This window comes from Sardina pilchardus, chromosome 12, assembly GCF_963854185.1.
Source record: "Sardina pilchardus chromosome 12, fSarPil1.1, whole genome shotgun sequence".
Taxonomy (NCBI): Eukaryota; Metazoa; Chordata; class Actinopteri; order Clupeiformes; family Clupeidae; genus Sardina; species Sardina pilchardus.
The window spans coordinates 16,717,919-16,789,717 of record NC_085005.1 but is presented as its reverse complement, the minus strand read 5'-3'; the positions used below and the strand labels follow the sequence as shown (position 1 = coordinate 16,789,717).

At 40.4% G+C, this 71,799-nt stretch overlaps 4 protein-coding genes across 7 annotated transcripts; 2 read left to right on the top strand and 2 right to left on the bottom strand.

The window, feature by feature from the left end:
- The first annotated feature begins 26,519 nt into the window (after positions 1-26,519).
- On the top strand, positions 26,520-27,511 carry ost4 (oligosaccharyltransferase complex subunit 4 (non-catalytic)). Of its 2 annotated transcripts, XR_009940983.1 has the most exons (3): positions 26,520-26,664; positions 27,164-27,302; positions 27,389-27,511. XR_009940983.1 is itself a non-coding variant. In XM_062550951.1 (2 exons), the coding sequence occupies exon 1, from the start codon at positions 27,165-27,167 to the stop codon at positions 27,276-27,278; it is 114 nt and encodes a 37-aa protein (XP_062406935.1). In that variant the 3' UTR covers positions 27,279-27,302; positions 27,389-27,511. The 2 variants fall into 2 exon arrangements, 1 of the variants encoding a protein (XP_062406935.1); XM_062550951.1 differs by lacking the exon at positions 26,520-26,664 and having other exon boundaries at positions 27,165-27,302.
- Positions 27,512-28,886: 1,375 nt separating this feature from the next.
- knl1 (kinetochore scaffold 1) lies at positions 28,887-41,978 on the bottom strand. Its single transcript, XM_062551418.1, has 25 exons — positions 41,897-41,978; positions 41,520-41,559; positions 41,299-41,358; positions 40,896-40,984; positions 40,748-40,803; positions 38,600-38,621; positions 38,370-38,383; positions 38,201-38,253; positions 34,221-37,907; positions 33,942-34,077; positions 33,761-33,828; positions 33,452-33,550; positions 33,226-33,341; positions 32,886-32,976; positions 32,655-32,771; positions 32,470-32,557; positions 32,275-32,361; positions 31,365-31,404; positions 30,995-31,099; positions 30,797-30,897; positions 30,411-30,479; positions 30,195-30,304; positions 29,718-29,839; positions 29,478-29,603; positions 28,887-29,376 (listed from the first exon to the last, which is right to left on the bottom strand). The coding sequence occupies exons 1-25, from the start codon at positions 41,923-41,925 to the stop codon at positions 29,280-29,282; spliced, it is 5,622 nt and encodes a 1,873-aa protein (XP_062407402.1). The 5' UTR covers positions 41,926-41,978; the 3' UTR covers positions 28,887-29,279.
- Positions 41,979-43,027: 1,049 nt separating this feature from the next.
- On the top strand, positions 43,028-45,931 carry knstrn (kinetochore localized astrin (SPAG5) binding protein). Its single transcript, XM_062551125.1, has 8 exons — positions 43,028-43,125; positions 43,379-43,493; positions 43,634-43,663; positions 43,993-44,092; positions 44,199-44,313; positions 44,504-44,565; positions 45,532-45,606; positions 45,726-45,931. Exons 2-8 carry the CDS (start codon positions 43,393-43,395, stop codon positions 45,855-45,857), a joined length of 615 nt encoding a protein of 204 aa, XP_062407109.1. The 5' UTR covers positions 43,028-43,125; positions 43,379-43,392; the 3' UTR covers positions 45,858-45,931.
- adgrg11 (adhesion G protein-coupled receptor G11) lies at positions 45,844-69,230 on the bottom strand. Of its 3 annotated transcripts, XM_062551122.1 has the most exons (17): positions 69,174-69,230; positions 68,834-68,952; positions 68,357-68,542; positions 67,663-67,749; positions 54,002-54,127; positions 53,729-53,791; positions 53,459-53,633; positions 52,319-52,475; positions 51,939-52,070; positions 51,218-51,325; positions 51,062-51,101; positions 50,202-50,302; positions 49,980-50,101; positions 49,217-49,485; positions 48,878-48,968; positions 48,469-48,749; positions 45,844-48,194 (listed from the first exon to the last, which is right to left on the bottom strand). In XM_062551122.1, the coding sequence occupies exons 2-17, from the start codon at positions 68,892-68,894 to the stop codon at positions 48,061-48,063; spliced, it is 2,133 nt and encodes a 710-aa protein (XP_062407106.1). In that variant the 5' UTR covers positions 68,895-68,952; positions 69,174-69,230; the 3' UTR covers positions 45,844-48,060. The 3 variants fall into 3 exon arrangements, with proteins under 3 accessions (XP_062407106.1, XP_062407107.1, XP_062407108.1); XM_062551123.1 differs by lacking the exons at positions 67,663-67,749; positions 68,357-68,542; positions 68,834-68,952; positions 69,174-69,230 and adding an exon at positions 66,778-67,009; XM_062551124.1 differs by lacking the exons at positions 67,663-67,749; positions 68,357-68,542; positions 68,834-68,952; positions 69,174-69,230 and having other exon boundaries at positions 45,845-48,194; positions 53,735-53,791; positions 54,002-54,075.
- Between the last annotated feature and the right edge of the window lie 2,569 nt (positions 69,231-71,799).

Below are 71,799 nucleotides of genomic sequence, written 5' to 3'. Positions count from 1 at the left end.
CCCTTGCCTTAAACAGTGTGTTAACCACTAGATCCCATTTCCATCAATCTTTATGGTAGGTCAGGATAAATGCACACACATGTTCACTCTAACAGCTACAGTGGGCTATGACACAAAAGGAAGTGCATGAAGCGAAAACTAAAAACAGAGGGACAAACATTCTCCCTCAGAATCTGGGTCCATTAACAAAATATGTGCTCAAGAGGAGAGCTGTTTGTGTGTGTGTGTGTGTGTGTGTGTGTTTGGGGGGGGGGGGCAGTGAATAAACCCAGCCACCCACCTTTAGAGCAGTGATTGCTACTTCCTCAGCTTTTCCACTTCATTGATGGTTATGTGAGCTAAAACAACGCGCTTAATGGAGACTCGGGCGGCCCTGGGGACTAATTAGGGTCACGTGACTTCCTCCTGGGCTTCCATGAAAATAGCTCCATCACAATGGCCTGTGATATTAATATCGGCTTTGGGAAAGTCAGGCCTACTCTCCACAGGGAGGGTTCTGCATGAGCAAACAGAGAGGTATGCACGGCATTTAACAGAGAGAGAGAGAGAGAGAGAGAGAGAGAGAGAGAGAGAGAGAGAGAGAGAAATGGTGATCCACTTGCTGCTGCGTCTGTTGGAGTGTTGGACGCAGGAACACATCAGGGAAAAAGGTCTGAAATCATATCTGCTACAAATCCAGATCTCCAAAATATATAACATGTCCAGACCATTGAGAAATATTTGTGTGTAACTCCTGTGTTCTATTGTTTCTGGTCTGGCCTTTAGACTTTTTGATGTACACCTCAATGCTATTGTACGAATGTAATCATCCCATAGGGTTGAATCATGACACCAAAATATTATTTTACAATTAATAAATACTCGGAGATCGTTTTATGATGTTCAAATAAATAAGGCTTTAAAAATTACTTTCAATTACTGTGTTTGGCCTGGCTGTGTTCTAATCTGTTTGCAAGACCGCAGATTGTTATTAGGTGGGTAGAGTTACAAATAGGGTCTGGAGGAGGGGGAGGTGAATGTTTTGGCTTATACTCTCAGCACAGAATGCCTCTGCAGATGTTATCAGGACTATTTGTGTTGAACGCCTGTCCGCTGCTATTATCAACACAGTAAATTACCAAACAATAAATAAACGCCACACCCTGAGTGTGCCTTTGACCTCAGGTCAGATGGGCAAGAAAATCCGCGAGGGTGTGTGTGTGTGTGTGTGTGGGGGGGGGGGGGGGGGTGGTCTTAACGGAGTCTGGCTTTACTGACACTGATGACACACACTTGGAGAAATATAAAGAGATAGACTAGAGTGCACAGAGCGGCTTTGTCAAGCCCGTTAAACAGCAGCAATAATAAAGGATGTTTAAAAAATCCTCTGGTCTGCAAATCTCATTTGAACATCCGCCCCTTCCTTGTGAAACTGTCATGTTGTCACTCCCAGGCTTGAGAAGGGCCATAATCTTCCAGCTGTATGCACACCAGTGAAACCCCAGCGCTTGGGCAGAGGGAGGCCCACCTCAGCGTTCAATACCTGCGCGGTGCGCGGGTCCCAGCGCGTCCACTCCGTCCGCCGGCCTCTAACGGACACGTGCTCCGGCCGGGAAAGACATCTCGATTGGCCGAACCCTTGTATAAGTAGTCACTTGTAAAAATACTTCAGTTCACTGCATTGTAAGCCAGGCGAAGATCGCTCTCTCTTCCGTTTGAAGGGAATTTATTAGACCAAACATCTCAGGTTCAGAATCCTTTACCTTTTCGCGTTGCCGGATTATGTATGCTTTTAACAGAGCTGTAAAATTCATTCTACATTCCCATCGCAGGTCACGACCGCCAGGCCTCCAGCTTTTGATGTCATAATACTGTAATGTTTTAAAACTCATTATAGGCGACTACCTTCGGGACGGACCTGACTTTTTTAGCAGGAGTGTCCATACTGTAAGACCTGGTGAACTTGTCCAGCTGCAGGATTCCAACAGGGGAAAAAATCGCTGAGGGACCGTTTTCTTGGCTCGCACCGTACTGTATGTGCATTACGCTCACTTGGGGTCCCTTGGACTCGACACACTGTATGGATTAAGCCACACAGCGAGGGCGCACAAGCTCGCTATATCAACTCTGGCGAGTTGAAATCTTATTTAAATGTTGTGGATCTCCCATTCATACATGTACATGACTTCCACCTCCTGAAATTTGTAATGTTAGATGGTGCGACTCCTGCCAACAAAAAGGGCTTCCCGAGTTCAAATTATTATAGCAGCTCCCAACCAAAGCACGGCGTTATTTATCTGACCCGGCAGGAGCCTGTGGAGAAGCCATTACCACTGGGTCAAAGCGTAATAACACACAAAAACATAATGATAATCCCCAAGACCTGCGACACCCTGATTCACACAGACAGGCCACAGCCATAACCGACATGTTTGCCGTCGTACCTCAGAGCATGTCCCAAGGCCCTCTAGAACAATTTTGGTTGCGTAGAGTGGGAAGGCTACACAGACAGTATGTCCAAATACTTGTCAAGCACACTCCATTTACAGACTAGCTACACATTAAGTGGTCATTACAGACCAGACCGGAGCTCATCAAGATGAAATTATTATATCTCGAGGCTAAAACTCTTTTTTGAGAGCTGAATTCAAGAAAAGTACAGTAAGAATTATGGTTCATAATATTTATTCTTTGTGGAGTTTCATATAATCCTGTTTATACTTCCATAACTATTAGATCTGTGAGAGGAACACTTTAAACCAAGTCATCACTATTCTCTTTTACATCTACTTAAATGAATGGCGCTAAGGTAGGCTATTTGAGGTGACCCTTCTTATTGTCTAACAGTTCATTTACAATACCCATACTCTACATAACACAAGGCGGTTTTTAAAATAAATAACACCAAGAATGATGCCAAGTTTACACCGGTAGGTACGTACTGTAATTTTTAAGCGGAAATAAAAACTGCTTTTAGACTAACGTAAATTTAAGAGCTGCCGAAGGTTACTATAAATATTTGTGTGTTTTGTTTGCAGAGAGGGACTCGGTGACTGCGTCAGAGCCCACATCTGCCAAATGCACCACTTCATTGTCTCTTTGTTTCATCCAATGAATTTCAGGAAGTGACAAAGATGAAGGTCCTTCAATAAATTACCAAACGTAACATAATATACGCAGTGCATAATTCCATTATGAGATCATCAAATCCACTGAATCCAATAATAATCCAATTATTTCCAAAAATCTAATTATTTTCTGAATCAATTTTTTGACTTGCCTGACACACAGTTATTTTCCACTAGTTTGTGACTAAATCTAAGAGCACAACACTGGAAACTTAAACAAAATAAATTATCCAAGCAATAAAAGTTAAGATATTCGAGTGTATTGCTCTCCCCCTGCCGATCACGTCGACTGTCTGACGAGCCGCCATTCCAGATGAAAAGAGGCGCAGCAGGCAGCGGGGTCGGAGGAGCCGAGCGGAGCCTCGTGTGGAACGTGATGAATGGATGGATGTGTGTCCTCCGCGCGGGCAGCGATGACTTCAGTCTGGAGCTGTGTGGCTGTGTCAACATCCCTCCGGCTTCCTGGCAGGTGTCCCTCTCATTAGGCCCCGTCGCCGCCGCGTAACGACTTCGTCGGAGAAACGCGATCCGTGAGGAATGTCAAACTCCTAATTGTTGGTCATTCCTGGAAGTCTTTTGTGTTTGGGTCATGTGTAGAACATGTTGCAATGGGGACACATTTGACTGCATCATCAGTGGACATCAAAGCTTCCTGTTGGATTATTCCATGGCCTCATTACTTTTGTATACAGATGTTTACATTAGCTTTTTTTTTCCCAAAAGCTTTTTACTCAGTCACAAAGTTATTTCTATTTTTGAAGATAAATTGTCTGCATTTCTCATACATCAGCCTCGCACATATCAGACATAGCATGCCACCAGTGAAATCAACAATTCCAGATATCTAGGAGACACGGGATTGACGAAGTCCAATAAAATGAAAGGCGACACCCATAACAGTCTCTAAACACATAATTATGGATGTTATCCCTTTTATGAATGTGGTAAGTATAGAGGCAACTACATAACTGACGTGTCAGCGACACACTTGGAAGTGCTGCACAGTAGCAGCTATTCACAGCTTCCCCACATAAAACTACATGCAAACATCTCAAGAGTGAGCCTTTGAGAGTGTGTGTGAGCATGTGTGTGTGTGTATATGTATGGGGGATGGGAGGTGTCAGGTGAGTGATTTAGGATGAAGGTAAGGGTTCTCCCTTCTCTCTCCTCTGCTGGGACTGCACGTCCCATGTGCCACTCTCATGTGCTGCAGTCCCCTCGCAGGAAGACAATTGATTTACTAGCATAAATGACATAAATCACATGTGTTTCTGTAACGCAGGCAGGGGCGTAATGCACTTTGCATATGTGTGGATGGGCGAGTGTGAATGTAATGGCACTCTAAGATCGCTTTGCCAGGCTGGGTTAACCATCACTATGTGATGACTAGAGTAACACTCTATTTAACTTTCCATTTAGTTTTTCATTGAGTTATCATAACTGTACATATACAGTAACTGTAACTGTCATAACTGTAACATAACTGTTATGTATGACATATATAGTACACAGATGAGCTAATTCAATCATATCAGCTGCAATGGTTCAGTGTACCGGAGTACAGTGTATTTAACATAATACCTGCTGCATATCAAAGAATTTACGGACAAGTGAAGCACAAGTGATTTTGAGCAGCCCGAAATAGAAAAACAGAAATATTCAACGTAAAATACACAAGCGATTTTTTTTCTCTTTCGGACTGATTTTTTTTTTTTTTCGCAAACTGTCCCTATGTTGTTCTTGGTTGAGAATATTATACAGCAAGGCCATCATCGCGTGCATTAGTTGAACCGCTGTCAGAAAGTGCTCTTCACATTGTTGCATAATTAAAAACGCTTAAGTCAATAATCTGCCAAATCATGAAGCGTTTTCTCCCACGGAGCAGGAAACTCTTCATACACACAAGACCAGAGTCTCCTGAAATCTTGATAAAATTTATGACATTTCTCCAGTAATTATGGTAAAGGGAGCAAGAATAATGATGGATGTCCCATATGAAAACAGATTGCGGAAGTTTGCCAAGTTTTTAAGGCCTTTTTTCCCCCTGCTACAAATTGGTTTTCCTCTCTGACCTTGCGGAGTGGCCAATAGGTATCATGAGAAAGTTCCTTTGGGGAGTCATAAGAGCCGCCAAAAGGCCTCTAAATTTTATGTCTGATGGCTTGAGGGTACGGCAGGAGGATTTGAAATGAATGGAGAGGAGAAAATTGCACATCCGAAAGAAAACACGGTGCATTTCCTTCGCTATGTCAGGATGAGAGAAGGAAAAACACCAGAATACAAACTAATTCATCATCCGCCATTTTTACGGCTCCTCCAAGGCCTGTAACTCACCAAGGCAGCCATCTCCTCTCCCCGCCTTCATATTGTCAGATTAACAACACGCTGCATCGGATTTAATAACCTTATTATGTGCAATTCTACACTGCCCAGTAAAACATTTACACTTTGAACTGGGGGCCATGCTATGAGTAACATTTTTTATAATATTTCATGAGAGGTATAGCAATGGAATAATGGAAAAAGTAACCCTGCGCGAGTTTGACAGCGTTCTGTAATAACATAGTGGGAGGGAGAAGCAGTGAGCACAACTGATGAAATCATCGACTTGTCCAGTTTGCCCAAAATCCACATTTATTACCCATCAAATCAATTATTCTTGCCGGATACGACACAGGATATGACCTAACGGTATTGTAGTAGCCTAATAACCCGACCAACAGGTTCCAAAAAAGTAAGCGAAAAATATTCTCCTTCAAAAGGGATTCTAACATTTGTGGGCTGCAGTAGATCATTTGACTTCATGTGAGTAAAAGAGAGCTTGAGCTGTACCAGTAAAAGGAGAACAAGACTTGCTGGATGATGCATTGGTCCTTATGGTAGTAAATTACACTGCTCTATGATGTCTATAAATTGGAATCACAGAGGTTTCACAGTAATCAGACCATCCAAAACTGTATCCCCAATAAATAGCAGATTAGTGTGAAGCTAGTTCCACAAATTGCACCACTATCTTGTCCAAGAATCGTCATCGATGCAAAACCCTTGTGAGATATTTTTTTGGCTTCAATATTTTTACCTTCTGTAGTAGCACTCTGGGGCCCGAGCCTGGCTAGCCCATAACAAGTTTAGATTAATTCCCATTAATTATGGTTTTATGGACGTACGTCCAACTATGTCAATCTTCATTTTCAGCCTCAGTTTTTTTTGACCACCTGTCTCTCAAATAAATTGCAACGTATTCCCACAGCTATTTCTCGAATATGTCCACAATGGGGATACATACTTGTCTGGTCATAGATTATTCCCTCTTGCTCAGTTATCAAGCAGGTGTTGATGTTTCGACAGAGTTTTCAGAAATGCATTACGCACATAGCACAATTGCACATAATTTGACGGGTTACAAGTTATATTGTTCAGGGCTTTTCTGAATGCCCGTGTTCCCTTATGCAACTGACTTATTAGTTTACCAGTGAATCATTACATCTCAGAAGCGTAAAACCTGAAATATAAACAAAAGAGGCAATGGACTGTCAAAGTATCACAGCTATGACTGATATATCACACCATACCGAAATAACATTATTGCTCGGCCTCGTGCTGCTTTCTTTCTCTTCCTAAGTAAAGCTGATGGAGTCCATGCCAAAAGCAGTCGTTGATGGTGATGGTTGAAGTATCACCATCACTCCACGGATGAAACTTTAACATCTTTGGGAGCGCACAAATAAAAATGTTTTGATAGTCATGGATTGGATATGACACAGATAACATCTGACATGGATGCTTTACCTGTCTCAAGGCATTAATTATCCCGGTCAACCATATGGGAACTCAATATTGGAAGTGCTGTTTCAGTGGATTCCTGAAGAGGCTTCTGGTACTGTCATTGGACTTCCTGCAGAAAGGGGAGCTGATTTAGTGTTCAGGTCCAACTATTCCCCTCATTCCTTTTGGGGAATTATTTATCGCGTAATTGGTTTGAGGGATTTCAGAGGGAGGCGGGATCTTATCGCACACGCTCTTTCCAGATATGACTCTAGGGACTTTCTTTCTTTCTTTCTTTCCTCCTTTTCTTTCTTTCTTTCTTACTCTTTCTTTCTTTCTTCCTTTTCTCAGTTTTCAGTTTTCTTTTTTCTTTTTCTTTTATCACCGCAGGATGGCAACCCTAATTTCATGGCATGAAAGTCACATCATTTGTTATAGGTAGTCACTCACTAAAATGGGCAGTAAAGTAAATTACTGAAACTAGCTTTTTTGTTTGATAGTAACTTATAACGGGGCAAAAACAATGGTAGCATTTACAACCAGTGTAGTAATGATGCACTTCACTGGCAGTATCCTTCGGAAACTGAGGCCATAAATTTTATTACTATTAAATGCTTCTAATGGGAGTTGACAAATAGTTGAACTGAGCAGCTTTTCCCTCCATGCTTTTGGCAAGAGCTAGCAAAGGGAAAATTCCCTGCTTCAAAAAATGAGAAACACATTAAGGCTGCCAATCCATTCGTCTCAATTTTGTTTGAGTGCAATTTAAGCCTTTTTAAAAACGTCTGCTGAAAATACAATGTTCTTCGGGGCAGTTGCACAGATTTTATGAGGGCAATAAAATTGTCATTGCAATATGGATTAAAAGATAGATTGTTTGAGGATGCATGAAGGTGTGTGTGTGTGTGTGTGTGTGTATGTGTGTATGTGTGTGTGTGTGTGTGTGTGTGTGTGTGTGTGTGTGTGTGTGTGTGTGCGCGCACACGTGCGGAGGGGAAGTGTATAGGAACTCATGTGTGTTACCTGGGCATGGTGCCTAGTGGCCCACTGACAAGAAAGTACAAGCCAACATGCAAGACTCTCCTAAATCATTACACTGTGTGAAGTAAGGACAGGGTCAGATTAAGAATTGCCTTCCAGCTTTTCGACAAAAGCCCAATTCATATTGTAGTCCACTGTGGTCATGTAGTAGTCTGTGAATTCCCATATTACATGCTGAAAAAGTAAGATGGATTCAAACGTTTCCACTGGCTCGTACAGCATATACCCAGACACCTCTCGTCTCTTCTCCCCTTAACTCCGAAGGCGCCAAACCCTCCGCGAGCCAAGAGGTCAGACTGTTATATTTCATGTCGCATTCAGCACCATTTTAAAAAAAGTCTCGCAGAGGCAACCTGGGAAGAGCACCAACAACATCCAGCGGTTGGCCCCTGACGCTGTTCCACAGCAGCATAACCCCAAAGAGAAGCCTCTTCTCCCTGCATCCGGAGAGCTGCCTGATTTATGCTTCTGTTTACTGATGTCTTTCAGATGGGCCAGCCTCGCTGGTTATTGTCCTGCTATATTAGTTCCCAGATGAACCTCTGATGGACAAATTAGCGTCCGTCCCCGGGGGACGCGCAATATTTACAGGGGTTGTGCATCGCACTGGACCCTGCGGTTGGCCCTTTTCGGACTCGCAGAGGGAAAAGCAGATGGTTCACGGTCATGCCGTGTTTAGACATTGAAACAGTTTGGTTTCATGGTGCCTTTTATGCCTCTCTGCATGTCGGGGTTATGTCTTATTTCACAGAGACAAGCGCACTAGAGCATGACCCAGCCTGCAGTCAGGCCTCAGAAGATGGGATTCCTGTGCTGCTGACAATACACAGATACAGTTCATGGGGAATAAGTTAGCTAAAAACGCTAAACGCTTCAAAAAAAAAAAAAAAAAAAAAAAAAAAGGCCTATTGAAAGCCCTCATGCTGAAATGCATGACTGAATGAGAGCAATGAACAGTTTTATAACAGTTCGTAATAGTGCTAATGCCGTTCAACTGTGCCTGCACGTCATCTCCTTGATGAAGGCAGTACAAAGTTATCAAAAATAACAATCTCGGGTAATTTGATACCTGAGAAATACATGCCATGTGCATCTGTGTTGAACTGTAGCAACCTTCGTGGGAATCATAGCAATTCCACTGGCCAGCTGTTAACACTCTATGGGACTTTATTGCAATGGGCCTAACACAAATGAACCGCAATGATTAAAGCAGATATCTAAATACTGGCCTCTGTGTGGTACGGTCCGTGAAGACCTGTTGATTATTGCTAAGTAAGGAATAATGGCTTCTCAGATTAACAAGTAATAAAAAGGTAAGAATTTAATGATTCAATTAATGAGCGTGTCATGTGTCAAATGTGGCGCACAAATGAGGTGAAATCTGAAACCTACAGTACATGAGAAAAGTGAAAGGTGAAGACAAATTGTACAGTGAAAAGAAAAATATACATTTTGTCATGCTTTTGTTGTTCAGTATTTTTGTTCTGTTAAACAATATCATGTGTGATCCTGGGATCACCCAGGAAATTTTGAAAATTATGTCATGGCATAAAAAACATGTGAAAAACATGCGTCTGTCCTAAACTCTATCCTGTAATATTTCACTTTGAGTGGTGTGCCACATTTACCATATTATACTATAAGCATGTCAAAACATGGCACTAAATCAATACAAAAATAACACTGTTGTCTAGCATTGAGGACTTCCTTGAGCATTATATGCATCCTCTATGATTGCTATCTTGGCATACAGCTTTTACATTGTGTAATTATGGGTGTAATATGGGCCCTTTGGCAAAGGTCCATAGTAAATGCATGGAATGGTATAGAATTATGCCGCAGTGTGTTGTGTAAGGCATAGAAATTACTAACATAGTTTTCGGTTTTAAAAGAAGGTCCTCCTTGTTTTTTGAGGTTGGATTATTTATTATAGTTGCCCAGTAACGGTAGCCTTGTGCTTTATTTCCCTTTGGAAAACCCTGCCAAATTAAAAAATTGAATGCTGCCATGTGATTATTCTCAAAAATAACTTCTTGTTAATTTATCCGACGACGGATTGCCAATACTTGGCATCAAACAACTTCTTTTTTTTAAATCACACACAACAAAGTGAAGTGTGGCATGAATCACCATTAAAGCAAAGGACCCTATTTTCAGCCATGGGCAGCACCATTAACAAAACATACCACATCAGCAGCCAGTCATTGGATAGTATCAATGCCTTTGTCTCTCTCCGATTTCGAAAACATATGGGGTGTCCTTTGAACCGTACAGGGAGCAGTTGGGCCTGCCATGGCCCCTCGCTATGTTTATGTTTCAGCGCCGACCTCTTTCCTCCAGTTAAAGCAAGAGGAAAAAGAGGAAAAGGCTCGAGTGTGCGTACAGCTTTGGTGAACATCGGCTCAGTTCATTACGGGCCGGCTAAGTGAAGACTTCCTAATTCGGGCCCTTTCGGGCATCTCCTGTGTGGTTTCGTCAGCGCTCTTGTTTCCAGCAGATCGTCCCCCGTGGCCCTCTGCACACACTCCATGTTACAACCAAAGTGTTTGGCGTGAAACCCAGATAGGGCCGCTGCTGGCCCGAGCTGTTTGCTCAGAAAACATCAGCTGTCTGCAATACATAAAGTGCACGTTTTCTAAATTGTGGTCGTATGAATCACTTTTTTTTTGTTTTTTCTTCTTCAGGCCGAATGACGATATTTTATTATGATCACTTCCTGCAAGGCTAAATTTAATGCGAGTCTGTGGTGATTACATCAACAAATCAGTTAGGAAGGGTGGCTCACCAGAGGGGCACAGTGTATTTTTCTTGCTGTTTTTCACCTGTCTTCAGATATGGTTTCCTTTCAAAGAGGAGCTGTGGGGCGTTTGGGGAGGTAAGGGGGTCGAGGGGGGGTTTACTTGGCTGCTTCCTTCCGGGACCCCGTGGAATACAACATTAAACCACAGGGAGGAGAGAAAACCTGTAGCGCACTAAAATAAAGTTATGTCAAAACCATTCGCTTCTTCCTGCAGTCTTTCCTCAGCCTTGCAAGTATCCTCCAAGGGGCAGAGAACATTACAAGCCACTCGCTTTATATGAATGGGCACTAACAGACTTTTTCGCCATTTTGATATGTCTAAATTTGCAGGCATATCCTGTGGTCCGCCAGGAACAGCCTTAGTTTCAATTTACTGTCTCCCAAAAGGGTCTCTCTTCCTATTTCAAATGGAAATTGTATAAGGTCCCCCCATTCCCCCTGTGTGGGTATTGCAACTTCAAAAGGCAGTGATGGCTCTTTTAGTCTCGAGGTGAACGAGTTGACATTTTGATGTTTTGAACAGGTTGGCAAATATTTTATCTTGTTATTATCTAAAAAAAAATAGTAACCTTTACGTGATAAAGCTGGCACACTAAGAGACTTACGTCTGGCTTTTTCAGTGGCAGTGTACAGGGTTTAACTAAATAACCAAATTTGACCTGGTAACAGATCAATTAATAAATCAAAATGTGCTATAGAGACAAAAGTAGATGTTGTCCGATTTTTACGGCAATGATTGAACAGAAGTCCATAAAACCTTAGGAAGAAAAAAAAACTTTTATGTTTTTATGTGCACAACCCTGCGTTATACTACCCTCCAAAGATCTTGTATGAAAGTCTGCCAGGGGAATAGTCCTGATGATCTTTTGAGCAGCAGAGTGTGCTTTCATAAAGGTGGTGCCTTCCCTTCCATGCTGCCAGATGTTTAGCAAATGACTTAAGGCCTGCGAGGGTCATGCTGTTAAAGTTATCTGAATTTTATTTTCTTACAATAAGGACTGTGAAGTGAAATAATCATTCCATTGAGGTCTGTGGATTATGTGTTTGATGAGGATTATAATATATATGGCAACTTTATTTATACTATATATATTTTTTTTTATCGTTAGCCTGTGTCTCATGATTTTGATCTGGATATTGGGTAAAAGCAATGTATATTTACAATAATCTGCATAATTACAATTACAATGAATTTTGAGTTGCAAAGAACAACATGTCAACTCCGATGTTGTTTGATTTTCAAAAGCAGAAAATCAAGCCTTGAGAGCCATTTAGCATCCTTGAAGATGCAACAGTCTAATAGCAAGCCAACATATTCAGTCGACTTGCCAGAAGAGCAATTTTATCAAAATATGCATTTATAATATGTCAGTCATATTTACTTAAGCTGCTGTACATAATATAATATGCTTTGGCTACTATTTCTCCGTCTGTAACAGAATCGGATAATCACTTAGAACGAGGTCATTTTGCCAGCGATCTGAACTGCTCTGCGTGCTCGGAGCACATGCCGCACGCAAGTGGAACTGGCCCAGTCTGTCAGATGTAGTCAGGGGCAACAGCCTCCCGTGCGAGGAGAGGGCCTCACCCGTAATTAACATCGCAGGCATAACAGCTTGACGTGTTGAGTAATTACTCGGTCCACTGTGACACGCCGGTTCCTGGTTTTCGAGCGCAGGTGAAGACGAAACCCTATCCCTCCCAGCTGCCGTCCTAAGGAGTGCACAGCGGAGCGCTGACCTTTCTAAAAACCTACTGACCAGGGACGGCAGTGTGGAGGAGACCTCACCACGAACTGTCTTCATATAGGTCACAGATTCAACTGGTCCCCTATTGGAATTCATGTCCCAGAGGTAGCCTATATGCTTTGCTTATTTAGCAGTAATGGTTTTACTTCCTTTCAATAAGGCTTATGTTAAACAGATGTAGAATTACTTGAAATATATAATCAGGGTAAACTATATATTTTTCTAGTCTAGACAACTAGGTTTGATAAAAAAGAACAGACTAAAGATTTAGGAGATTTTTAAGGGATTACAAGTGGTATACTCGTTAGTGGGTGTGACTAAAGTTATTACATTTAGCCTTGGGAGTATATAAAAGCCAATAATTAGACACTGTTGTAACACAGATAGAATTTAAGTGTCGGCTGAACTATTAAAAGTGGCCCCACAACAGCAAGTCATTACACATTCCTCCTCACCTCTCATTGATTCTCCATGTCAGATCCCTTTCAGCGTTGCGCCTTGAACTGGGAAAGACGATCGGTTCGAATTTCCCATCGGAACGGGCCCTCATCTTGGAACACTTTGAATCTTTCCCTTGACGTCCTAATTAAGGCCTGAACGTCGCCCCCGAGGGAGGGTGCCCTTTTCGCACCATCCGGCAGGTCAGCCTTGAGCAACGCGTTTCTGGTTTTGTAAGCAAACTTGATAATTCCCAGGGAAACACAAAGCGAGTCCACTTAACCTGTAAATAGAGTCGGGTTAACTCGGGTTTAAGGAGCAAGTGGTTGATGAACACGATTTAGCGGTGTCATTAAAATATACATCGTGGAATAGCCAAACGTTTGGCATCAGCCTGCATAGTGGTTGTTTCCTTGCGTTTGTCACCATGCGTGTCTCATGACACTATAATTACGTTGGCTGGATCAGATGAGCACAGCTGCATCTGACCAACATCTTATTTATATGTCCCTTCCCAGGGGGGGAGGAGGGGGGCATGGCCAGCCCAATTAACAGTTTATGTAGGCCTATTACCACATCTTGCAATATCTATCTAACAAAATGTACAAATGTCACTCAAACACATGGACACACATACACACGCTACACTATCCAACACTGAAGCAGTACTTAGCTTTGCTGTGTAAAGCCACTTGCACGCTTACAACTAAACAAATTATTTTGGAGGATTTTTTGGTTGTTTTTGCAAGATTAAATAGATTTGAACGCAGCCAGCCAGATAAGGTCTTTGAACCTTCTCCCATTTGTGGCTAGCGCCCCTTTTGTAGGAACTAGCCACAAAAGTCATTGCAGATCCTTGCTGTTATCACTTGTGGCAATAGACTGGGGACACACATGCTGTGTGAGCCAGAAAACCTTTCCTTGACCCCCCCTTGGCTATCAATCTGAGCTAATACCACATAATGTCTGTAAACTCTGCCTGGCAATTATACAGTGGGCACACTGAAAGAGAGCTGTCACTGGGATGTGCTTAAAGACAGGCTGAAGGGCCGGGGGGGGGGGGGGGGGCTTGGGAGCAGCACGCTGGCACAGGGGGGAGAGCTGGTAAGGAGAGCCGAGAGTGAGCACGGATAATTGGACAGTTTTGTCAGAGTTTGTTGATATAAATATGGCCAGAGCTCGCCTCTTCTCCACATGTGCGTGCGTGCATGCACACACACACACACACACACACACACACACACACACACACACACACACACACACACACACACACAGAGTGAGAGAGACACAGACACAGACACAGACACACACAGGAGATGAAGAAAGAGAGAACAGCTTTGCTTAATGATCATGTGCAACAGGTGGTGGGCAAATGGAAGGGGCATGAAATAGATACTGTGTTTCCTGAGGTGCACTTTTTTTTTCTTCCTCTCTCTCTCTCTCTCTCTCTCTGGTTGCGTCTGGTGAGGTGAGGAGGAGGGGGGGGGGGGTTGTATTGTTTTCTTTCGCGTTGATTTCCCACTGCTGCCAGTCTTAGCGTACGGAGCACAGGGGTGTCACACATTTGTCACCATCTCGTTCCGAACGAGCTAATAGAGTCGTTCCCGCCGGGACCACCGGCACCTAGTTTGAAACTCCGTGTTGGAGACAAAAAGACCCGGTTCATTCAGCACGCAGGGCTCATGGAGCTCGGGCTGATAAACTCTTAGAGCGCACAGCTGCAGGGACACAGTGTCAGTAAAACACTGCAGACCTAACCATTACATATCTGCAAATGTGCGTCACTGTATTGTTGGCGTATTAGACACCGAAGATCAATAACATTTAAATAAAAATAATATAAAGTAAAATAAGATCATATTATGGTGCTTTGTCAGCGATGGCATTTGTCTTAGCCAGTCAATTCATCTTTAAACATTTTTTAACGGTCTAGGTCATCGCGGCTAAATTATAAACTGCTTGAAATATGAAAGGCCAAACTTCTGAAAAATAAATCGTTTTGTTAGATAATCCAATCAGCCTGTCGTTTAAAGTTCTCCCTCACTTCACATTGAAATCCTCTTCTCCTCCAGACTGTCATAAATCACGCAGCACATTTTCAGGTGAAACAAAAAGTATCATAAATTACGGGAGAGGAAAAAAAAAACATTCTAATGTCTTCTTTTTATGGATATTCCTTCTTCCCCGCTCGGCGTCGGTGAGTGGTGTGCTGGGCCTGTTATGCGGATTAAGTCATCTCTGACATCAGTGGTTGAGTTGGGCGCCCCGAAATCTCCTGCATCCTGTCTTTGCCGAAATCTGTGCGAGAGGCCTGTCTTGTGAAGAGGCATCCGAGACCACTCAACTCCAGGCTCCACATTCACTGTCATATAATGGCTCATTTGGGGAAAAGAGAAAGAGCGAGAGACAAAGTGAAAAAAAGAGAAGAAGAAAAGAACTCAGCACATGCGGAAATTTACTGCAGTTCCAAGAAACCACTGGAAAAGGACAGCGCTATATGCACAATGATAGTGTCTCCTGTTTTAATTGAACGGCCCATTGGCTAGAATGTATGATTATCTTGTAGCATGTCAAATGGCCAAGTGGTTGATTTGTTGATGATTTGCCCTCTGGGCTGAGGGAACGTACTATAAAAACTCGCCGCGGTTCTCTGTGACCTAAATCTGGTGTCGTTAGCGGTCTGTTGAGAATAGCAAAGGAGGGTGGGCACCGGGCTCTGTGTATGTGGATACGGGTGCATAGTGGCCCAGACAACCGCTTTGACATGTAGTCCTGCAGCCCTCTGGGGTCATTCTGGGAACGGGCGGTTTTCACTGGACCTCTTCTTTTTTTATATCTTGGTGAGGGACAGCGTCCATTCTGACGCTGCAGTGGCCGAGGCCGAGGCCCGAGCTCTGAGTGATTTATGAGGATGAGGAGGAGAGGGGCGGTGCAGTGGACGTTCCCCGCCACAAGCAGAGGAGGAGGAACCGCAGCAGGACATCCAGAAAACCAGACAGGCAATCTTCAGGACAGCCCCGGCGCACCAGAGCCCAGAGCCGAGGCCTCTCCGTTACAAGGAAATGAAATCCAATCAGTCTCCATTGGGACTCGAGCATACTGGGAGGAAGCAAGAACACTTCCTTCAAGTATTACTTGATACAGATGGTCTGTCTCTTTATTATATACACTGTTTCAATTTCTAACAGCTCAGAGAGAATCTAGTGTGCCAGTTGTTATTCATATTTTTCCTGTCCTCGAGGGCCTCTGGAATTCCACCTATTTTCTGTCTGTAAAGGTTCAGATTTGATTATACAACCAGAGACGGATGATCATTTAAACAGTAGCTTTGTATTATGTGAAAAAAAAAATAGTGTCAAAGACAGTAAGTGGTTTAACATAACATCTTTGCTCTGTTGGTATGCACCTCCATGTGTGTGTGTTTGTGTGTGTGTGGTATTTATTTGACAACACATTCTCACACAGTGCTTCCTTTCTCGAAGAACATGTGATAATAATTCTCTCAGTGGCGTTCGCGGTTCAGAGGGAGCAGGTCACCAGGATTGAGGGAGAGTCACGGTGAAGCACCATTGCAAACCACATTGAGCGTCGGCTCTAACATTTGTGTTTTGAAGCATTGAGCTCAAGTGAAGCACACAGGTCTCTGGAACATATTAGAGCCGTTCTAGCTTATTGTGAGCAAGGGAGCTGCATGGCTCAGAGATGATCATAGTATATTCATCGCCGCACTGTAATTTTGTCTTTTAATGTAGTGTTGCAAGTTTTTAGAAACAACATTAAAGCTCTAAAGCAAATGGGTTGTCAAAAGATTTAAGAGTTGATATGTATAGTTAAGCATTTTTATGCACAGTTTGTCAGCGTGTCCATTTATTGCAGTGTCAAATCAACTCGCTTTAAGCAGCGAAGAAAAACAGATAAAATACGGCTTGGCCGCTGTACAATTATTGTACTGTTTTTATCAGCCGATAGTATAAATGGAGTTATTTATAGAAACTACCTCTCCTTCCTACTTCAACCACCCCCCAAACACACACACACATACACACACACACTCACAAAAAAAAAAACCACACACATGCACACACACTTAAAATGACACTTCCTCTCACCCAGAATACTGGAACAGATAAGATGTCGGGCAGCTGTTATAGCATTCACCGGCTCTTTCGCTTCTCTGTGCGTCAGTACCTTCAGTGATCTGGTTTGACTCATCTGTGGCTAGAATACGGGCTCTCGTCCCATTGGTGCCCAGGGGAGAGAATGCGCTCGCTGAGAAAGGCTACTGTAGCTGCTACTATTATTTTAGTTCATTGCGACTTTTTGGAGGCCAAAAAAACCCGGTGACGCGCTCGCTCCCCCTCAACACTAAGGCAGGCGAACGGCCGCCAGAGCTCACCACGGCGAGGTGAACAAAAGCAGGAAGATCAAATAATGCATTCATCACATTCCCGAGGGCCGGGGGCCAAGTTCATGTCAAATCCATAATAAGGAAAGTATCCTCGGCACAGCTTGTTTCCCCAACACGCACGTCACACTCTGCGGGAAATCTACACAGAGGATGTATTGATCTTCCTGCCGCTTCCTTTCTCACAAGCTTAGAACGGGCTCCGTCACATCACAGGCAAACGCGCAAACAACACCACCCCCTCCGCTCGACTCCATTAAACACAATAATAAACTATTAGCCTGCCAAAACACTGACGGCTTTTGTTTTTGTGTAGGACTTTTTTTTTGGAGGATGTTTTTCTGAGAGGGCAATTTCCCAGTTCATGAGAAGGGCTTGTTGTTGGCAGAAAACATCAGAGCGAAGGTGTCAATAAAAGCTGGAGATTTAACTGTAAGAATTTCCAAAGGCACACATCACAGAAATGAAAATGAAAAAAAAACTTTCATTTTCTGATTAGACCCAAGTGGGACCTGATGAGGTTAGAAGGTCACTCACAAAAAAAACCCCAGATACTTTGTGGGAAACAATGAGATCAGGGATGGCCTCAGTGGTTTCAGAACAAGTCTTTATTTTCATGAAGGTTTTGGCACATGGTCCCCTCCACAAGCTCCTTCTTTTCCTCCACTGTGCTGCACTGATATGTACGTTACTGTTTGGCCATCTTGATTAGCAAGCCTGTCTGGCACAGGGTTAGAAAAATGTGCGTGCACTGTTCATGGAGGGCCCCAGAACAAAAGGGTACAAATGTATAGGATGTTTACGGTGCCACATAAGGCATATCGGGTCATCTGCACTCTGACATCAGTGGCAGTGTAAAAATATAAGCTCAAAATAGCCCTGTTTTCTTAAGTCACATTATGCACCAGCCATAAGAAAACACTGTTTGGAACTTTCCAACAATAGAGGACATCCTCTCTGTATCCTTTCTCAGTCCATCTAAGGCAGAGGATTAAGTCCTTGGCGGAGCGAGGCCTTTCAGTGTTGTGCATTCTCAGCTGAGAGCCTTCAGAACAGTGGTGCATGCTCGCAGATGCATTCGAGAAAAATGATGCTTCAGAGAGCAATCTGGCTTCTGTCACCCGAATATAAATTCTTGAACAAGCAGCAATGTTCACATCTGCCCCAGGAAGTTACTGCCAGGTGTCACCGAAGTCTACACAGGCCTGCATTACTTGGGTTATTAATGACATACTTGTCATGCTGTGTCAGGCACTTCTGTAGGCGGTCAGGGAAAACCAGCAACAGTGGAAGATGAGAAAAGCTGACCCTGTGTGGACAGGAATGCTTATTGCAGTTTTATCATGACTCACACGGCTGTGGTCAGTTTGTGCATTGCCCAGTAGTGATGCATGATCCTGCATCATAATCAGTGCTTCAGACATATCGGAATGCAGTGTGACATCGCACCAGTGGTCAGTCTCATTCTGATCAAGTCATGCACTTCCCCTTAAGGGAGCTGCAGAGAACTCTAAATCAGCCCGAAGACAGCACTTATGAGACAAGATGAGCAAATATGTTTATAGGCGATGTGGCAAGCATTGTGGAAAAATACTTTGGATGTGACCGTCACATCTGTTTTGTTGGGGATGGATGGAATCTGATTCAGCTGTAAAGTTATCAGCCCACGATGCAGCAAGTGTTAGGGACACTTCAATACACTGGAGATGCATTAGGGTCCCTCCCCACACATCTTATTTATACAACAGGAGCCGGTGATCCAGGCACTGCAGGACTTTTTTCCTAAATGACCTTGGCAGGTTTGGCCAGATGACCAGACAATTATGTGCATAACATGCAAAACAAGTCTGTATAATATCACGACCATAATCTCAGGCTGTGGTCAATAGCTTTATATCCATTTTGATGGTGCAGAAAAAGGAAATGGTGTTGGAAAAGGGAGGGAAGCACGTCTTGGACAGGACTGTCGCAATAAGCAACGGCATGCATAACAGGTACAAGGAGATCTGTTGCAAAGGAGCATGCCAATGAAAACTTTTTCAAGCAACTGCATTGAAACATAAAGTGGCTTTTCAAATGTTGATACTTTAGATCAAGTACAGACATGCACGCTTCAGTTTATCTCCCTGCTACAGAATATGTTTTTTTTTAAGAGGAGCAGCTTTTGGTTGCAATAAATCAGTCCAGAAAATCTCATATCACATCCACAGCTGTGTGCAATGAAGATATGAAAAGCGTTTGTAAGAGGAGACTGGCTGACGGCCGCTGTCTATTTTCACCCAGTGACTCCCAGGTTTTCACAATGTGATGTCTGACTTCGACGTCTCGATCCGTCCAAGAGGACGTGTCCATCTACATTCTCTGTGACTTCTGGCAGCGATTGCGGTCCCCCCTGTCAGCACGGCAAAGGCAGAGCTTTAGCTAAGAGTGCTTACTACCCCCACCCCATGTCCCCTGTGGGCCACTTTTCCCTGCACCAAGCAGAAAGGATTGCAATGCCGCAATGAACTTGGAAATGTGTGTACACGGTAGACACAACCCTCATGATGTTATCATCATTCTCCAAACAGTAAAGAGGAGGGCAGAGACTTTTCATCTCTGTAATGGCAATCATAGTTTACTCTTGAAAATGAGAGAGAGAGAGAGATTTAGTGAGTGTGGACGCAAATGTGAACAGACGGCATTGCAGTCGCCCCCTCTCTCACTCTGTTTCTTACTCTCTCTTCCATTCATTCTCTCTCTCTCTCTCTCTCTTCATCCGAGACCACCTGACCAATAGCGCTGATGCATTTAGCGTTTGAGCACTTTATAGCGGCTGGTTCAGCTGCTGTGACTCAACCATTCGGCCGCGTTCGCTGACCTCTGTGCGAGAGGCTGGCCCGAGCCGATTGACGTGGGTGAAGGTCAAGCCGGTGGAATGCGCTGGTGTGTGTGGCCCTCTCTTTCCACGCCGGCCGGCAGACCCCCCATTCCCCCCCCCCCCCCCCTCGGTTTCATCAGCGTGCCAGCGCAGACGGGTGCAGACAGAGCAAATTGGAGGGTCATGGGGGAGTTAGAGGAGGAGTGAGACGAAGCTGGTGTGTGTGTGTGTGTGTGTGTGTGTGTGTGTGTGTGTGTGTGTGTGTGTGTGTGTGTGTGTGTGTGTGTGTGTGTGTGTGTTTATACACTTGGACAGAAGAGAGGAGGAGAGGGGGGCTTGCATCACGGCTAATGGATGTCGGGTCGTGAGTTATCCGTGGCCCTAATGAGCCGTAATAAAAGGACACGTCTCAAGCAGGGTGCCACCCGGTGGTCTGCCCGGATCACTGCAGGCACTGGGGAGGACGCTGGGAGCCCGGCCCGGCCCGGCCCAACTGGTGTTGGGTTTCGGCGGTTCTGAGCCAGCAGCTTGTGCTCTGCGCAGCAGCACGGGGCCGCCAGAGGGGAGTATCGCATGCCATTATGTGGAAATTCCACTGTAAGGCGGGAGGCTGAGGTATTATACGATTACTTAATTCATTTAGCTGAGTAAAGCGGACCGCACCATTCTCTAGGGGTGGGAGGGGTGGGGAGGGGGGGGGCAAGGCTGAGGAGGTGGTGCCATTCATGTCGTGCGGAGGGGCAACTGCACATGGACCACGCAGGAAGCCAAGCGAGGGTACGGTTTCATCTGTCCAGGGAATAAACCATTAACGAGGTCTGGGACGGACCTAATGGAGCAACTGTGTATGTTGCTCATAGGGCGGGTAGCCTTCAAGGCCTAATAGTGTGGATGATTTCAGAGTGTGATTAATAGCACTTGACAATTTCATGGACAAACATGTGGGCCTGGACCCCACATTTAAGTCAGCCTATTAACACTGTCAAGCAGAACTGCCTGGCAAGCCATCTAAATTTGCTGAGAGTGAGTCAGAGATCACATTTATGTAACGTGTCACAGCGAAGGAGCGACTAGCACTAGGCAGTCCGTCTAACCACATGTTCTTGCGGTCTCATTATGGTACAGAAATTGTTGATTGTTTCTGTACTCAACGTTGTATTGCATTCAATAACCAACTTCCTGTAACTTATCTCAGCAGATAATATTCGAAAATTTGACAAAAGACAATTTTTTTATGTGAAAAAAAAAGAAAAGAAAATGGCAGGCTCATTTTTCTCTATGACATTTTGTGCCAAATGTTGTAGTGTGAGTGCCATTGAGATCAGATAAAAGAAGTGGGCTACAGTCAGCAAAATGGGTGGAAGTTAATCATTTGGAAACAGCCAAACAAATCTACCCTGTCATTGCTCTACAGGGACCAACACCCAGCATGTCCAATCCTTTAGCTGAGACCAGTGGGGTAATCTTTCAGATAGCCCCTGCCAGTAAGCCCCCTGTTGGTCAGATGGTGGAATTGATTATGCTGACAAAAACACCTTTTCCCAAATATTTATATCAACAAAATATGCATCTATTCTGGCAGAATTTGACTGATTAGTTTAGTCTTTACACTCCACTAGATTTGATTAGATTTCATTCAATTTTGTAAACATCGACAATTGCTGTTTTGAACAGGAAATTATTAGGTTATTGTTGGACTATGAATTTGTTACAGATTACATGTAACGTGTCTAACTAAATCTTTTTAGGAAAAGGGTATTCTTATTATAAATAGAGAATCGATAGGGAAATGAATCTCATTATTCTCCAGTCATATTGCAACAATGTTCATGCCTGGAGAGAAGAGAAAGTGACTGAGCAATAATAAGGAAACTTGCAGTCTATAATTAACTTCTGGACTTTGATAACTTTACTCAAAAACAGAAGTAATGACCACAATTTAACGTCAAAAGAGTGCACACACATCTGTGCTCAGATATAAATATGCAATACGCTACCAACCACAGTTCTCCATCGCTACCGTACATCACGCCACATATTAATCCCTGCATTGAGGGACATGGCATGCATTTAATGGGCCTCTGATTTATTCAGGTTTATCAAGCTAAAGAGGTTTCTGCCAGCCGGAGCGGTAGATCTTTAAATCAAATAACTGTTAGAAAGTAGTCACAGCAAAGCTCACTGGTGCTTCAGTGTTGCTTTACAGTACACTCCCAGGAGTTCCTCTGAACCAATCAAAACACAACTGCGGACTGGGATGGAAAATGGGGAGATTGATTCAACACTTTTGAAGGGGGTGGGGGTGGGGGGCAGAAAGTGGGGGAAAAAGCTGTTAAAACCATTGCATAGATTTGATATGCTCCACTATGTAGGACAAAATTATTAATTTGAGAAGTGGGCCTGCTAAATCTATCAGTCGGTTATTCTAAAAGGAATTGAAAGAACATTCACAGTCTGCAGTTCAGGAGTGAAGGCGGACCTGTTGTTTTAACAGTTGAAAGTCGGTTTATCATCCATTTTAAGAAGGGGGAAGTGTTACTGCACTGAGGAGTATCCCCGTTACTAGACTGTCTACTGCCACTCAATGGACAGCCATGGAGCTGCAACCATCAAGGGATCTGTCTGGTGTGAAATTTTCTTGACTTCCACCAATAGACTTTGAGACCTTAAGACTATTCAAATCCAAGCCCTATTTCCAGGTTTGCTACTAAAAAAACCCCTGAAAGTCTGAATACCTGAGCATGTGTGTAATACCACTGAGTCTTACTGTTGTTACGTTAACGTAACAGCATTAGCCAAGTCAGGCTTTTTTCATTAATTATTTATTTTTTTATTAATTTAAATTAATTTAAAACGAATCCTACAAACATCGGCCTACATTACTGGAAGTTGTTTTCACCAGGCTGCTTTTCACAATACTACCATCTCCATTAACAGCATGCAGCTTACCTGTGTCAGACAGACTTTCGTGTCAGATGGACTGTGTCAGCCATTCTCCACATGACCAGCGTGTTTGCTGTGCAGACAAAACAGAAGTCATGTTAAGACACATGTGTGTTTACATAACTCCATGTACACACACCATCTGCCACAACTTAGTCACAATTTAACTGGACAGTGCTGTGAAAAGGTCAATTTTAATTTAATTTTGAATATCTATTGTCTATTTCAAAACCACTGTATGACTGATGATGAGTGGATGTGGGTTGTTTTTAAGCTACTGGACAGTTGAATTTACCTCCTGGGATGAATAAAGTTCTATCTATCTATTTATCTATTTGTGGGCTACTTTGGTTTGTTGATATTTTTGCTATCCATCAATAATAGAATTAAGCAGGTGAGTAGCTAATGATGATAACAATGATTAGCTGACACAAGCTTACTGAGGAAGAGCCACATGGCTTGAAAAGTCACGAACAAAATAAACACTGTGAATGGGAGCTCTCTGATGATCATCTCTGATTCTTTTGGATTCTCCCTGTCTGATCTGCCACTGATTTGGATTTCGCCCTACAGCTCAGGCTGGAAACCTCCTTCCTGTCCACATCTTCTGGGTCCAATCACAAACTAGCTTATCCAAAAGGCGCATCCGGATCGTTGGTCTGCGTCTGACTGGTTGAAGGACTATCCAAAAGCGTACAGAATCATTTGAACTATGCCCATTGATCACACCTCTTGTGCAGTAGAAATAAAGCACAGACTTCCCAGAATTATGTTCAATCTTAAAAGATTGAGCTTAGTATGGTGATAGCCAGTCTACTGGATCCCGCATATATCCAAACTTGGCCTTGGGATGTGTGGCCTTGCATTGCTTCTCTTGGTTGATTTAAATGACCATCAGTTAACTTAAAGGGACACTTCACCGATTAGCTTTAAGCTTTGTATCTTTAGAAAACCAGTCATGTTTTTGAATGGCCGAGCATCATTCCCTCAGTTTGTCTTGAGATGGGAGAAATACGGATTTCGATGAAACCCATGAATAGGACTTCCTACTTTCAATTATGTAAAATGCGGTATATTCACGGGTTTTCTCAAGACAAAAATGTGCAGGTCCAATCAGCGAACCGAGGGAGTAGCTGAGAACGATGATGTTGAGGTTGTACGCTAGTTAGTGCATGTCAGATCTGAGTGGCTCTGGGAGGATCCAATAGTTTTAAACATCAACAGAGTATCCGCATTCAAGGAAGTTCACGCAGGAAGACAATTTATATGCATTTTTCGGTCAAACCCCGAAACATATGGGAGCTTGAGCTTGCCACTTCCAATTTGGCAATGTATGCTCGCAGGATTGGAAGAGTGTTTGATGCGCGCTGGCTTGTGAGTCTTCCCCCTGCTCATCTGTGACCGCTCTCCGGGAGAGCCAGCCTTGGTCAAACTCCTTGGAGCACTGGCCGATCTTCCACAGAGAGGGCCAAATGATGAGGGATTCATGCTAAACGACAGCGGATTTATTTCTGTAGAGATGGCATAAATAAAAGATGAGCTGGAAAGCCTGCAGGCCTTGTAACGGTTTCTTCAGAGGAGAGATGTCACAGCTATCAGTGCCAATACTGAGGTCTGTGGCCCAGCTGATGGTGTGAACGTAATATGCCTGAATGAGGAATGTGTACTTAAAGGTGTTCATCTGTCTCAGCCAAGTGATAGAGATAAGCGGAAGTCAGAAGTCTTTTAATTTCCCTCCCAGGGTCAAGCGGCCAAAACGGGACTGCCATAGTATCTCTTCACCTTATTTTGCGCGCAAACAAGGGGCCACCGTCTCTGTCCTCTTTGTGCCCAATCTTCCAGTTGAGCAGTACATCCAATGAGATAGCAGATGATACCTAGTTACTGTAGCAACAGGCTGGTGGACCACTGTTGGTCCACTGGGGGGAGATCTGGTGGTCCGCTATAGTGTTTCGCTCATCGACAAATGCCTCAATATTTTGCCACTATTGGTCTAAAATCTTTCCAATTTACTCAGTTATACTTCATCCATTATTTTATAACATGTCATGTATTTTCGTATTATTCATGTCAAGTGAAATGTAAAGATATGGTGGGCCAATGGCGGACCACAAGGGGCATGCCATCAGCGGTCCACTAGCTGAGCACTATCTGAGCAAACATTTATTTAGGATTTTGGTGTATTAAGACATTTCTGTAGGCTAATACTTCTTTCCTATATTTGAAGTTAGAAGAACACTAAATTAGGACCGTCTGTTCTGTAGTGACTTTCTGTTACCAAACAGATGAAATAGAATTTGCAAGTTAGGAAGTTTCTGTAAGCAGCAGTAAGTAATCAGATAATGCAGGGTAGCCTACCAAGTAAGGAAAGCGAAGGCGAATACAATACTGCCCTCTGACATCCTGATTTTCATATCCTCACCTTAGCCTCTCCATCCTCTGCCGTGTTAGCCTATCTAAGGGGGTAGGTGAACGTGCGGTAGAGCAGCCACTAAGGGCAGCTCTCAGGCTTGACGTCAACCACTTTCAGCTAGCATTCCATTGAACCCCATTCATATTGGCGTCACTTACATCAAATAATGTCACATCTGAAGCATTTTAAGCCTGTAGCCTATGAACCTTTTATATTGTCAGAGAAATTCAACATTGTTGCCGTTATAAGCTACACGTTACGGCTGAAAAACTTTTTTTTTTTTTTTTTTTTTTTTAAATAATGCTATCACGACGTAAAGAGCATGCGACTTACAGAGCGAAGTAATCGTGGCCTATTCTCTGGATAACAAACTCGAAGGCAGTCTGGGGGAAAGTCCATGGGTAAGATAATTAAGAAAGCATTGAGGGGAAAATGTTGGATAGGCTACTCTCTTGTAACTTAAACATAATTGCTCTCAGGAACACCCTCTGTTCATCTGTTCCAGGAAGCCGAAGTAAACAAGGCGGATCAAGCTATTCCAGACGAAGAACTGTAGGGAAAAGAAATTGAGCGGAAGTAGGCTAGGCTACTGACAGGTGGAGCCAGGCTAGGGGAAAATCAGTATGTGACGTTTTAATGTGTTGCCACTAAGTCAGAACAAATCCCCATGAAAAGTTGCACCCAAACTAACAGCACTCATGCATTATTAATTGTCAATTTATACATTTTCTTAGCATGGCTAATAGACAAGTCAGGCTGCTTGGTAATTAGTGTTATCCTAATGAAGCTGAACTAACCGACTAGAAAATTAGCACTGTCGGAAGAAAAAATACATTTCTAAATTGCGCGTGGTCGGTGTAATAAGGTGAATACTTTTATATCCACTGGGCCAGGCTACATTATCTCAATAGCGAACCTGGAACAGCACAGTGTTGCCTACCTTTCGACGCCCACAAATTCCCGTATGTTTGTGTCAAAGAATGGTGGCTTTTATTTAGCAATAATGCACGTCCTAGCAGACTTTTAATTTGACTGAATCTAAACTAATGACGTGGCTTTAACCTGAAAGCGGAAGACGATTGGGAAGGAAGCGTCAACAGCCTTCACTCTACCGGCCTCCCGTACACAGATCTACATTAACGTATGTATCTACAAAATATGCATTTTTACAAGTGAATGTTTTCTCCAGCTTGTTGTGTTCACCTTCCCATTTGTGTGTGTATGTGTATGCAGCAGTCACTGTTACGACAACGTCACGTATTACTCTGTTGCTAGCATGACTAGCATACCCAATGTTAGTGCTTTTGCAAATTGCGCTGACGTTAACGTTGAATCTACGATTTAGATGAGTTGCAATGGTGTATTTTTTTGAGTTGGAACACGAGATATCTTATCAACGTTATCATTTGTCGCGGAAAGATCCGTGAAATTGAGCAAGCTCTAACGTTCGCGTTCTAGCTAACGTAACACATCAAATCATCGATTATTATCTAGCTGGACAAGGCTGTTAAGAAATGCTACATTGTCACAATCTTTTTTTTGCAGAATTATGTTAGATATTTAAAACAATGTCCAATACTCACACGGTGGTAGGCAGTGCCAAGATCTAAACTTGTGCTTTCCATCCTCTCAAATTTTAGCATGGTTACTGACGTTCAACTGGCAATATTTGCGAACATGCTCGGCGTGTCGCTGTTCCTGCTTGTGGTGCTGTACCATTATGTGGCTGTCAACAATCCCAAGAAATTAGAATAACCACCTCAGCGTCAAAGTGTTAAGGTATGGCTACCTCAAATTGTTAGGCCTACTGTTAGTAATTTACAGAAGTGTGTGTGTGAGCAATGTACCTTTGTTCTCTTTCTCAGATTGATTAATTGATTATGGGACCACCACCGGAGTAACATCACTACTACACATGACAGCAAGACGAAATCACCATGTTTAAATGTTTTCTACGAAAATGTTGTGAATAAAGCTTTTTCATGATATCTTGTTGTGTTTCTGTATGTGTGGTAAATAATACTGGAGGCCTTTTTTCAGCCACACATCATCAACTAATTTCTCAACCTGCAGGACAAACGGCCGTCTAATTTTATGACTCTAGAGGGCGCTGTTGCACCGTAACTTGAGCAGGCTGGACTTCTCACAGTACCATCTCAGAACAATTAACTCTCCAAGTACCAACATTATGACCAGAGCATTCATTTTTTATTTTCCTCCCCAAGAAATAAAAACTAGTTTGAATTAATAAATACAAATTCATGATACATATTTTTTAGATTATTTGAAGTGATTATTTTATCTTCGTGAAAAAAACTTGGGAGACTTCGGGAGTACCACAACAGAGAGCGTGCCAGAGAGCGTGCCACAGTCTGAGAACCACTGGGCTAGATCACATCCTTTGATTCTCTGCCATTATCAAAATACGTTCCCACTTTTCCTCAGGGATAGTCTGATCCCGCAGTATAAGTCTGATCACGTCTTTGGTGGATCTATCTGCCATTCCCACCAGAGCAGGGGTGTCCCTAAAAAAAAACTCTTGAAGACACCTCCTAGCCTGAAAAATCTCGCAAGAACTCTTTCCAGGGTAGCATGTGCACTTCACACAGCCCTTCTTTGGATAAAAGCGTCTGCTAAGTGAATAATGTTCATGTAAGAATAAATGTAAATCAAAATACCCCACAGTTAACCAGATAGCAAAATCAGATTGGCATATTACAACTTATTTCATGAAATGTTATTCAAATGGATGAAGTATAACTGAATAAATGGGGTGGGTGGGGAGGGGGAGGACATCCCAATGTAAACACACTAATCACCCAGTCAACAGGTGGTCTTCGGCAGGATATGTCTGGTCACATCTTTTGATAGGGCTAGCAGGCTTATCAGTTACTCTCCAGAATATGACAGATAATGCATACCAGTCCATTTCTTGTGGCTCCTTTCACTTACTCGTGTTAAAATAGTGGTCATCTACTGTGAACAGCTGGACTTGTAGGAGAGGTCACTTATCCGGGTTGACTATGGGATGCTACTGATTGACGGATCCAATGAGCTCTTTGGCGTATCGCCGGGCATATTCACGATGTCACTTCCAATATGATGCATTCCCTGTGTCAATGACACGCAAAGATCAAATCCTCACTGGGGGAAATGAAGCTGTGAACCAAAGACCTTTGATTATTTATCGTTTCAGCCCAGCCCTCAGTGAACTACCTAACTGAAATGATGTACATTAGGATTAAAGACTACAAGTAATACAAATGGGATAGCATTACATACAAATGAGGTAGACGAATCCAGTTAAAATGAGAACCACCCTCAATGAACTACGGAGAATAAATGAAAGATTGAATAAATGAATGAAGATAATGATGCTAAGCCTGAGCATTTATTTAGGATGGTTTAATCTGAATACGCCAAACATCAATAGCAAAAGAGTGAAAAAACAAACAAACAATCAAAACGACAGAATTTTGTACAACTATTTACATTTCAGGAATGTGTTCATTTTCTCAGCTGCCAGTCTGTGAGATTTTAATACCTTAATTTCGGAGTTAATAGTGGGACACAAACGTATTGAGTACATTATCTCTACAAACATTTGTTCAATTTTTTTTAACAGGGTAATATACATGACAGACAAAACATGTACAGTAACATAATGAGAAAAACAATCACTATAACAACACATATATATTATGTATCCCAGTATTTGGATAAAAGATATTGGAGTATTGGTAATCATCATCAGCTTTAGACGAGGATATGATCATGAATCATCTTGATAATCTTGGTTAAGTAGCCCTTAGCTGGCTCAATGGACGAGACTAAATCCTCAATCTGGTCAACTCTGGGAGGGAGAAAGTAAAATTGATTGAAAACGTGTTGAAAGTGACCAAGGTAATCACTAAAAGCAGACTACAAACCACCCATGTTTAGTGAGGGACTAACCTTGTATTTCCAATGTAGTTCTGGAAGCTCTGGATCTCTACCCCTCCAAAGGGGTAAGCACTGGTAATCGCCAGGGTTAGCTGAAACTTGACAAACGTTTTGAGGCTGGAGAAAACTATTTGGACCCTGTAATGGGAAAAAAACCATCCAACAGGTTAAACAGGCCTACTGTACTTCGAACGGCATGCAACTATTAAGAATAGTGTCGCTAAGAACTTGATGTAAGACTTCTGGGCGTACCGTCTGTTGGCACACTTGATCTCCAGGACACCCAGTCTCAGCGCCCCCCACTTCTTCAGCCGGTGGATCTCCTCACCGAGAAGTCGGACACGACTCACCACCAGACTCACTTCATGTAGAAGCTGAGAGAGAAAGAGCTGCTCAATTACCTCACATTAGCACTGATTAAAGATATAGTAAGTTGTTGGGGTTTTTTGTTTTTCTTATGTCCAATGATGACAATGTCACTGAAATCAAAATGATGGCAAGATCTGATGGCATTTTAAATAAGGTATTCCTCAACATCACTGCAATTAACACACTTTTTCTTGGTTTTCATGTGTTTACATGTTTGGAACTTCTAAATGGTCAACAAATGCAGACCCAGGAGGAGGGTCACTGAATCAGAATTAGCTTTATTGGCCAGGTTTGTGTTTAACAAACAAGGAATTTGACTCCGGTCATGGTCGTGTTTTGCCTTTCGCCACAAACACTTACCATGGGAATGTCGTAAGTGGTGGAGTACCTCTTCAACCAATCCTTTCCAGACTTGAGAAGTTGGGAGAGCAGGTCATGAACCATTACAGTGTGACACTCAGATTTTTCAGCTGTTCAAGATAGGAGGGGGGGAGTGATGACTGATGAGAATAAAATTATCATATGATATATAATGAGAAGAATATACAGACAACATGGACATGATTAAGAACTTACCGTCTAATCGAAAATCAAACGAAATGTCACAAAGTTTCTGTTCCATTTCACCTTTTGGGGCAAGCATTCCTAAAAGACACACATGAGGACATGACACACATGAGGACATTTGTGATTGATACCAAAGTCCCTCTAGGTAAGTCCCCTCACTCGGCCATCTTGCAAAGCAATTTGGGCAGTTAGCAGGCAGCTTTTTTCTATTCAAGTGAACGGGGCGGCATACAGAAGGTGCGGCATATGTGTAGAGGCTACTGCCATATCGGCATTATGAACTAACTAACCCCATGCATTTCTATATAATATTGACAGGATTGAGTGTTGTGCCTCCTCATTAGACAGTGTCTGTTGATAGTCTTAAATATGAGCATGTATAAAGCGCTACATACCACTGGACCGTTGATGTACCACCTCCAAGAAGAGCGTCTTATGAAGAAAACTGAATTGAGTCCTCTCATCTTCTTTCAGATTCAACTTCCATTCATTCACACTAGAACAGCAAAAAGGTATGGAGGGGAAATAAAGATCAAAATAAGGGCAAACTCATCGGGACAGCCACTTTTTCTCTTAATATATCAGAAAATTACCTGTGTAGGACAGAGGTGTGTTTCTCTATATCCTTCATCTCCTCACGTAATCTCTCCAATTTGTCTGCCTTATTCTTCTTCTCACTTTCCATGTCGACCACTTGCCTGCACAGATCATCAGCATTTTTAACACCAAATCTTTTTTCTTAAATGCCATTTTACGTCACTGTATTGCAATCACCAGTGCAAATCTTTCATAATATTTTGTTTTAAGTTATTCATTATATCATACAAAAGGGCTTATGTAAGTGTTGTCACCTTTAGGTACTTTGCATTTACAATTGTGAGAAAAAGAGCATATTTTAATATATTACTCCTCAAATGTTCCCTGTGGAACTTTATTATGTTACCAGAGGGAAGAAATGCTTACCTTTCTTTTTCAGCAACAACACTATCCAAGCGTTCCAGTTCTAGAACAACAACAAAACACAAGAGTGTAAATTACCTGTAACATGACTAAATGATTCTTAAAGGAATATGCCACCCAAAAATGAAATTAAGCCAGTCTCGGTCACCCCCAGAGTTAGAAGAGTGAAAAAAACCCGGTTAAAATCCGTCCAGGCATTGTCCTGCTTTGAGAGCAGCGTTTTTAGCTTTAGCTTAGCACAGTTGCTGTAAATGAAGGGTGTCAGTTAGCACGTCCTTCAAAAAAAGGGACCGAGACATCTACATTTTTTTCTAAATATATCTTGGGAGTCATGTGTTAAAAACGAGTACACATCATAATGCAAAATCAAACGAGGTTATTATCTGGGCAGATATTTACTTGGAACTATATTTGGCCTCATCACAGGTGAAGCACTGCTAGATAGGCACAAGGTTCTCATGCAGCAGCACTTGAATCCCATTCCGTGAAGTTCCAGTCGAAGTTAGGAGTTCAAGTGCTACGTGAGACTAGCGGTGCTTCACCTGTGATGAGGCTGAATATAGTTCAAAGTAAATATCTGCCCAGGTAATAGCCTCGTTCAATTTTGCATTATGATTTGTACTTGTTCTGAACACACGTCTCCAAAGATATATTTAGAAGAAAAATTAGATGTCTCGGTCACTTTTTTGGAGGACGTGCTACTGACACCCTTCATTTACAGCAACTGTGCTAAGCTAAAGCTAAAAACGCTGCTCCCAAAGCAGGACAATGCCCGGACGGATTTTAACCGGGTTTTTTTCACTGTTCTAACTCTGGGGGTGACCGAGACTGGCGTATTCCATTTTTAATTTCATTTTTGGGTGGCGTATTCCTTTAAGAGTTTTGGGAAAGTGCAACATTTGTGGTATTTTACCTTCTTGTCTGTTTTTAAGGGCTGGATGGGCATCACGCTGTACATGAACTTGGTCAACTCTCAGGGCACTATCAACAGCTGCCAATTCTATAGAAACAAACAAGAGGAAACCGTGTACAGAGTTTCTGTAGTAATGTACCACTATTACTTGATGTCAATTAAACCAAGTGGCTCAAGGGGGAGGGGGAATCATACCAGCTTCCAAGTCATGAATACAGGCATCAAGATCTTTCAGCAATGTATCTGTTTCCAACACCTTTTCCTCAATTTTCTGTTTGGCCTCCTGAAGGTTTTTGTAGGAAAACAAGAATGTTGTTGAATGCATATAATGTGTGTAAAATGGTAAAAAGTTTGTTTACAGTTTTGTATACACCTCATACCTGTGTTGTTTGCACAAGTTCCGAATACATGCTGGTCTTCATTTCATGAGAAATTATTTTGCTTCTCTTTCGGAAATACACCTTCCTTTCTTTCAACTTGGAACCAAAGCTAAGTAACTAGAAGAGGGAAAAGTCAAATAAATGCCAAAGCCAGAAGTCAGAAAACATAAAAATCAAAAGCTCTACAGTCAACACCAATAAACACCACAATTAAAAATACCAGGCCAATACCTGTTCCTTAGAGAGATTTGCCAGCTCCTGCAAAAGTGACTCATTGATGTGTTTCAGGGGATGGTCTTGTTGCTGCATTCGTGACTTGAGGCTAAAACCAGACATAGCATGTAAGAAACATCTACTGTTTTATCAAGTAAAACAACACTTTCATTGATGCAACATTTCTTCATTTGTTGTTCATTTTAATTTCATTCAATGTTGATCATTTTAAGGGCTATTGTGCATTTCTAAATGTACTATTCTTTATTGTTCATCAGAAATTGACAGACATTTTACAGCAGTATATCAAAGTTACTGACTGATTGCTCTTCTTTTAACATTGGCCATAGATACATACCCCTCAACCTTATCAGTAACCTTTCCACAGTCAGCTTCATAAACCCTCTGTTTAGGCCGGTAGATGTAGGTCTCCTTCAGTAAGTGCTCCAATTGTGGTGTTGGGTTAGGTGAAAACTATGGAAAGGAGTCATGTTTCATGTGACTACCATGACAGATCTTAAGCATCTATCAGCATATCACAAGATCGCAAACAAGGATTCATTTAAGAGTCGTATGATTCTCACATTGTCCGGGAGGGCACTTGGGCGAGATCTGTGGATGACAAAGTCGATGCCAAAGTGCCTCAGGAACTCATTCACTGTGATGCTTCCATCTTCAATTTTCTGAAAACCAAAGTATATGATAAAAATCAACAAGCAACACCCCTGTAGCTCAATGGCTAGAGCAAAAGTTTAACATCACAAAGGACATCAGTTTAACTATGAAATACAAATTCTAACTAGGTGTGTTTTCTTTGCACTATAAGCATTGCCGTAAACAAAAGCATTTGTTAATATGAATTCAATTTGAATGTAAAAGATCATGTTGAGTACCTTATGAAAATCAAATTCATAATCCAAAGTCCTGTCAATCTGGGAGTCACACTGGCTGTACTTGTACGCTGGAAATGTAAACATGTTCAATCGATAAGAAATCATAAAACAATGCATAAATACGTTACAAGGCACACAGGCAGCTTTCTTGTTATTCACCACAGATAAGGGAACCACTCACTTGACTCAAAGGTGGCCTCAGATTTAAGGTAAGTGGAGTTGCTGCTGGAGCCGGTGGCATCTATTGTCTTTGTCATCACATTAGACGCTTCCTCTGTGGCATTAGCATCCCACTGGACACTACTGAAAGCTGACCCCTGTAAACAAATACACATTTATAATATTTAAGCATTCCAGGATTTCTGAAAAGACATCTCCTATGAAGTGGAAACATTTTTAGATGTTAGGCATATTGAATTTGAACATTAAATCAAAATGAAAACAAACATTTGAACATTACCGTGACTTCAGGGGGTGAGATATCTTGTTTTCTCTTCTGTTCGAGAGGCCCATCATCGTGGCCATCCTCTGGACATGCCCTTTTCAGGCTTTTGGTGACATTGAGAGTTGGTGAGAAGACATTATCCTCCAGGTCCTCTAGCTTTGAATTCATACTGCAGTGGCCTTCTCCTTGGGTTTGCTTGAGAGATTGGTCATCAATTGTTACAGAAATGTCCTCTTCGCTACTCATCTCAGGAAGCTGTTCGTCATTGATATCATCCGTTTCAAAGTTGTCCAGCAGATTAGTAGAAGCAGCATCCGCTCCGGCTTCGAGACAGTTATTTTTGAAGACATAAGTGGTTTCAGATGCGTGATCAGTAAGAACTGGCTTAGGTCTTGATGGCAGTTTGGGTAGAAAGCCACCAAACGAGAGTCGGGCTGTGAGTGGTTTAGTCTCATTGTTGGCCAGTGAGGCAATTTTGGAGCTTTCGACATTATCCGCTTGTTCAGACACCCCTTCTACAGTCGTCTGGCTCCTGCAACCCACTGTGTCTACCATTTCAGTATTGTCTAAGAACTTTTCTGTTACTTCTAAACGGGGTAATGGTAAAGCTGCACGGTCAACTACACTTTTGTCAGGTTCATTGATAGTTTGTGAGATGCGTCTCAGTTTAGACTTTAGATCTAGCAGGCTCCTCCGCCTTGATTTTCCTTTTTGGATTTCTGGATCGCTTCTCTTGGTGACAGTATGATCCGGTGGAGAAACTGGATCCGGTTTGGCTGAATCAACATTTCTGTCGGTGCATGAGGAGATTGGCTCTACCTCCTGAAGTGGTGCACCATCATGTTCATCAGATGGTGGATTGGCAAACTTCATCTTCATGTCATTGCCTTCACCAGGAAAGTGCTGAGAGTTTGACTTGGTTGTCATGTACGGCATGGACTTTGTTGTCACTTGTAAATCAGCAGACACATGTTTGCTGCTAGTAAGCTCTGCATCATCTAAACCAAGAGATGGAAAGAAGCTCTTCCGGCCAGTAACAAACGACAGATCAGCGGTAATTCCCTCAGATTCACAGGGTTTAGACATCAAGGACTCAAATGGAAAGAATTTTTTCGTGCTACTTTTACAGCCATCTGATACATCACTGGGATGGAGATCCATAACAGCTGATTTGTCACTTGTAAATCCCACGTCTTTACATGCAGTCGATATCTGCAACACGCTGGCCTGACTAGAAGGAAGTGACGCATCAGTCATGGGGAAAATGCTAGTCTTACTTTCAGTTGCCTCTATGTGACCAGTAAAACCTTCAGTGAACTCCATACCCTCATCATTTTGTGCAAACATGACACTCCTGTTTGTGGCCAGACTCTTCCGTCTTTTATTGGGCCTTTCACGCTCACAGCCCTTGGCGTCAATTACCACAGTCTGGCTCTTCGTCATTTCCATGTCATCAGTATTTGCAGGGTCAACAGTCCACTGATCATTCTGGAAATGGTGAACCCTGTGGGGGTGACTTACTAGTGGGGCATCTGGGACAGTAACCACCCTGGATTTTGAAAGAGGGAAACTAGATTCTGTATGGAAGGTCTTTTCAGGGAATTTTTCATGTTCCGCAGTTACATTAATGACTCCCGTCAGCTCCATTCCAACATTATCTCCAGAGAAAATCTGTGTTTTGTTGGGATCCACCTCACCCCTCCTGATGTTGCTCGATAGGGACCTAACCAAATCCATGTTTTTTCGCTCACAGCCCTTGCTGTCGATTACCACAGTCTGGCTCTTCGTCATTTCCATGTCATCAGTATTTGCAGGGTCAACAGTCCACTGATCATTCTGGAAATGGTGAACCCTGTGGGGGTGACTTACTGATGGGGCATCCAGGACAGTAGACCCCCTGGATTTTGAAAGAGGGAAACTAGATACTGTATATAGGGGCTGTTCCGCAGTTACATTAATGACTCCCGTCAGCTCCATTCCAACATTATCTCCAGAGAAAATCTGTGTTTTGTTGGGATCCACCTCACCCCTCCTGATGTTGCTCGATAGGGACCTAACCAAATCCATGTTTTTTCGCTCACAGCCCTTGCTGTCGATTACCACAGTCTGGCTCTTCGTCATTTCCATGTCATCATTATTTGCAGGGTCAACAGTCCACTGATCATTCTGGAAATGGTGAACCCTGTGGGGGTGACTTACTGATGGGGCATCCATGACAGTAGACCCCCTGGATTTTGAAAGAGGGAAACTAGATACTGTATATAGGGGCTGTTCCGCAGTTACATTAATGACTCCCGTGAGCTCCATTCCAACATTATCTCCAGAGAAAATCTGTGTTTTGTTGGGATCCACCTCACCCCTCCTGACGTTGCTCGATAGGGACCTAACCAAATCCATGTTTTTTCGCTCACAGCCCTTGCTGTCGATTACCACAGTCTGGCTCTTCGTCATTTCCATGTCATCAGTATTTGCAGGGTCAACAGTCCACTGATCATTCTGGAAATGGTGAACCCTGTGGGGGTGACTTACTGATGGGGCATCCAGGACAGTAGACCCCCTGGATTTTGAAAGAGGGAAACTAGATACTGTATGGAGCGTCTGTTCCGCAGTTACATTAATGACTCCCGTGAGCTCCATTCCAACATTATCGCCAGAGAAAATCTGTGTTTTGTTGGGATCCACCTCACCCCTCATGACTCTGCTTGATGAGGACCTCACCAAATCCATATTCTTACAGTTGATTGCAACGGTCTGACTCTTTGTCAAGTCCATGTCATCTGGATCAGGTGATTTCAGGGAACCTATCAAGCCATTACAATCCAGTCTAGATGCATTGGCACTACGCCGTCCAATAGCCCATGGCTTCTCTTTCTGTTCTGCTTGTTGCTTTTGAAGAAAACCTCTTCCATCTATTGCAACGGTATGACTTTTTGTTAGATCCATGAAGTCATCAGTTGATGGGATTGATGCCCTAAGGTGAAGGCCTTGAGGTTTTGAGTCTGACAGAGCAGGAGGCTGATTTTCTTTGTCGATTACTGTACATCGGGCATTTAGACGGGAAAGAAATCCGTTGGAATCCACTTTCTGGGTTGGAAGAGTACTAAACTGAAGAGGCGAGCAAGACTCCTCTTTTGAAATATTCCCAGGTCCCTTTTTCTTGGACAAGGTTGCAAGGAACATTCCGAAATCTGCATCAGCATCTGATTTTTTTAGAACTCCTACATTTGCTTGCGGTATGTTGCTGCCTTTGTTGATAGTGTTAAAGATTCCACTTGTTGACATTGGTGCTTTCTTTGAGAAGTTAAAATCAGTGTCACCTGAATCATTATCAATGACAACTGTATGACAATTGGTCATATCCATGCATTCTGTCTCATCTCCAAACACTGTCTGATCTCTAGTCATGTAAGATCTCTCATTTCTTGTATTCTTCCCAGCTCCCTGCTGGTGAGAAACACTTGCAAGGAAAGCACCAAAATCCAAAGTCGGTTCTGCATTCTGTAGCATGGCACTCGCTGGTTTATTGATCTTGCCGACTGACATATCTGAATTGATTGTGAACTTCAAGTCACTTTTATCAGAGTCTTTGTCAATGATAATTGTATGACAATGAGTCATGTCCATGCATGCAGTATCTTCTCCAAATAGTACTGTCTTATCGTCACAACCATCTGGTAGAACTGGATCTGAGAAGAACTGAATCTGTTTGAGATATTAAAAAGGAACAAAACAAGATCAAAACATTGAGAGAACTAACCAAAACATGTAGACCAGGATCAAACAACAATCCATCTGTACTCCACAAAAAGCCATGTTCTTCAAGGCATGCGAATGTTCAAGAGGCTTAACTGAATTTAAAAGCACTCCATCTCAATCATGATGTAGCAAATCAAGACTGCAGTACATTCATCTCAATACTCTCTCAACATTTAAAACAGGCTATGGAAACATGTTCAATATTGTGCACAAAGCACTTATACATAAACTTGGCTAACCTTCTTCCTTTTTTGTGGCTCCTGCAGGGGTGCCTTTAATAGGTTTTCAATGCCTGTGACAAGAGAGAAAAAAACATGGCATATTGTTAGATCATTATCATGGTAAATAATTAAACTGCACCAAAAAATAACTACAGTGGAGAGAAATATTGAAAGAAACAGTACTTACCATCATAGATGCCTCTACAAAAAACAAAGACAGAAAAAAAGTTTCTAATGTTAGTTTAGTGTTACAGTTCATTGTCAGGCATAATTTGTCTTTCCAAGTTTTACATATTCAACTTTTTTTTGACATCTATGAATTTACATAATTCATTTCACAAGTCATACACAGTTTTAATCCATTCTAAGACGGACATCATGACATTTGAAGAAAATTGCTTAGAAGGCTGGACCTACTTTGCATCATGACAGTCTGCTCCTGTAAGTAGAGTTAAACAAAATGAGTGAAATTAAAAGTAAAAAAAAAAAAAACAGAAATGCATGCAATGCCAACATGTGTGTGGGAATAAAAAGTATCTTAGTGAGCGATCATTTTGAATGATAGGCCAAGTTCAAAGTAAGTCTAACTGAAGCTAATTTAATCACTAGACAAAATCAGTTTACTAGTTTAACATCATTGACAAGTCAGCGCAATGCTCCCATATGCCACACAATAGCTCTATTTCATACAGAAGAACTCTGCTTGCTCACAGACATTGTATTTTTCCCAACAAATAAGTTAGTGCCCAGTGGTTTATGGTTAAGTGTTGGGCTCGGTAATGTCCCAGGACAAAGAGAAGCCACAATTCGGATAATACCATGGTTTGGACATCATAGTTAATTACAAAGGACAAGGGGAGAAAACTGCATAATGCTAGGTTTCAGAGCCAGTCCTGACCGCCCTGAGAAAATGCAAGTGGACCTGTTACTTGTCCTAACCATGTAAGTGTTTTTCCATTACAACAGTCACACTAGACACCCCAGTGTTCTCACTACAATCCACTTCCTTTACAACAGTTGGCTCAACCAATCAGTCTAAGAATGAGAGTTCTCATTAATTAAGTGGATCAATTTTTGACCACTGTTACATTTGTTTTTAAAAAGCATCTTAGGCAACGTTTACACTTTCAATTGAACATTGTTGAAAATGCCCACAATCTTTTTTACCTTTTTATATCTACATTACACATTAAGTTAGCCTGGGTGTTCCCATACTGCCTTGCGCGATGATTTCAATCCCACTGCTAAGCCAGTCTGGAAACTAACGCCCAAATGTTCGCCTGATGTTGGCGAACCAATCACAGAACATCCGAGAAGTTTCCGTTGCCTTCTTGCATCTACATTCGACGCCAAAGGATTTACACTGATGTCAATGGCAGCCCTTAGCGTTGCATACGAACGAGTTGGGTGAGCTATGCGCATTTGATAGACATCCATGGCGCCCAATGAACGGTTCTGGGCATTTTTTCAAATACGAGAAAATGAACGTCTGGTTGCCAGACCACGTCTCATTTGAGAAGTGGTAGGCGTTAGCCAGGCTACATTAAGTTGCTTTCACATGCACAACTAACAGAACAGCGAAGTTATAATGAAAACAGTCTATTTTGCAAACTTCTCAAGATACTTTGGTAATGAAAGTAGACAGCTAGCCATTTAAATAACCCAACAATGTAAGCTTGTGTTATTTTCAGCACCATCTCATCTGTATGTTTGCTTTCATTTTGGTGATCAAAATCCGTCTGGTACGCATGCAGGTTGTCTCAAGTGTTGAGCAAATTAGCAAACCATGTAAACAGAACTATCGACTATGATCCACTTTGAAACATAGAAACCCAGTCCAAAAAAATATAGATAAAGGCAAAAAAAAACTGAACTGTGCATCGAGGCCTGCCAGTGTAACAGTGTCAGATGATCTGATCAGAAGTAGTCAGCTCTAAATACAAATGGTCGGATCTCTCAAACCACTTGCTGAGGTGGTCGGAGATGTAACTGACCACATATCTTTGTATCACTAAAGCGTTCTGATGCATCCCCGGACAATCAGAGTTCCAATTAGTGTGAAATTGGCAGTACTCTCAGCTGACCACTTGTAATCGGATCACCCAAGAATGTATTCTAAAACCAAAAGTAAACAGGCCTTTTAATGCATGCATACCAAATAACTGGATCCCTTCTGTGTTTTCCATTTCCCCCACTTCCTCAGGTGAGATCACAATTACGCGGATGAACTTTACCGGTCTTTAGCCCCAGATGACTACTATGTCTGCTTGGATGTCTGTATGCCTCAGTGTCCCGTCCCGTCCCATCAGTCAGGATGAAATATTGACACCTCAGATCAATCTCTCCTAAACAGAGTTTTTGATATTCCCGCCTAATCCAGCTATTCCCCAACAGATCAGAACCCAGCTTGGTTCATCTTTGTTGACCTCTAGCATTTCAATGTCATATCACTGCATTTCGTCTGAATATTAGGAGCTCTTATTTATCATTTGCTACTGAAGAATTTCATTTAGTCAGGACTTATTTCTGAATCAAGACAAAAAAATGAATGAAAGAATTACATACCCGTAGGTGTCAAACTTGGTGAAGGACTCTGTTCATCAGATGAACTAGTCATATCCCTGAAAAAAAGAGAGGCACAAGGCTATAAGAATTGCCGAAGTGGAGAAAAATGTCATGCAGAGATCTTGTTTTTCAATCGTTGACAACTCACTTGGAAAAAACAACCACATTTTTTGTAGCAGCAAAGCTGACTCTTCTGGAACTCCTCCTTTTCTCAGTTGGTTTGCTCTTATCCCCCTGCTAAAAATAATACACGCAAACTCACATGTTAATTTACATTGATAGTCGAATTCTGCATAGCAAAGGTAGAGGGAGACGTTTTTGCTGCCAAAATGCAGTGAAAATGCTTATGGCCTTAAAATAGAACAACACTGAAGGCAAAATTCATTCATTATTCACACTTTGCATACTTTGTTTGTTGTCTGTGTTTCTGCATCTTTCTGCATAGAAAACACAGGAACAAATACCAACTACTGGTATCCAGACGGCATTTCTACGTTTAGTAGCATTTCAAAACAGTGACTACAACTCCAAACTGGAAACATTTCACCAACCTGTGGCTCCTTCAGACCAACCTCTGTCACTTTGACAGACGTCCGGGGCGCCTTTAAAATCTGACAATGAATGACAATAAAAACGTGAACCGTTTGCTCGAAGCATAATAGCATAAGGTCATACATCTCTTGCAATCCACTGCAAAGCATGTGACGTTAAATAATGAATTGGCGAGTCAGTAATTAAATGTGGATTAACAAGCAAGGTAAACGTTACCAACCGAGGAAATCCGCCTTTTACTTGACCCGACTCGATCAAAGCTGTAAACATCAGATTAAATCTGCGTTAGTTTTCATCAAGGATGATACACAGTCTAGCTGTAAGTGCAGAGTTAACACCACTATCTTATTTAACAACAACATCAGAGCAAATAAATGTTAAAGACTAACGCTAACTTAACTATGCTAATGCTAGTCGACAATTGTTTTTATGCTTGTCCTCCATTGACGTTAGCTACATTAGCTTAACGTTAGCTACCCTGAAGTACCTTATTAAACTGTTAGGCGAAATCATCGCTATGTAGACATTTCAAAATCTGCCCACACAACTTGATGTGTTATGACCGTAACACAGGGTATACAGCTGACATTTACTCACTCGAAATTAAATGTTTCGGTGGATTCCATTTTTTAAGGATCCTTTTGTGAACTTTAGTGGACAATAACATGCAGACGTTCCCAACCCTCAGTTCAGTTTGAATTTAACCGCTCCTCCATGAGCATGCGCAATAAAGCCCAACTTCTCCTGTGCAGTTTTAACTTTTTTTTTTTTAGCATATCTCCATCTAGTGGAAGAAATTTGTAGTGTGTTTGAAGGCTTTTGAGCTTTTTGTGTTCCACAAGACATATTTATTTCTATAGGCTAATATCTGAATTAGAGAACAACCAACATTAAATTCCTTTAGTAGACACGTAAAATCATGGCTACTGGAAAATCAAAACTGTCAACATAACTCTGCATAGCCTGTAGTAGTTCTTTTTTTTTTTTTTTTTTAACTCATTTTTGTATTATTTATTCTAAAACGTGTGCAATATCTTACACATGTTTATCTTTTATAATATGTGCAATATTTGTCTTCATTTCTTTTTAAAGGACCATCAAACCTGTCAAGGGACAAAAGATGGAAATTAGCCCTATGGCTATAATCTTATATATTCTGCATTTGTCTCAAATGTTATTAATATAGCCTGTCCCTTTGTTAAATAAATAAACTTTCAAACTTTCCAAAGTAAAACTGACCAATTCATTGGTGATTATTCAGAATCAGAATCACATTGCTAAGTTTTTTTCAGACGAAAAAGAAAGAACAAGACTTTCACTTGGTGAAATAATGCAAAACCCATAATGCATTAGAAGTACTCAATAATATAATATTAACTGCATAATTTAATATAATATAATATAATATAATATAATATAGGCCTGTATATACAAATATGACAAGGCACAGATGCAAGTAAAAATACTACACAGAAAGGGGGCTATGTTTGGTTGAGGCAACCAATTGCAATTGATCAGTAGTTGTTAGTGTCTGTATTGTATTGTGTTGTTGTTGTTGTTGTTGTTGTTGTTGTTGTTGTTGTAAAGATAACGCTAAGAACCAAGTAAGTTTGTTTTCATAGACTGTTAATTTTGCCATAATATGCAAAGTAGTCATACATTAAATGTTGTAGTATTCTCCTAACCAGTTGGAGGCAGTAGTCATCAATCTCTAGAAGGGTTACGGAAGTGACGTACTATTGTTCTATTTTCAAATATATTAAGCGCCTTGGCTTGTTTGGCAGAGTGGTGTTGAAGGTTATTTCAAAGGAATTTATATTTTATAGGTAAGAAAACCTCTTACTTTAATAGATGAAGGCTTGACGGTTTATTGAAATCGGTCAGACAAACACTGCCTGTTCACCTCCGGTAGATGAAAGTTAACGCTAACCTAACGGCCTGTAAACATGCCTGTAAATTAGTATTGGCATGCTAGCTAGCTAGTCGGTACCAATAACTTAACTCACAGTGGTAACGTTAATTAATTGCAAAACATATGAGGACAGTCCTTGACTATTTCAGTCATTTATTTATTTGCAGCTCCCGTTCTGACGATGAAAAAGGCGACTACTGTCAAGGAATCTGCTCCAGCACACCATGTCAACTCCGATGCCAAAGCAGCAGTGCTGAAACCTGTGTGTGACAATGTTGTCAGGTAGCAGCTATTCACATTCGAACATTCGTTTCATATAACCAGAGCCCGTCTACATTATTAGACACTCTCTGATATAACTTTGCCTCTGCCTTCTCCATCTCCATTTTCATTGTCAATGTGTCTACTTATTATACCTTCAGAAAGAACGCCAACACAAGGACATTAAAAGTGTGAGTATCCCTGCCGACATACTGTACAACACAAATCACAACAATTTAACGTCCTCTCATAGCTATTATAATAAACCATTTACTGTGAAATAAGTTCGCTTAGGGAATCATAGGCCTAATACAAAACGATCAGTCTGAGAGAACAACTTGTGATGGTTAGGCTACTTTATAGATGTTTTGACATTCAACTCTCTTGGGTATTTCTATTATTTTTGATTGGAATAAAAGAGCTATTCTATTATTATTTTATTTTAAAGTAATTAACATGAGCAGATTTTCATTAAGTTAACAATACTATTTGAAGATGCTGAAGCAATGTAATTACACAGGCCTTCCACCCGTTATGGAGTCCAAAATGAATTAAAGGAACAAAACCAGCTTTTACATTCCACCAATGAAGAACTACAAAAACATGTTGTCGAAATGGAGGCAAGTGATTGTTCAGACTCAATACAGAGTATTGTATATGGACTGGAGATTTATTTATTGGTAAACATTTGTGTTTATATCAATATTTTCACTGTTTTGGTTATAGAATAAAGTAACTCTACTGGAGCAGCAGTGTGGCAATCTAAAGGGAGAAAACTCAGAAATACAGAAGCGTCTGAGGGACTGCCATACTATGCTTGTTACAGCAAACATTGACCCAGGTGACCTGCTATATATATATATTTTTTTATTATTATTATTTTTAAGCATTTTCTTTGTGTTCTTTATTACCTTATTCATTGAATCACCATGTCAACATATGTCTGAAGGTTGACTAGATGTCTTATACAAAATTAAATGTTTTCTAACCAATAACTATATGATATTTCCCTTTCAATTAAATCCTTTCAGTGCTTGGTGAGCGGATACATGAAGCATCTACTGAGAATGAAGAACAGAGGAAGGAGGTTATGGTAAGAGTATGACTCTATTTGATTTTTTCTGTCATAGCTTTTGCAACCATTGGGCTGGTATCTTGAACATGGATTAAGCCTAGTCCTTAACCACATTTAAATGTACATTTATTGATTTACTCTTATGGACTCTTGTCCAAAGGGACTTACAGTGAGGGGTAACATTCAAGCTACAGTGGACACTGGTGTAACAATAAATGGCACAAATAATGCTGCCTTTGTACAATAGGTAGGGATGTACTGTTGCGCTCTAGATGATGGTCTTTTTTAAACAGGTGCGTGAGACTCGGAGCGAATAGCCTAATGGCTGAAACGTCTGCTCCCTTTCAGTAAAAATCTTTTTCGGCAAAGACTTATGTCTACAATTTTTTCAGAGTGTGAACTTTTCCTGCTTTTTCTGATGCCTTGCACAATTCAAAATCAGAAGATGACATTGATGAACATGAAGTTTATGTAAGGCCAAGGGATGTAGTCAAGAAACTGAGCTGGACAGAGAGGAAGTGCATGGCAAGTGCAATCTAGGTGTGTTTGGTTTGTTAGAGGTGTTTCTCTTTCTTTAGTGCAGTTCGATGTCCAAACATGGAGTGTGTTGTTTGGCTTTTCCTTATTGAGGTACTTTGAGTACGTCTGTGTGGCCTATTGTGTCATAACCAAATCATCCCTCAGTGTTTATCTAAGTGTCAAAAGGCTTTCAGTTGGAAAAGGAGGACATGATGTGACTGTTCAATTTGCATGCTTGTATCACATTGACCTATAGCCCCAGGGTTTACAGCTCTCTCTGCCAAGTATCCCCTTCAGGAAATATTCGCAAAATGTTTTCACTCTGAAACTACCATAACTACTAACTATCATAAAACTGAACCCATGAATTGAAAAAAATGCTCTGCAAATTATCTTTTTTTATTTTATTTTATTTTGTTTTATTTATTTATTTATTTATTTATTTATCCCATTTAAAACTTGTAGAATATTTCCCAAAATCTACTAAACGAGCTTGGAAAGTTTGACTTAATGGCATCTGATCACAGAGGACAGCTGGAGGTAAGGGCCCACGTCGCACACACACATAGTGATTACCACAGTGATCAGCTAAGACCTCACAAATGTGGTACGCTAAAGGCTAAATCCAGTTTGGATTTCCAAATCCCATTGATTGCCAGGAAATCCAGAACGTCGTGAGGCACCTTAAAGGGGCACGGGAGAAGCTGAGAGAAGAGATGGGCACCGTCAAACTAGAAGTGGAGGAGATGGAGAGGGATTTGGAAGAGGCAGAACGGCTGTTACTGGAATGACATGACCAAGACTGTTTTTATTTCCCATGTTGCATATTTCAATTGAATCAATAAATATCGTATTTTACATTTGAACAGAATGGTCAGAGTCTTTGTGTGACATTCATATTTTATTCTAACTTAAAGTACACTGTTTACACAACTTAACACGGTAGGTCCGCCTTAGAAGAATGAATGACATTAAGCATAGTCTGAGCAGGTAATCTCAATAACAGGTGTACTTCTCAATCTGTAGCCTATATTTCAATTGTTTTTTTTTTTTTTTTAAGGAGCATTGGCCAAGTATTAAGATCCTTTACAGCAATGTTCTTAGCCCACATCCATATTGCTTATTCAGACAATGATTGAGAGCAACCATAAAATAAAGACTCTGGGGAAATGAAACAGGCTCACACAGTATAATAACAAAATTAATTCATGGTTCAAAAAGAGTGAAATTCCTATAAACAAGTCTGCTAAGAAAGGTTGGCACTCAACAACCATAAGATGACCAAAAGTATATAAATATGTCAGCAAGTCATGTCCCAAAACAGGAATACAACAACTATATCCTCTGGCTAGCCCTTAGACTTGTCCATTGACATACAGCTTATAATCTTATAATCTTCTCTTATAATCAAAGAAAAAAAAATACCAAGCTCAGTGTTGAACTGAGCAGTTTAAAAGCATGACAATTCCAGCATCATGACTTTAAAAAAAGAAGTAGGCTTGAAAGAGAGAATCCCGCACACTGTCCATTACACATGCAAACATGTATTCAGTATTTACAACGTTTCTGTCATAGACCTTCCTCAGGTGGATTTGAAAAAGAAGTAGGCCTAAGGTAGAAGAGAAATGTCTGCGCTATCTATCTAAAATTGCAATGACTTCTAAACAGAAAAAAGAGGAAGTACTTTCCCCTTTTTTCACGGTGTGGAGATTATCCTATTAGCCTCCGCATGGGTTGCAAAGCGTTTTTAAGTGCTTAGTAATTATCCAACGTGCAAACAATAAATATGATTTGGTAGTGTTCCCATTTATTGCCAAGTTAAAATTTGGATATCAAACATGGTGCTGCTGGTGATATTAAACGGTGCTGTATTGCTGTATATTAGTGCTGTATTGTGCTGCCATTTTGTTGGCTAAGGCTACGTAAGAACCGTATCTCCCCGCCATCCGCATCTTTTCCAATGAATCAACAAATAACTGTTCATATACATCTCCTGTTCACGTGACTAACACCCTCAGTGGCTAAAATATGTAAACCCACAAATGCTAAAGGTGATTATAAATGGCTCCAACACACTGAGAAAGGACCATGAGCCTTCATTTGCAAACGTTTATTTCCTGGTTGGTGGACGCTTTGTCTGAAGTTTGAAATCATCAGAGTTCAATCACTGACGTTTGGTAATGATGCATGTTAACCACGGGGGACACAACAATAACGATAACGATAGGCTTGATAAAAATGTAATCGCTCTTGGGAACACCCTCTGTTCGCTGATTGGGCGGAGGTGCACTTGCCGGTGTAAACGAAAGTGGATCAAGGCATCCCAGATGGAGTACTGAAGGGAATAGAAATTGAGCGGAAGTGCGGAGGCGGAGTCAGGCTATTCTAAAACTACAGAGAACTGCAGTAAACTGTATGGGGTCAGCCCACTTGTATTCAATCATGCAGTGTGAATGAGGCTTTGTGCACATCACCACACGAACAATGTAGTTGATAACTGTTTTATTTTCTAGAGAGAAAAAAAAACTGTTCCTATAGCCTATCTGACTGTACACCATCCTAAATAATGTGTTGCTTATAATAATATATCTCAAAAAGTGGCAGATTGTTGCATGCTTTTAGCCACAAAGTGAACAGTCTGGTGACTCACGATGCGGATTAGTTTCCAACACTTGGAACGGGCACTAACTTTGAAATCACACTGATCAGAGATTCCTAACATTACATCCTACTTCCCCTAAACTATACAAATTGACAATAAACCGCATCAACAGTCAGGAAACAATGCATGTGGGTCTACCTTTGCTGTAATGTCTGCATTTTTCCAACTGCCTTTTTGTTGTTTGCAGTTGTTGCTGCTACTGTTTATCACAATAAATTTCAGTTTCGTCTTCCCCTTCGGTTTTGCTGATTGGCCAGATATTTTTCTTGTTTGAACTATGGTGTTCCAGACTAGGTCTCTGCTTGAAAGAAGATCAATTTTTTTCATTTATTTCACATGTAGGGATTTTTCTCTGAGATGGATGCCCTTGAGATGTCCGTTTTATTTGAAGAGGAAGTTGAGCTGTCGTTATCGCCGTCTCCGATGATTTTGCTGGTGTTGTAGTAGTAGAGAAAGAGGAGAAAGCCTGGAAGACATTGAAAAATATGAATTTCCCAACACTTTTCTTCATGAGCAATGACATATGTTTTGTCATACACTATATGTTTCAGTCTCGTTTGCAAGTTGCAAAACAGTTTTATAATTTATGACGCCAATCCTTAAACTGCTACATTGCCTGTTTAGGCCTACTTTGTTTTTTTGTTTTTTTTATCTCTTTACGATTGATCTAATATCCCATTGGGTATCATGTTTCTATTTATCAGCTGATGCAGATGAGCTATTTGTTTAGGGTAACCTACCTTGGAGAGAGTTTAGTACTGAGAAAATGTAGTAGGATGGCACGCGGAGGGGTCCGTGACTGAAGAATGCGAAGCTCCAGGTGATGCCCAGCATGCAACAGAGGCCCATGACCGTGATGACGTCCTGTGTTCTGGTGCTGGTGTCCTGCTTGAGCTTGGACCCTCTGAGGTAGCAAAGCCAGCGGAGCATCACCACGAAGATGGTGGAAGTGAAGAGGAAGACAATAGCGTAGTAGCCTATGTTCACCACATACTGAGTTTGGAAGTCCTTGATCCAGCACCTGATCACAAGAGCAGATTTCCATTGCCATTGGTGTCAGAACATTAACATATTACATACTCACTACTGTTGGGATGGTCTGAGGTGTGGAAATGAATTGCAAGCAAGATGAATGTGCAACTGACTTACATCTTGACGACAGTGTCGCCGTCAGTGTAAATCTTTAGTTCACCATATGTTCCCAAACCGAATAAGACCAAAACCACAACGGCACCAGGAACTGCAGTGAGATTCAAAGTAAAAATGAATGCCAGGACATCAATTAAAATGTTGTCAGGGAATGTAGATTACATTGGGTGTAGGATCTTATTAATAGAATAGCTACTATAACCAATTTAATGATCAAACAATTCTCAACCATACTGTGAATCTGAAATGTGTGTGCGACTTTTGTCGTCGGAAACCATTAATAAGGGCAGAATAATTTCTGTTGTCTGTAGTAGATGTTTGTTGAAAGCATGAACTCACGCCATCCGACGCAGCTGAGCTTCAACTTGTACTTGGCAATGGTCACTGTAGCGAACCTAGTCAGCTGCAGGCAGAGGTGGAAAGCCTCCACTGCAAACCAGGTGAACGAACACAGCATGGAGTAATGCATGAAACCGCCAATAACCTTGCAGGCCACGTCATTGTTCATGCCGGCGATCCACTCATTGGACAGAAAGGCCACGTCAAGCAGAAAGAGTGCCAGGAGGAGGTGGATAAGGATATGGGTGGCATTGCTAGCCTTTGCCCTTCTGTGTAACCAACAGGGACAGTGGATGGGATGATCACAATGATGGCATATACAAAGATTATCAGCATTGATGCTAAACAAAACACGGCTATTGGTAAATTCAGTAGCCTATAAGAAACCTTGTTCTTGTTTTTTAAGCGAAATAAAATCTTCATTAAGCAAAACGCTGCGTTTGAGATGGGCCTCCTAAAAGAAAAATGTCGCTTTACACTTTCCTGGCTCTCATTTTGAAACACTGGTTAACCACAAACTACTTCAACTAAATCAACAGGTTGTTTTGGGAGCATGACAAGGAAGGGTGTTATTTGACTGGCCCACAAGTTGAAATGTTCAAGAACCTTTTGGCCGAACAGCTGGGCTGCAAACCAAATTGTCTTCTGATTCTAATTTACAGTATTATATCCTGGTATAGCCCGTGTGGATCAGGATCCTTACAGTACTCTTTTGGATTTGCATCACTTCTGTGCATGTGGTCATTCACAAGACTTTGCATACCTTATGCAGAAGAACATGAACAGTGCTATTCCAAGGAAGAACAGTGAAATCCCACAGCCGATGTAGCTGATGTACGTCAAGGACGTCAGATCAGAAAGTGTTATGTTCTCCTCAAGGGGCGTCTGATGAAAAACATACAGTAAACATTCCAGTAATGCATTGCATTTGACTCATGACTCACTGATGTCCTATTTGTCTATCCTGTGTGTTTGAGGCTCTCACCATAAGGACAGCAAAGAAGGTCAGATGACTGCATTCACACGTCACGTCGTTGTTGCTTATGTTGGTGAGGCACCCTGCATCTGTCCAGTTTGGTTGAGCCCCTAAGAAGAGGTATTGGTAATGTCTGCATTAGAATGACTGAATTTGTTTTTTGGAAATTCCTTTTAAAAGCATTTAGTATTTAAGCTTTTGTTATTAGACCTTATGAACATCTGGTCATACTCATCCACTATTGAAACATAGATGAAAAGGACAGTGATATAGGGCCCTAATTTGAAAGATGGACTAAGTTTTAAAGAGACACTATGCAGGTTTGGCGATTTCGTCGCTGTTTTCTCGTTTTACACTTGCAGGTTTCTCGGCAGAGATTCCCCCGAAGCTTTAGCGTGTATATTTTACAACACTCCTCAATCAGTCGGTCTGCCTTTTCGTGAGCATGTTCGCGAGGCTGCGAGATTTCCTGTTTGTCAGTGCACCGGCCCGCCAGGCCAAAGTTGCAAGGGTGGCTTTTCCGCTCACATACGCAATGTGGAAGCGAAACGGCCACCATTCAACCTCAAAAAAAGACATATAACCATTCCAATGACTCCGAAGCTTTTTGGTTAAGGAAAATTAAGCTTAAAAAACCTGCATAGTTCCCCTTTAAGTGTCAATCACATGGAGCTAACATTAGCTATACTCCCATTGCTGGGCAAATATACATGATTAAACATGAATACAAATATGCAAAAGTATGTGCAAATAAATATTGGCCATGTCGCAAACTCGCATTTATACATGACATTCAAATTCGTTAACATAATTTGCAGAGAAATAGCCATGCCAACCTCAAAGTAAATAAAATGATAGATATAAAGTACCTTCTCCATCCCAACTTTGGCAAGACAGATCAAATCCTTTCTAAATATAACCACACACACAAAATAAAGACACTATTACTGGTTGAGTTGGAATCTGTGCATATGTATGAAATCTGTTAAACAGTGGATCATGTAGAAAAGATCACATTTTATTACCTGTGGTTTAGCATTGTATTTGATTTGAATGGGTTCTGAGAGATTCGATATATTGGTTCCCATATCAATGGCGTACACATTACCGGATAAAGCAGTGACATTTTCCCCCTAAAAGAGAGAATAAGAATTGCACTTTTAACGAATAAGAACATTACACTGATTTATACAACTACTTGACTGCTGTCATATTTTTGGAAGTTTGTTTTTTTGCTAGCTAATAATTTAATTTGCTAGTCTCAATTAAGAGGCATGCAAGTCTTTAAAGACAAAGCCTTTCTTGACTGCAAAAGCAGACCCAGGACAAAGGACTGCAAACAAACACAGATGAGACGGCCATTCTTTCTTATCAAAGAATTTACATAGCCTGATGAAAGTAGCGTCTATTTACAACACAGTTATCCACTGTTTTGAGTAAACATGTCATTCAATCTTGAAACTGTAGCATAACAGTACAATGTTGAATGTTCCCTGTGAATTGTTATTGGCGCAGTGAAACTTATATGTTGAAATAAGTTTCCCAACATATATAATTTATTAGGTTGGGTCCATCATCACTAACAAGAAAAGAGGGCAGTATTTCTCTGCTGCGTTCTTCAAAATGGAACAACCTTGTCATGCAGCTTTTTCACAATTGGTCTACGAAGGCAATCCCTGAAGCATACAGCCCCTGAACTGAGACAGCTATTATCAATTCATTAGAGCATTTAAAGTGTTTACGCACGGTCATATTTGGAAATCGAAATACACCAACAAATGCTTTCCCATTTGTTTGGTTATAGGATTTCTTGTAGGCTTCTTCAGACACAGTCACAGACAGAGGATGTTCTTTTAGTTTGGCCTCATCTAGTATCAGCTGGAAAGAAATGGCAGTGTTGTGGTCAAGAAGCTGGGCTAGCACACAATAGTCTGAAAGGTTGTGGATTCATTTACAACCTTCCACCAATGTGCCCTTGACAATGGCACTTAACCTCAAGTTGCTCCAGGGACAATGTCCCTTGTAATAGAATAGATTTAATGATATTATAATAGAAGTATGAAAGTGAATTTGGATGACAAGTGTCTGCTATACACAAATACATGTAAATGTACATGAACACTAACATTCACAGCACTGTCACTGCTGACAAAGGATAACTTGTACAAGTCGGATTCGTCCTTTGGTTTCACCATGACCCCCTTAATCGGCCCGATGGAGACACTGGCCTGGGTGAGATTCCCCATAAGCTCCGACACAGAGGACAACTGTTGCATGACCTTCCTGTGAGCGAGAGATAGAGATATTGAAGTATAAAAAGTTCAATTCAAGCAGACAAAGGCAGTTTAAGGATTGCAAAAACATGTTAAGACATTTATTAGCTAACAACAGTTTCGACACTACTGCCGGAGGTCAGCATGAGTACCGCTTAAGGCGGCAGCCCGACTGACCACCTGCGCTGTGTGTTCTCTCCGTATTTAAGGCCTTGCGCCCTCTTGTTGATTGTGTCAAGAAGGAAGCAAAGGGGGGTGCTGTAGCGCAGCAGGCTACAGCGTCCATACTATTTTACGGGTCCGAGTGCCCACGGGGACCCAGGTTCGAATCCGGCCTGCGGTCATATCCCGAGCCCACCCCATCTCTCCCTCCCACTTGTTTCCTGTCTACTTCTTCACTGTCCTATCATAATAAAGGCAAAAAGGCCAAAAAATATACTTAAAAAAAAAAAAAAAAAAAAAAAAGAAGGAAGCAAAAGGTCACAAAAGCAGTTGTATCATCAAATGAGCGAAGGGTCACACACGGGCAGTTGGTTGACCAGGTTTTGGTGTGATCAAAGACTGGGGTCGTGACTATAAGAGCAATGATGAAATATTTCCACTACAATATCACAGCAAGATTGGGGGTATACTGTATGACATATCAAAAGATTTTCATTAGAAATGTCACTCACACTTTACTTTCTACAAATGCTCAAATTATAAACAAACCATCTGTTCACTCTGTCATCAATAGTCTGGTTAAGGTAGGGTTGGGGTTGGGTATGGTTGAGAGAATATGACAATGTCAATGAACAAATCATCTGTGACGTTGTGTACCTGACTATCCCAATGAAGTATTATTAAAAAATAATAATAATTGTCATACTGTTTTAAACCTTCTCTTATTGGCATGAAATGCATCAATGTAATTTCGATATGCTTCAATATAACCTATTGTTGATGATTATTATAAAAAGAAATGAAATACTGCAAATTTGTGTAGTTACTTACGAGGCATCGGCAGGATCCACACTTTCACCCTTGCCACTGTTGGAATTTTCTGGTTCGTCAGAAAACTCGGGAAATATATCAGAAGTGTTTAACGCTGGTAGTATAATGACAGGGTTTCCACATTTGCCACATCTTGGTGTTTCGCTCATGTATACCCTGTATTCAAAGGGACTCTCTGTAACAGGTTGATGAAAAATGCTTAATGCTTTTTAAATACATTTTACACCTGGATATTGAATGATTGATTTTTAAATACAAAATCCTTCTTACCCGCACATTTTATATAGTCTGATTTTCTGCAGTCTTCAATTTTGATAGTATGAGAACAGTTACCTTGAAGTAAGCATGCATTATTGTTTAGGCCTGTTAGTTTTATAGGCTACTGTAAACGGAAGAAGTCCTAATTGAGGTGCAGAATTATCATACTTGCTCATTTCAAATTTGAATTAATTATTTGGTGATAATGTGGTATATTTTCTTATCACTATTTCATGTGATAAGTGACAAGTATTAAATGCAAAGCATGATTTGCATATATTATACCTTTTTCGGCACAGAACATGACATTGAATGACTTGTAGGTTGGTTGGCTTTTAATCTTTAAGTAGGTAGTATTGGTAGATGGTTCTTTTTTCAACCAAAACGTCAAATCACCGTACGTCCAATTCCCTGGAAAGGAGTAAAATAAATAAATAACAATTAAAAGTAAAACGATGTTGGCACCTTTGTTAATAATAAACCTACAAACACATCAGGGTTTCTACCATTCATTTTTTAAATTTAAGGTGCTACATGATACTGTGCAGCCCTAGGTTGTAAAGACATTCAAGCAAAAGACTGAGGCTTAGTTCACACTGGCAGTCGAAATTGGATGTCTTGCATATCCGATCAGAACCTGATCTTTCTGAGTGACTGTTCTCATTGCATATTGCAAGTGATCACATCCGATCTTGGCGTGCAATGCTCAGATCCGATATAAATTACACACACCTGGATTCATTAGCAGTGTTGGTAGTAACGGCGTTTAAGTATAACGGCGTTACTAACGGCGTTAATTTGTCAGTAACGAAGTAATCTAATTAATTACAGTGCATGAAAATGCACTGTACTGTTCTTCCAAAACTTCTTCTTCTTATTACAGTGCATGAAAATGCACTGTACTGTTCTTCCAAGGCTTCTTCTTCTTATTACAGTGCATGAAAATGCACTGTACTGTTCTTCCTAGTCTTCAACTTCTTCATCTTCTTCTTATTATTCTTCTTCTAACGCACGCAATTCAGCTTGAACCGTTTAACGTAGAAACTTCATTCAAACTGTGTTACGTAGATCTTACTTACGCGATGTGGGCAATGTATATATCAACTTTGTAACTTTTATACTTTTTAAACTATTAGTTAAAAACTATTACAATTTCCCCCATAGACTTAACATTGCTCTTTATGACATCACGGCAGCAATTAGAATCTTACGCCAGGTGGCCGGCCACCTGGGCACCAACTGTCATTTTCTCAGGCTTTAAGCATACAATCTCTCTGAAGACTACATATCCTGTAAACTGTTTCCTCTGTCCACAACTGTTTCAAAATAAAAGTCCTCACTGTAATAATACACTATTAAATCATTTAACCATTGAAACTACTCAACTATTGAACTGTTCAACCATTCCAACTGTCAGTTATCATCCACTATGCCTCCAGTCAACTACATGAAACCTCCATGTACCTAGCAACCAACATAGCAACCATTAAAATTAAGTGTTTATGACCGTTTCCATAGCAACCATCATGATTATACTGCAGTAACTTCTTGTTTCCTGATAGTGGCCACCATGGATACCCTAGCAACAAATGTTTCAAAATAAAAGTCCTCACTAGCAAGTTAGCTAGTTAGCATAGTTAGCATTGTTAGCATTTTTAGCATAACTGTAAAAAAATATCAACTAAGTTAGCTAATCAACCTGGTTAGCATTGTTGACAAATTTAGCATTGTTAGCATAGTTAGCATTTTTAACATTACTGCTACAAATCATCACTTAAGTTAGCAAATTTAGCATTGTTAGCATAGTTAGCATTTTTAACATTACTGCTACAAATCATCGGTTAAGTTAGCTAATCAGCCTGGTTAGCATTGTTAATAAAGTTAGCATTGCTAGTATAATTAGCATTTTTAACATAACTGCTAGAAATCATTAGCTAAGTTAGCTAATCATCATTTTAACATGAATAAAAATCATTAGTTAAGTTAGAACTGGAATGTTTCATCTTTAAACAGTCTACCTTCACACTATCAACTCTCTGTAAACTATGCAACCCACCATGTTTACCCTAGCTACACCTTAGTAACCATATCTACATTATCTATCTATTTTTGCATTTTCATGCACTGGTAATTCCTTGGAATTGCATTTCTAGTTCTTCTTCTAACGCACGCAATTCAGCTTGAACCGTTTAACGTAGAAACTTCATTCAAACTGTGTTACGTAGATCTTGCTTAGGACATTGGAGGGATGTATTTTTCAATTTTGAAACTTTTATACTTTTTAAACTATTAGTTAAAAACTATTACAATTTCCCCCATAGACTTAACATTGCTCATTATGACATCATGGCAGCAATTAGAATCTTACGCCAGGTGGCCGGCCACCTGGGCACCAACTGTCAGTTTCTCTGGCTTTAAGCATACAGTCTGTCAGAAGACTACACATATCCTGTTAAACTGTTTCCTCTGTCCACCACTGTTTCAAAATAAAAGTCCTCACTGCAATAATACACTATAAAATCATTTAACCATTATAACTACTCAACTATTTAACTGTTTAACCATTCCCACTGTCAGTTATCATCAACTATGCCTCCGGTCAACTTCATGAAACCTCCATGTACCTAGCAACCAACATAGCAACCATTAAAATTAAGCGTTTATGACCGTTTCCATAGTAACCAACATGATTATACTGCAGTAACTTCTTGTTTCCTGATAGTGGCCACTGTGGATACCCTAGCAACAAATGTTTCAAAATAAAAGTCCTCACTAGCAAGTTAGCTAGTTAGCATGGTTAGCATTGTTAACATTGTTAGCATAACTGCAAAAAATCATCAATTAAGTTAGCTAATCAACCTGGTTAGCATTGTTAGTTAAGTTAGCATTGCTAGCATAGTTAGCATTTTTAGCATAACTGTTAGAAATCATTAGCTAAGTTAGCTAATCAACATTTTAACATGAATAGAAATCATTAGTTAAGTTAGAACTGGAATGTTTCAGCTTTAAACTGTCTACCTTCACACTATCAACTCTCTGTAAACTATGCAACCACCATATTTACCCTAGCTACACCTTCGTAACCATATCTACATTATCTATCTATTTTTGCATTTTCATGCACTGGTAATTCCTTGGAATTGCATTTCTAGTTATTATTATTCCGCTGATCAAATTCATTTTTTCTATTCAGCTTGAACCGTTTAACTTAGAAACTTCATTCAAACGTCGCAACGTAGGTCTTAAATAGGGGAAGGCTGCTAAGTATTTTTCAACTTTGTAACTTTTATACTTTTTAAACTATAAATTAAAAACTATTACAAATTTCCCCATAGACTTAACATTGGCCTCTATGACATCACAATCGGATCATTAAGCAATTAGAATCTTATGCCAGGTGGCCAGCCCCACCTGCAGCAGCTCTCTCTCTCTCTCAGGCTACATACGCTGGCTCTCTTAAGACTAGACAGTTAAATTGATTACACCTGTATCTGTATCCACTACTCTCAGTAGAGAGCTGTGTCTCTCCAGTCTACAAGAATATAAGGCACATTCCATCCAACTTTCTATCCATTCATCTTCTTCAGACCATTCACTCATCCACCCATTAAACTGTCTATCAACATCTATTAAACAATCTGCCTATCAACATCCATTAAACTCTCTGTCTATCAACATTAATTAGACTATCTACATTCAACTTTTAAATGATTTACTCTGTCTCAGGCTTTAAGCACACTCTCTCTTAAGACTAGCCAGTTAAATTGATTACACCTGTATCAACTACTCTCAGAGAGCTGTATCAGTGTCTCTCTTAACAAGAATATAAGGCACATTCCATCCAACCTTCTATCCATTCATCTTCTTCAGACCATTCACTCATCCACCCATTAAACTGTCAATCAATATCTATTAAACAATCTGCCTATCAACATCCATTAAACATTCTGTCTATCAACATTAATTAGACTATCTACATACAACTTTCAAAGTATTTACTGTGGGTGCCTCTCAAGCAGCGTTTATATGTCCTCCCTCGCTCCTCGATCCTCAATGATCTACATAAAGAAAGATAGAAGAAGGGCTAGACTATCCCATTGTTGCCGCTCCATCATTCTTTATGTAGATCAGTGAGGATCGAGGAGCGAGAGAGGACGCGTAAACGCTATATGAGAGGCACCTTCTGTCTCAGGCTTTAAGCATACAATCTTATTTAGACTACAGATTCTGTTTCACTACTTCCTCTGTCCACAACTGTTTCAAAATAAAGGTCCTCACTGCAATAATACACTATTAAATCATTTAACCATTGTAACTACTCAACTATTTAACTGTTCAACCATTCCAACTGTCAGTTATCAACTATGCCTCCAGTCAACTACACGAAACCTCCATGTACCTAGCAATCAACATACCAACCATTAAAATTAAGCGTTTATGACCGTTTCCATAGCAACCAACATGATTATGCTGCAGTAACTTCTTGCTTCCTGATAGTGGCCACCATGGATACCCTAGCAACAAATGTTTCAAAATAAAAGTCCTCACTAGCAAGTTAGCTGGTTAGCATGGTTAGCATAGTTAACATTGTTAGCATAGTTAGCATTTTTAGCATAACTGCAAAAAACATCTAACTAAGTTAGCTAATCAACCTGGTTAGCATTGTTAGCAATTTTAGCATTATTGCTAGAAATCATCAGTCAAGTTAGCTAATCAACCTGGTTAGCATTGTTAGTTTAAGTTAGCATTGTTACCATAGTTAGCATTGCTAGCATAGTTAGCATTTTTAGCATAACTGCTAGAAATCATTAGCTAAGTTAGCTAATCAACCTGGTTAACACTGTGAGCATAGTTAGCATAGTTAACCTTTTTACCATTACTGCATGAAATCAGTAGCTAAGTTAACCAATCAACCTGGTTATCATTGTTACCATAGTTAACATTTTAACATGAATAGAAATCAGCAAATCAAAATGTTTCAGCTTTAAACTGTCTACCTTCACACTATCAACTCTCTGTAAACTATGCAACCACCATATTTACCCTAGCTACACCTTGGTAACCATATCTACATTATCTATCTATTTTTGCATTTCATGCACTGGTAATTCCTTGGAATTGCATTTCTAGTTATTATAGTGCATGAAAATGCACTATACTGTTCTTCCAAGTCTTCTTCCGCAACTTCTTATTATTCTTCTTCTAACGCACGCAATTCAGCTTGAACCGTTTAACGTAGAAACTTCATTCAAACGTTGTTGCGTAGGTCTTGCTTATGCCATGTGTGCTTTGTATTTTTCAACTTTGTAACTTTTATACTTTTTAAACTATTAGTTAAAAACTATTACAATTTCCCCCATAGACTTAACATTGCTCATTATGACATCACGGCAGCAATTAGAATCTTACGCCAGGTGGCTGGCCACCTGGGCACCAACTGCCAGTTTCTCTGGCTTTAAGCATACAGTCTCTCAGAAGACTACATATCCTGTTAACTGTTTCCTCTGTCCACAACTGTTTCAAAATAAAAGTCCTCACTGCAATAATACACAATTAAATCATTTAACCATTGAAACTACTCAACTATTGAACTGTTCAACCATTCCAACTGTCAGTTATCATCCACTATGCCTCCAGTCAACTATATGAAACCTCCATGTACCTAGCAACCAACATAGCAACCATTAAAATTAAGTGTTTATGACCGTTTCCATAGCAAACAACATGATTATACTGCAGTTACTTCTTGTTTCCTGACAGTGGCCACCATGGATACCCTAGCAACAAATGTTTCAAAATAAAAGTCCTCACTAGCAAGTTAGCTAGTAAGTATGGTTAGCATAGTTAGCATAGTTAGCATTTTTAGCATAACTGCAAAAAATCATCAACTAAGTTAGCTAATCAACCTGGTTAGCATTGTTAGCATATTTAGCATTGTTAGCATAGTTAGCATTTTTAGCATTACTGCTAGAAATCATCGGTTAAGTTAGCTGATCAACCTGGTTAGCATTGTTAGTAAAGTTAGCATTGCTAGCATAATTAACATTTTTAACGTAACTGCTAGAAATCATTAGCTAAGTTAGCTAATCAACATTTTAACATGAATAGAAATCATTAGTTAAGTTAGAACTGGAATGTTTCATCTTTAAACTGTCTACCTTCACACTATCAACTCTCTGTAAACTATGCAACTACCATGTTTACCCTAGCTACACCTTAGTAACCTATCTACATTATCTATCTATTTTTGCATTTTCATGCACTGGTAATTCCTTGGAATTGCATTTCTAGTTATTCCACTTCTTCTTCTAACGCTCGCAATTCAGCTTGAACCGTTTAACGTAGAAACTTGATTCAAAGTTTGCTACGTAGGTCTTACTAAGGAGACCTGTGCAATATATTTTTCAACTTTGTAACTTTTATACTTTTTAAACTGTAAATTAAAAACTATTAAACATTTCCCCATAGACTTAACATTGCTCATTATGACATCACGGCAGCAATTAGAATGTTACGCCAGGTGGCCAGTCCAGGTGCAGCAGCTCTCTCTCTCTCTCTCTCAGGCTTTAAACTGGCTCTCTTGAGACTACATTTTCTGTTCCCCTGTATCAACGGTATCAACATAAGTCTTCCTAATTCCATCCAACTTTCTATCCATTCATCTTCTTCAAACCATTCACTCATCCACCCATTCTAAACAGTCTGCCTATCAACATCAATTAGACGATCTACATTCAACTTTGAAACAATCTACTCTGTCTCAGGCCTGGCTCTCTTAAGACTAGCCAGTTAAATTGATTACACCTGTATCTGTATCCACTACTCTCTCAGTAGAGAGCTGTGTCTCTCCATTCTACAAGAATATAAGGCACATTCCATCCAACTTTCTATCCATTCATCTTCTTCAGACCATTCACTCATCCACCCATTAAACTGTTTATCAACATCCATTAAACTCTCTGTCTATCAACATTAATTAGACTATCTACATTCAACTTTTAAACAATCTACTCTGTCTCAGGCTTTAAGCTCTCGACTAGCCAGTTAAATTGATTACACCTGTATCAACTACTCTCAGAGAGCTGTATCAGTGTCTCTCTTAACAAGAATATAAGGCACATTCCATCCAACCTTCTATCCATTCATCTTCTTCAGACCATTCACTCATCCACCCATTAAACTGTCAATCAATATCTATTAAACAATCTGCCTATCAACATCCATTAAACATTCTGTCTATCAACATTAATTAGACTATCTACATACAACTTTTAAAGTATTTACTGTAGGTGCCTCTCAAGCAGCGTTTATATGTCCTCCCTCGCTCCTCAATGATCTACATAAAGAAAGATAGAAGAGGGGCTAGACTATCCCATTGTTGCCGCTCCATCATTCTTTATGTAGATCAGTGAGGAGCGAGAGAGGACGCGTAAACGCTATGAGAGGCACCTTCTGTCTCAGGCTTTAAGCATACAATCTCATTAAGACTACAGATCCTGTTTCACTACTTCCTCTGTCCACAACTGTTTCAAAATAAAGGTCCTCACTGCAATAATACACTATTAAATCATTTAACCATTGAAACTACTCAACTATTGAACTGTTCAACCATTCCAACTGTCAGTTATCATCCACTATGCCTCCAGTCAACTACATGAAACCTCCATGTACCTAGCAACCAACATAGCAACCATTAAAATTAAGTGTTTATGACCGTTTCCATAGCAACCAACATGATTATACTGCAGTAACTTCTTGTTTCCTGATAGTGGCCACCATGGATACCCTAGCAACAAATGTTTCAAAATAAAAGTCTTCACTAACAAGTTAGCTAGTTAGCATAGTTAGCATTGTTAGCATAGTTAGCATTTTTAGCATAACTGCAAAAAATCATCAACTAAGTTAGCTAATCAACCTGGTTAGCATTGTTAGCAAATTTAGCATTGTTAGCATAGTTAGCATTTTTAGCATTACTGCTAGAAATCATCGGTTAAGTTAGCTAATCAACCTGGTTAGCATTGTTAGTAAAGTTAGCATTGCTAGCATAATAAGCATTTTTAGCGTAACTGCTAGAAATCATTAGCTAAGTTAGCTAATCAACATTTTAACATGAATAGAAATCATTAGTTAAGTTAGAACTGGAACGTTTCATCTTTAAACTGTCTACCTTCACACTATCAACTCTCTGTAAACTATGCAACCACCATGTTTACCCTAGCTACACCTTAGTAACCATATCAACATTATCTATCTATTTTTGCATTTTCATGCACTGGTAATTCCTTGGAATTGCATTTCTAGTTATTATTATTCCGCTGATCAAATTCATTTTTTCTATTCAGCTTGAACCGTTTAACTTAGAAACTTCATTCAAACGTCGCAACGTAGGTCTTAAATAGGGGAATGCTGCTAAGTATTTTTCAACTTTGCAACTTTTATACTTTTTAAACTATAAATTAAAAACTATTACAAATTTCCCCATAGACTTAACATTGGCCTCTATGACATCACAATCGGATCATTAAGCAATTAGAATCTTATGCCAGGTGGCCAGCCCCACCTGCAGCAGCTCTCTCTCTCTCTCAGGCTACATACACTGGCTCTCTTAAGACTAGACAGTTAAATTGATTACACCTGTATCTGTATCCACTACTCTCAGTAGAGAGCTGTGTCTCTCCAGTCTACAAGAATATAAGGCACATTCCATCCAACTTTCTATCCATTCATCTTCTTCAGACCATTCACTCATCCACCCATTAAACTGTCTATCAACATCTATTAAACAATCTGCCTATCAACATCCATTAAACTCTCTGTCTATCAACATTAATTAGACTATCTACATTCAACTTTTAAATGATTTACTCTGTCTCAGGCTTTAAGCACACTCTCTCTTAAGACTAGCCAGTTAAATTGATTACACCTGTATCAACTACTCTCAGAGAGCTGTATCAGTGTCTCTCTTAACAAGAATATAAGGCACATTCCATCCAACCTTCTATCCATTCATCTTCTTCAGACCATTCACTCATCCACCCATTAAACTGTCAATCAATATCTATTAAACAATCTGCCTATCAACATCCATTAAACATTCTGTCTATCAACATTAATTAGACTATCTACATACAACTTTCAAAGTATTTACTGTGGGTGCCTCTCAAGCAGCGTTTATATGTCCTACCTCGCTCCTCGATCCTCAATGATCTACATAAAGAAAGATAGAAGAAGGGCTAGACTATCCCATTGTTGCCGCTCCATCATTCTTTATGTAGATCAGTGAGGATCGAGGAGCGAGAGAGGACGCGTAAACGCTATATGAGAGGCACCTTCTGTCTCAGGCTTTAAGCATACAATCTCATTTAGACTACAGATTCTGTTTCACTACTTCCTCTGTCCACAACTGTTTCAAAATAAAGGTCCTCACTGCAATAATACACTATTAAATCATTTAACCATTGTAACTACTCAACTATTTAACTGTTCAACCATTCCAACTGTCAGTTATCAACTATGCCTCCAGTCAACTACACGAAACCTCCATGTACCTAGCAATCAACATACCAACCATTAAAATTAAGCGTTTATGACCGTTTCCATAGCAACCAACATGATTATGCTGCAGTAACTTCTTGCTTCCTGATAGTGGCCACCATGGATACCCTAGCAACAAATGTTTCAAAATAAAAGTCCTCACTAGCAAGTTAGCTAGTTAGCATGGTTAGCATAGTTAACATTGTTAGCATAGTTAGCATTTTTTGCATAACTGCAAAAAACATCTAACTAAGTTAGCTAATCAACCTGGTTAGCATTGTTAGCAATTTTAGCATTGTTAGCATTTTTAGCATTATTGCTAGAAATCATCAGTCAAGTTAGCTAATCAACCTGGTTAGCATTGTTAGTTTAAGTTAGCATTGTTACCATAGTTAGCATTGCTAGCATAGTTAGCATTTTTAGCATAACTGCTAGAAATCATTAGCTAAGTTAGCTAATCAACCTGGTTAACACTGTGAGCATAGTTAGCATAGTTAACCTTTTTACCATTACTGCATGAAATCAGTAGCTAAGTTAACCAATCAACCTGGTTATCATTGTTACCATAGTTAACATTTTAACATGAATAGAAATCAGCAAATCAAAATGTTTCAGCTTTAAACTGTCTACCTTCACACTATCAACTCTCTGTAAACTATGCAACCACCATATTTACCCTAGCTACACCTTGGTAACCATATCTACATTATCTATCTATTTTTGCATTTCATGCACTGGTAATTCCTTGGAATTGCATTTCTAGTTACTTTTCTCATCGTTGCAACGCCGTTATCGTTACTGAGAATTTAAAGCGTCGCGTTACTACAATTTGGCTGAATGAAGCGCGTTCACTGGATAGGATCATATAGGATGGAATACCCTCCCCTGCGCTAATAAATAAATGCATATTAGCCTAATCACCCTTGACAGACTAGGCATAGCTACCAAGATACTGTACATCAGAGTGGAATCTGGAAATAATTTCATTATAGGCCCACTTCCAACTTCAGGAGCGAACTTGCCACGATAGCTTAGGCATAAATGTGCACTTTCTCTGTCTGTCGGATTTCTATAGTTTCTCACAGGGCTACTTCACTGAAACTGAACGTTATCTTCAAAGGATGACCCTATACATTTTAAAGATAGCCTATTTTATTTTTGAGGGATTTTGATATCGGGGGTTACCTTACAGTAAAATTAATTTTTAGCCTATTACACGTCTCTGCTGCATAGCCTACATTTCGTCAGGGCCGTTGTTCATTTACTCCTGTAGATTGCAAATATAGACTTGGTTGCGACTTCCGAACAGTTTTGTGAGTGCTACTTTGTTAATATTTGGGAAACTGCGAGTAAGTGGCCGCGACCGCACAGCCCTGGCTGCTGAAGTGCCGCGAGAGCGCAGCAAATCGTCAGAAACAATATATTTAAAGGTTGGGTACGGAATTCGCAAAACGGCCGGCAGATTTTGAATACATACAACCTCAAGTCCCGCCCTCCATGCACCAACGAAAATTATGCGCGAGAGCGAGCCAGGCTAAATGAAATGCCAGCCTGGCGTCTACAGCACTATGAGCTCTAGTCTCAATACAATCGCCCACATCAACTTCCCCAATTACATTCTTTATTCACCTCCAAAGGGTTGTAGGTAATAGTTCCACAAATCAGACAAGGTAGATGATTTTATAGCCTACATTATGGTAAAAGCACCTTAGTCTACCAGCCCTTTCGTTCGGAAATGCTAAAACAACGATGCATTTTAATACACCAAAATAACATTTGATATACCTTACATCTTTCAGTAGCCATAGGTGTGTATATTTGAACAGAATCTGGTTTGGTTCTTACCAGGGCGTTTATCTTCTGAAATATCCGAGTTTAGTGCTGGCCCGCTGGTTCGCCTATTCCACTGTAGCTCCAAGCGGTTAAGTTTCGATTTCATGTTTACAACACTCTTCGAGTCACGGTAAAATGTAATTTTTGCTACAGCTTATTTATTGCGTGGGTGATTGAGTTTCCGTAGGTATCCGCTGCCTTAGTATGTATAGAAATGAAGTGACACATACAACTTGAGGGGAACATTATGGGACGTGTAGCAGGCCTAGATAGTTTCGTTTCAGCACTGACTCGCGGTCAACAGCTTTCGTGCTATGTGCACGAACGGGTCGCGCGTGCGGAGGGGATGGGGAGGAGGAAGAGGAAGACCGTTAGATTGACAAATGAGCTGTGAAATGATGGTATGGGGTTTGGAATTCTATTGGCTGGAGTTTTTCGAGCCCTGCCCGTTCCGCAGATGATTGACATGTTTAATTTCCATTTCAGTGCTTCCAACTCAGTGGCTGTAAGTGGGTTAGGAATAGGATTTGAAGTGATTTTGCAAAAATGACCAAAAAAGCTCATTCCTTACCCTACCTTTAAGCTCACAATAAGACCGGCCCAAAACGTTAACGGCCCACCAGGAATCCTCCCGCATCTCCCGGGCCTGGGCTGGGTGGGCGGATGCCATGCGCACGTTCTGACTTCCACCCACTAATAACAGTTTTTATTCTTCAATCAGTTAGGCTATAATAAATATGTTTGACGTTAAAGATGTTATACGTATAGCCTAATAGCGTTATAGAACATAAAAAATCACGTCAGTTACTTTGCTGAGTAACTAATTACTTTTACAGTGTGGTAACTGAGTTACTAACTCAATTACTTTTTGGCAGAAGTAATTTATAACGGTAACTAATTACTTTTTTAAAGTAAGATGACCAACACTGTTCATTAGGTAGAGTTGTACACAACAAAGTCGTCATGGATGAAAGTGGATTTATTTTTTATATTTTCCAACTTATTATGCGTAGCCGCGGCGCAAATACCTCGTCACCCTTAACGTTACAGTTTTCCATGTTCCACCATAAAATGATGACTTGAGTCTGACGTTGGTTTTTGTTTTCCTGGTAGCCCTGGCGCACGCGCTGAATCAATCAATCAATCACTTCCGTCACTCAGAATTACGTTGCAATTGTTTGTCGCAGTGCAAATGACGAAAGGGTCACGTTGAAATCCTATTCAAGTGGTTCGACTGTTCAGATTGAGTCATATCCGATAGTAAGTGATATTGAAACCACCTCCGTATGTGGTGCGAATCAGCATTGGAAAAATCGCATTTCATGTGATTTTGTGCTGTTCAGACTACCCAAAATTCAAGCTAGATACAATCCAGATAAGCAAAAAATCAGATTTCAACTGCCAGTGTGAACTAAGCCTGAGAAGCATCCCAACTGCAGACTATTTTTTAATCACCATTGATTTTCCCCATACCTTTCTATGTTTATACATAATATTGCAACCTCACCTAGGTTCGACTGAGACGGGTGTAAAAATATTGTATTTTTATAAAATATTGTATTAAATATGTATTTTGATACCATGTTACCATGCTTGGAAATAATGAGGAGAAATCAATCTTGAAGGGAAGCAAATTTATCCTGAGAAAAAGGAAAATCTCTAAAAGATAAATATTTTTAACAAAAATGCCTCACCCACAATTATTGCCATCCCTAGAAAATTGTATAGTATGAAATGTGTCACGGGTTTGCCTGGCTCCTCCTCCTGTCTGTGTGCTGCGTCTCTCCTACAGGTGAGCTGAGCGCAGGTGTTGGAGTCATGCTAATCACTTCCTGGTTTGGGCCTTTACAGTTGTTGCTACTATTTTCAGAACTGTGATGTCATTTTTCACAACTCTAGACACAAAACTCACAACCAATGATCAAAATGCACATTTTTCAAAACTCCAACCCTTTTCTCAATTGTTTGGATACAATACACATACAACTTAGATGATTTGTTCATTCAACAAATCTCACCTGTTCAATATGATACAATCAAAGTACTATTTCAAAAGGCAATTCAAACATTACACCTCTGCCAAAAAGACGTCAACATTTCTCAGAATACATTGCTTCCCTTCAAGGTTGGATCTTTGTTTCAAAAATCATCACCTTAGTCAATACTTCATTGTTTCCAAATGTGAGATTACAATAAATCACCAACAGATTTGTTTTTATACTTGTTTTTAGTCAACCTTAGCAGAAGTGTCTAATTCTGGAGGGTACTCCTTATAAAAGTACATGATTTGTTGCAGCCTATACGCACATAATGTTGTTTACACAAATATCAACTTCAGTCAGAATAAACACTCAGTGCCCAAATATATTTTTGCAAAGTGTAAAGTCTATATCTGAATCGAATGTAATAATGAAGAAAACTCTAATTTCATTTAAGATCCTAAGCCTGCGTTCCCACACACCATGTGGGAACATCATGCATGAGGCGCTTTGCCTATTGACTGCCTTTGCACTTCATAATAATTTGGGCTCCTAAGTTGCATATTCACTTATAAAGAGTTAGATTTGTGGTTCACTTACGGTTCCCATACGTAAAATACGGTGCAGCACTGGCATTGTGTGCGTCGAAGACAAAAATAGGACAAATCCGCTTTCCCTCTGATTGTGCTGGGGGAAAGAAAGAACATCATGTTTTGTCTGTTGGCATCTTTCTGTATCAACCACATGACAATCACTATAGGCCTATCATTACCACTATCAACGTCTGAATGGATTGTTTGAAAACAAGAGCAGGAAATCAAGATATCCACTGTTTTTGACTAGCATAAAAAAAAGTGCCTTCAAATATCATTAAAACCTCCACCTGGGTCTCTTTAAAGGCCAGTGAATATGACAATATCTACTTGACAGAATCAATTCAATGTTTTGAAACATTATGTTCAAGCAGGAAAGGAAGGCAAGTGCTATTAGTTCCTGTTCCTTCATTTGAATAACCCGGCTCAGCAACTGCTATTGTCTACCTGTGACCTTAAGCCCATGCAACACATATACATTACTGCACACTGCATTAACATCTATGTAAATAAACACAACAAAGTAAACTGACACAGACAAATGATGCGCTTTAGTCAACAAGAGTGAAGAGTTATTTAAATAAAGTACCATGATGTGGCACAAGTTTTGGTTAATGGGAGAGTAACTGGGAAAGGTTTCCGCTCTGCATCACAACACCAAACCATGCATGCATTCAAAGGCACAAGTCTATAAAACATACCTTTACATTCTGAGCAGTTGAAAATCACCCCAGAGATTTCTCCATGTACAATTGTTACATCTTTAGGGCCAAGTTTGCGAATGCAGTTATTCAAATCTGAAGAATCTTTTTTTGGGCGATGGCTGACATCCCCATCCTTTTGGAATTTAGATTCTATCAGAGTATCACATCTCTTGCTATGTCCCACTAAAATAAAGTAAATACATTATGTAAAACAGACATTATAGGGGAGTAATGTTATGTTGTTTTCTTTCAAATCGACCATATAAGGTGTATTAGCAATATCTAAGACCCTCCCTTTGCCATTATTACCATATACTGTATTTATTTTGGTCTAGACCATCATAGTGTGAACTATAGCTGCATGAACTTCTTCTGTTAATTTCTGGTTATCCGTCTCCTGTGAGCAAAAAATCCACCATCCTCAAACAAGTTTCATGCCAATTAGAAGAACTAATGATGTAATGATGTACTCACCAGTACCAAAGAGCATCAAAATGGCCATTGTCACCACAATTATCCACTTATTACCATCCATGACAATAAAATCCTTATGGTAAATTCAAAAAGGTCTCCCAGTATTGACAGAAACGAGTCTGAAATCAGATATTTTGTGACCATTCAGGTAGGTGAATCTGATTTATAACTATAACCCCACTTTATATGAGTTACATTTATAACATCACTACTTTAAAATGTATAACAAACTTTAAAATGTCCCTTTGATGTTTTTTTTTTCTTTCACAATTCTATGCCAATTCTGTTCAATTCCTCCTTCCATTGACGTTGTTCAAGTAAAAAAATAGGGGACACTTACCTCACTGACCAAATTTCACTGTAAAAGAGCCTTTACCTCTTATCTGTGCAGTGAAAGAGCTCCACTGAATGAGCTGGTTCTTCTGCCAGAGGGAAACAGTCTAACTGATTTGAATAATAACCAAAGCTCTCAGGCTTGTATGTAAACATTAATGTTTTCACCTTACACAGGAAACCAGCCAAATAACTGAGAATGCCTTGACGCTGAAGGTAATTTGTTCAAAACATTCGAAATCCCTGTTTTGACTTACAAAGATGTAGAGTTTCCTGAAACTCTCTCGGTTTCCTGTATCAAGGTAAAAAGCATTTACAGATCTTTACATTTTTGACCAAATTCACCCTAACACCTAACCTTTACCATAAATAGTACAGTACATATAAAGACTGTAATTAAATTATTTCAACCAGATTCTGACTCCTCAAATGCAGAGGTGTTCAAGGATATTATTGAACAAATCCCTACTTGCGCCTGAAGTGCCAAATGGCTGTGTAAGATATACTGTATACTGTAGTGTAAGCCATTAAAATGAGTTTTTGGCAGATTCATATATTTATAGAACATGTTTATTTGTCATTCTTTTCTGGGAAAACTTTGCAGACCCCCAGCAGTAACTAGGAATGTTGATGGTTTCAGTTCTAATGTCTTGGCAGTTACAGGTCGTTTGAATGAGCCATGGTTCAAGTGAAAACAATTTCTTGATGCAACTACTCACATTTGTGACATGTTGTGACATCAATAACATGTGATAATGACATCAATAAGCATATCATTAACATTAAAATGAACAGTTTATAGTTCAAATCAAATAGCCTATGTTATTAATACATTAAATAGAATTGAACAGAGTGATAACAACCACAGATATTAGATTTACTCTTTAATCTTTACTCTTTAGATAAGTCTTTACTATCACTAGAACAAAGAGCATTAGGTAAATCATCCCTCTAATGAGAGACCACAGAATTGAAGGCCAACATACTGTAGCAGAGGCCCACCCCGCAAGCAAATTAGATTTGCTGCTGCTAGGGGCGTCTAGATTTCTAGCAGAGGACTGCAGTGGGCAAGAGAGGACGTAGAGTTGGATCATGGAATTCACAGCAAGATCCAGATCCAAGTGTGCTATAAACCAGAATTTAATTATGCCTACTAGGAAGCCAATGAAGAGACGAGTTACATTTGGCCTCTTAAAGACCAGACGTGCGGCTGCATTCTGAAACATCTGTAAGTGTCTCACTATGCAGGTAGCCCAGCTAACAATACATTGCAATAGTCTAGTTTGAACAAAACCATGGCCTACACAAAACATTGTGAGGCATTAGATAATTAGGTACAGTCTGCTCTCCTTATTGTATAGGATAATCCGACATGACTTTGACCGATGCCACATGCTCAGAGAAGTTTAGTCAGTCATCAACTGTGACATCTAAGTTATGTGCCATTTACCAGGGGTCAGAGATGAGCCAAGAGGGATGCTGATCTGTTGGGGAATAACTGGACTAACTGGAGTGTGAATATTAGAATGGTGCTTTTTCCAGTAGGCCTATTAGCCTGTTTGATGCTCATTGACCTCAATGCAAATCAAACAGGCTAATGGGCCTACTGGAAAAAGGACCATGCCAATCTCTAGCTATGGTGAAGGGTATGTGATGATGGGGGGCTATTTTAATTCCACTTTATCAGGATGCATAATATCCTGGATCCATGAAATAGCTGGCATTTAAAAATAAAAATCTGCCTGCCCCTATGTTAACCCTATGTGTTAAATTCCCATAGGGTTACATAGGGGGTCAAATACTTCCTTCCCTTAGCATTTAAGGAAAATTAAGGCATTAAGATCAATTGTCAAATGATGATTTTATATTCCTGTTTTAGCATGGTATCAAATACATACAGTATGCTCCTCACTGTAGGAAGGCATGACAAATATTTGTTAAGACTTTGCATTTATACAAATTGAGATCTGGTCATTTACATGACTGCATGGTTGGATATTTGTGTGGCGAGTGAACTGTGTCTCGCAAACTTAGGGGAAAGATGGGGAAAACACAGAGTTATGCATAGGCTAGATCTAGAACACTGACACAGGGAAACTGGAGATCTTGCGTGCAGATAACTTCTGCATTATAAGGATTCCAAAGTTGAACTTTTACACTGTCTTTACACAGTGATGGTTCCTAGGAAGCTTGTGTACCCGTGCTGAAAAGGAAAGCAGTTGGATAGGAAGTGGAATGTGAATGGCTCTAATGTCAAGTCAACCTACAGTTTATTTAGAGCACCAGTCAAAAGTTTGGACAGGCTCATTCATGGGATTTTCTTTCATTCTAACATTAGAACAATTGTGAAGGTCAAAATTGTTACCCTTAATACCAAATTGAATCATGTGGTGAGAATAGAAGTGTAAACAAACAAAATATTTTGCATTTCAGATTCTCCAGTGTAAACACTTCCTGTTTTGAGGACAGATTTGTACTGTACAGTACATGTTAGTAATCTCTCAGCAGTTGGAATGGTCTCCCAACATTATTGGAGGCCTCTTCATGTTGAGCACTTGTTGGCAGCTTTTCTTTCTATGATGTATAATTAATTTATTTATTGATGAGGAATATGCTGCTCTTCGAGCCATTTC

Coding starts and splice junctions, on each gene's coding strand:
- ost4 (XM_062550951.1), top strand. CDS start 27,165: ATGGTTACTGACGTTCAACTGGCAATATTTGCGAACATGCTCGGCGTG.
- knl1 (XM_062551418.1), bottom strand. CDS start 41,925: ATGGAATCCACCGAAACATTTAATTTCGA. Junction 41,560..41,896: donor ACCGAAACATTTAATTTCGA/GTGAGTAAATGT, acceptor TGATGTTTACAG/CTTTGATCGAGTCGGGTCAA. Junction 40,804..40,895: donor AATGTGGTTGTTTTTTCCAA/GTGAGTTGTCAA, acceptor TCTTTTTTTCAG/GGATATGACTAGTTCATCTG.
- knstrn (XM_062551125.1), top strand. CDS start 43,393: ATGAAAAAGGCGACTACTGTCAAGGAATCTGCTCCAGCACACCATGTC. Junction 43,664..43,992: donor AACACAAGGACATTAAAAGT/GTGAGTATCCCT, acceptor GTAATTACACAG/GCCTTCCACCCGTTATGGAG. Junction 45,607..45,725: donor ATCACAGAGGACAGCTGGAG/GTAAGGGCCCAC, acceptor ATTGATTGCCAG/GAAATCCAGAACGTCGTGAG.
- adgrg11 (XM_062551122.1), bottom strand. CDS start 68,894: ATGGATGGTAATAAGTGGATAATTGTGGTGACAATGGCCATTTTGATG. Junction 50,303..51,061: donor CCAAAGTTGGGATGGAGAAG/GTACTTTATATC, acceptor ACCTCTTCTTAG/GGGCTCAACCAAACTGGACA. Junction 48,750..48,877: donor GGCGACACTGTCGTCAAGAT/GTAAGTCAGTTG, acceptor TCTTGTGATCAG/GTGCTGGATCAAGGACTTCC.